Genomic DNA, 60,948 nt, shown 5'->3' on the forward strand with positions numbered 1-60,948 from the left:
TAATATCTTCGTCGTCCGTAAGGTTTTCAACGGTCTACTTTAAATCGAAGCTTAAAAGTATTGCTTATTACTCTTTTATTTCTTCGTAAGTCTATTAATATTACTGCTCGTCGTTTAAGAGCTTAACTATCTTATTAGCGTAGCCTTTTTGCTTTAAGAGGTATTATACGCTTTTAAATAGCAAGTGTTCTTTAAGGCTAATAAAAGTAGCAAACTTAAGGTTTCGTTTTATATTGTTTTTCGTTATCGTAAAGCTCGTTTAATCTTAGCGTAAGAAAGCGTGCCGAAACAAGCTTTATAAATCGTAATCCTTTAACCTTTTATACTTCGCATTTAAAAAGTCTTTTACTATTGCTCGAGCCGTAATTTCATTGTTTAGCCTTGCGTATAGTAATTCGTTTAAGTTAAATAAGATGCTCGACATTTCGTCGTTTAGTCTTTTCGAAAAGCTTAAGAGTCTTAAGTATAATAGTCCTTTTAACTAAATAGCTAAAAGTTCCGTAAGTAGTAAAAAGATTCGAAAGGTATAATACTTTATTGCTCTTTGTCGGTTAGACTCTTTACTTAAAAGTTTAATTGCTCGATCGGCTATAATTATTATCTATATATATGTAAATCGATTTAAATTTAGTTAAAGTGCTATATATAGCAAGTGCGTCTCTTATAGCGTTAAAGTTGTTGTTTTAAAAGTGACTTAGTTCGGAATCACTCTTCCGTAAAGATAAAGAAAATCGATAGTATAAAAAGCGACTTAATACGGAATCGCTTTTCCGTTATAAAAAAAAGAAAGTATCGTAATGAAAAGTATCTTCGCTATAAAGTATTCTTAACTTCTTTATAATTGATCACTTAATAATAAATCAACTACTGATTAGTGTTAGATTGCTTTTAAGCGATTAAAAATATATTCGTAACTTCGTAAGGTCGTTAAAGTACTTGCAATTGTAAAACACTCGGTTAATAAAGTATTTGAATTCTATCTGCTCCTTAAGGCTTAGAAGAGCTGATTCTTTTTATATAATTAGAAGGAATCACGTGTACTAGCTAGCTAATAGTTTTACTAGTTAAGTTAAGGGTCCTTTGACTGCTAACATGCTAAGCGAAGCATGCCAAGTGGCCCGTGAACTATGGTTCACGGGTGAGTTCTCCAACTATTATTACTATTATTACTACTAGCTAAGGTCGATATAGAAATACCGACAAAACTATTTATTATAACGGATCGAGCTTTAGTTTATATTATCGTATTTAAAGATCTTTACAACTTCGATAAATAAATAAACGACGTCGAAGTTACTATTAACGAAATCATTAATTACGCCGATTTCTTTATTATTAACAATAGCAATCACGAAGTTATTTTAAGCATGCTTTTCTTTTTAAAATCTTAACTTTCTTTTTCTTACTTTAATAATAATACGATAAAAGCTTTTTTTTAAAATTACGATCGATCTACTTAAAGACAGATTACTATTACAAAAGATAAGTCGGATTTAATCGAAAACTTAAAAAACTAATAGCTAGCATGCAAGCTAAGATGGATGCTAAGTTAAAAAGAAGCTTAAAAAGAAATTCCGCTTATAAATTATAATTCACGAATAAATCGGCATAAAAATAATAAAATTATAAAAAAACAATTCAACTTAATATTAAGCAAAGCTTATTAAAATCAAAAACATTAAAAATATTTATAATCAAACTCGATAAATCGAAAAATTTTATATTTATTATCGATAACGATAAAGACTTTTTAAAAAGGAATATAATAAAGGTTAATACGATATATAAAAAGAAAGCGAAGAAGGTTAAACCGGTAGATTTAAGAGTGTCGAATAGAAAGATACTTAAAAGGATCGACGATTAGTTTAAGTAAGATAAAAAAGCGAGACTTTTTAAGCTTAAAAGACTTTTTTCGAAATACTTTATTAATAAGTTTTTAAACTTAAAAGTTAAATTAAGATTAACGAAAGAACGATTCGAAGCACTTACGATTAGCTTTTAAATCACTTCGAAAAAGAAAGAGCTGCTTTACTAATGCTTTTTAAATCGAAAAGAAGCGATAGCTTAAGATTTTATTTATCTTAACTAAGTTTAAAAAGAAGTTATGCTACTTTAAAAAATTAAAACGATGCTTTACGAAACTTAATAAAAGAAAACGTTTATCGTATTGAAAGCTTTGCAAGAAATAGTTATCTTTATATTAAAAGAACGATTAAAGCAAAAGGTCTTCGAATTATACTAAAGCTTTTATCGAAATAAATAGTTTATTATAATAAAAAAAGAGAAAAGAAAATACAAGCTGATTATTATTATAATTAAAATGAACTGTGTTACGATTAAAAACGCTAATATTACTTCGAACGTAAATTAATTTTCGAACGAATTTGCTAGTTTTACGATAATTATACTTTTAGATTTTTTTTTTAAATACGACTAATTCTTTTTCGACGTTGAGTTTAAAAATATAATAGCTATTCAAACGCTTATCGAACTACTTCGAATGACTCGGATACTTATAAGTGCTATTAATTCGATCGCTTAATTCGTTGAAGTCATTTATAAGATCTTTATAAATTGCATTCTTAACGTTTGCTTGCTTTATATAAATAACGTAAAAGTTAAAAGATCGCGATCTTTTTATAATTACAAAGAAGTTTTGCTCGGAATACGACGATTCGTTTTAAAATACATTTAAAACATCGATAAAATGCTCGTAAAGTTTAAAAGAGTTAAAACGACCGTCGGAATTAAGTCTTAATATTGCATGCTCGGCTTTAACATCGTTAGATTCGTTACGAATAACGAAAGACGTTATTTTTAAACCGTTAAAATTAAAAAGATACTAAAATAAATTAAATGCGAAGATGTATCGGAAGCTCGAGCTTTTATTAAGATCGTAATTTATTATAAAATCTAGATTAAAAACTTTTTTATAATTGCTGCTTTAATCTACGCGACGATAAGAAAAGAAGTCGAATTCGAATAGTTAAAGCTTTAATAAAAAGTAATAAAACTGCTTAAAAAAGCTTTGCTCTTTGCTTTCGCTTTTATTAAGATCGATTATAGCAAAGAAAAAAAGAAAATCTACTTAACGGTAAACGTTAATCTTAAAAGATAAAAAGCAGTATTATAATAAAAAGACTTCGATAAGAAGCGATATCTTATTAAGTTCGAAAGTAATCTTTAGAACTTTACGGAAAGCAAGTACGACGCGATTAAGCGAAAATGCCGTAATGCTTTAAAAGCTATAAAAAAGATGAAGAACGAATTATACAAAGTTCACTTTATCTTAAAAACCGACGCTAAAATACTAATTAATCAACTCAACGGATTAAAGAGCGATTTGCTTAAAGCTTTCGTTACGAATTAAATTGCGTAAATGAGATTAATAGACTTTAAAGTCAAGCATATCTTTAAGATTAAAAACATAACGGCGGACAGTCTTTTTAAAAAAAGAAAAGAGCATCTTTTAAATATTAAAGAAAAAGAAGAAAAAAATATTAACGATTAAGTTATTAACGAACTAAGCATTGTTTTAATATTTTCGGTTAAACGATTCGTAAATTATAATTCACGAGTTAAAAAAAGAGTTTTAAAATACGATTACTCGCTTAAGTTTAAGCTTATTGCTTAATTCTTTATTACTTTTAAACGCTTTCTTTCGATCAAGACTTACGACTTTTAAAAGTTTAAGAATAAAGCACTCAACTACTTGGTCAAAGATAATTACTTTTATAAGCGAGCAGACAATTCTTATTCGATTAAGCTAATTGTCGACGGAACTTAAAAACGTTATATTATTATTTCCGACGCTTATCGAGAATTAAGATATAAAAAAGCTAAATCAACTTATTACCGCACGTTAAAACTCTTTTTCTAGAATAGATGCTACGAAAACTATAAAGCTTTCGTTCAAAGCTATAAGCTTTATTAAAAACGCAAAGCTAAACGAATAAAAAACCTTTTATACTCGACTTAGCTTATTTAAATATAGTTAAAAGTCAGCTTAAACGTGTTACGAGTACTTATTATTAATAAAAAGATAACTTGCTTCGTATTAATTAAAGAAGATCTATTTAAATAATTAAAAAAGCGACTACTTCGATTAGTTAACGCCGAATTTATTATTAAGTTTTTTTAAAAAGATATCGTTTATCGTTACGAATTATTCGAAAGACTGATTATCGATAAAGGATTCGAAAACAAAGCAGTTATTAAAGCTTTCGCTATTAAATACGAGATTAAAAAGGTTTAAATCTTAAGCTACAATTTAAAAGCTAATAAAATGATTAAGAAAGAATATAAAGACATCTTAAATAGCTTATTAAAAGTTACAAATAAAAGATTTAAAGATTAAGTTCGCAAATTTAATAAGATGCTCTTTACGGTCCGGACATCGATACACGCACTTATTAAAGTTACTTTTTTCTTTTTAAACTACGAACGAAAAGCTAAGCTACTTTTAAAATTACGATAACTAGTTTAAAAATTATTACTTTAACAAAAGGTTCGATTTTGCGTTGACTTGCTTGCTATAAAGTTTAAACAATTAAAACTTTAAGACGAAGATATCGACGAGATCATTTTAAAAAAGAAACGCTATCGACTTGCTGTTAAAGCTACTTAAGAACGAGTTAAGGTCTTGAAATCGAAACCTATTAAAAAGAAAGATTTAGTACTGCTTTACGACGTTAAACGTAGCATCGATATATCCGCGGATATTAAGCTAAACTATAAGTAGCTAAGACTTTATATTATCTTTAAAGCTTACGATAAAAGATACTACAAGCTTTAAGAAACCGATAAGACTAAGTTTAAAGACACTTTTGTAGCTAATCGTTTTAAACGATTCTATCGCTACGATTAAACTTTTTTTCTTTTTAATAAAGACGACGAAGAAAAAGAAAAAAAAGATTCGAATTTTTCGGATAACTTAGACTTTAACGAATACGAGCTTTTTAACGACGGCAAAAGTAAATTACTTAACTTAAAAGTGATTTTTAAACTTAAGTCTATTAACTTTTAAATCATTCTTTTAATACTTTCGAAAGAATAAAAACTAGCTTATAAAACTGTTTTTTAATTTGTTTTTTATTTTGTTTTCTTACTTTCTTATCTTTTCTTTGTTTTATACTTATTTTATAAAAAGACGTGCTTTTAATAATCACTTTTTTTGTTTTGGAAAAAAAAGGTATTTCTTACGTTTATTCTTTTACTTTTAGACTTGCTTTTTATTATATTTTTTATTCTTTCTTTATTCTTTTCACTTTATTAGCTATTTACTTGTCTTATACAGATTGTTTTTATTATTTAATTGTTTTTTATTTGTTTTAAGCTTATACGGCTATTTTTTATTTCTTATTTAAGACTATTCTTTTGTTTTAAGCGTGCTTAACTACGTGTATTCGAAAGTGAATTGCTGTTAGAAAGAGTAGGTCCTTTTTACAAATGTACTTATATAAGAAAGCTCTTTTTTTTTTTTTCTTAACATTTTCTTTTTTTATATAATAATAATTATAATAATACTATTACTATCTTTTCTTTATAACTATATAATATTATATTAATATTAACGACTTTTAATTATCACTTAATCAATCACTATTACTATTAGCTTTATTCCGCTATCTTATGTTTAGCTCGTAAACTATAGTTCACGAGTTAAATATGCTTTTTAAATCAATCGCCGCTAAAAGAAAAGCTTTTGTCTAAGATGCATTTTTTAGCTTATTAATAAGCGAAAAGCAAGCTGCTTTAGCTCGATAATCGAGTTTCGAACTAAAGTTCGAAAGACGAATTATTAAAACCTTCGATAAGTTCTTTTAGATTTATCGTTAAATAAGCAACTTTAATTAATTAGCTATGCTTAAAGTAGCAATCTCCGACTTTGATAATAAATTAAGTAAAAAAGACGACTTGATCTTGCAATACGACTAGTTCTTGCGAGCCGAATACGCAAAAAAGAATATAAACGCCGAAGATCTTTTTTCGGCTTACGACTAGTTTATTATTAAAGTTACCGTTATCTATTCTTTACGCAATAAGAACGCTGAAAGACACAAACGAATCAAGAAAGCTTTCGACAGCGCTCGAAGCTAATTGCTATATAACGACCACTTTAAAGCTATATGCACTTTAGTCCGTAACGCTCGCTAACTAAGCGTTATTCTAAAGAATTGCACTTTTAACGCTTACGCTATTTAAGTTATTAATTATCATATTATTGTTTACGTCGCTTTTTAAAAAACTATAACTAATATAACTCGAAGACGTAAGTTTATTAAGTTTAATGCTACGATAGTCAACTTCACTTGCTAGACCGTAGAAAATAAAAACAATATTAAGTAGAAAGATAAGATCGCTATTCTTAACGAAAGACTTTTAAAGAAGCTAAGACTAAAGGTCTTATTATATAGCTTATTAATTTTAGCTTTCGATAATATTAAAAGCGAATACGACGAGCTTAAAGAACGTATAAAGTTTGCCGACGAGAATTAGACTTAGAATTTCGTTTTATAAAAAGAGCTTGAATCCGAAACTTTATTCGTAAACTATAGTTTACGAGTAGTAAATAACTTAGCAACCGAAGCGAGATTAAGTTAACTTTTTACTTTTAAGACCTTTTTGCTTAAATTACTTATTACGCGCTTTTCGTTATCATTAGCTTTGTCTTAAAAATCGACGTCATCTTTTGCTAATAAGCTTTCGAACGCTAAACTAGTTGCTTCGATTATGTCTACTTTACGCAAGTCTATCGACGCGAGTTCTTTTTTAACTTTTGCATTTAAAATGCAACGCGACCTTTCCGAAAACCAGCTGCTATTAGTACTACTCGTTAAAAAAAAAGACAGCTTCGAGTACGAATTAATTAAAGCCGTATTAAACCGCTGCTTCGGACTTATCGAGATTAAAGACTTTATAAATATAAACGTAGCTTTTATCAACTTTTGCTAAGACTTTTATTAATTAGCTCTCGACCGCTTAAACCTAGACGAGAATATCGATAATATCTTTTAAGTTGCCGCAGAATCAATTAAAAAGGCTATTAATTAAATTCGTAAGCTTTTAAAAAACGAATTTTTTAATAACGCGATCTTACGACTCTTCGACCGTCGTAATTAAGTGAAAGTAAGTGAAAAAAGAAGTAAAGTAATAAATTACTTTTTGCTATCCGAGATCTTTAATTTAAGCTTTAACGACGACGATTACGATTATATAAGAATCTTTTAAAAAGTAAAAAACGTATTAGAATTTAAAGATAAGTTTAAAAAACTCTTTGATTTAAACGTTTAAACGAAGCTTTGCTTTAGCCGTAAAGTCTTATCGTTTGCTATTAAATTATTAAATAAAGTCTTTTACGAAGTCTATACTTTCGAATACGCTAAATACTTTAAGCTAGCTACGAAAGGCTTTATAATAGTAATAATCCGTTCCAACTTATATCGATTCATCGAAGCTTATTAAACTAACGCTTTTAACAACTTTATGCTTTATTCGAGCAACTAATCGATGTTCGCTATTAAAATTAAAAGCAGTATTTTAACTAAAAGAATATTTAGCTTAAGCTCTTTTAAGTTTAAAGTTAAGCTGATATCTTTTAACAAGCTAAACTAAAGCATTAGCTTGATGGGTACCGCTTAAAAGAACAACCTTTTCAATATTATAAATGCGAATAGCTATACGAAAGTTTAGCTTATATTAAAAGCTTTTTTCTTAAACGATAAGCACGGCAACTAAACCTTTTTTATTATTATAAACAAAAAGATTTAGATATATTTGCACTACTTTCGGACTAGTGACTTAAAAAGAGCTTCGATTAATGTACTTTTTAATATAATGCATTCTTTGATTTAGCAAATCTTTCGAAGCTATTATAAGCTATACTTTGCCGCTTTGCTTAATCGCCGAAACGAAAATTATAAGCTTATCGCTTACCCGGAACTTTCTTAGCTTTTTAAATGCAATAATAGTGCTCGAGTAATTGCGACCAAGCACGACGCTAATATTAAACGACTCGTGAACCGTAGTTTACGAATAAAAGATAGAGTTTTAAATTACTATTTAATGCTTTACAGCGTAAAAAGCTAAATCGAAAGCTTAATTATTTAACTTAAGAGCTACACTTACGATACGACTTTTAAAAAGACTATTAAATAAAAAGCTTTTAGACTTAAGTCGAAGACTTTAAATGCTTTTAAAAACATTGCGTTACGCTAACCTTTCGCTATAATTAGTAATTTCGCTACTTTTATATTCGTTTTTACGAAACAAAGTGTTTTCTTAAATATAAACGCTTTTTAAAATTCTTTTTGCAAATAAGCAATCTTCTTTAACAATTATACCGCTTTATTAAACGATAGTACTTTAGAAAATAAAATCAGCTTTATAAAGCACGCTTATACGATCGTTTTAAAACGCATGCCGTTAATTCTTCGATAAAGAGTTATTAATAAATCAAGTTAACTTTTCGCTATTATAATTCAGCTAGATTACGTTAGCTTCGTATTAAAAGCTTTAATCGAAAGAATAAATTAAAACGAACCTCGAGTAGTAAAAGAATTGACCGTTATTTTTATTATGTTTCGAACTTAGTTTTAAAAACACTTTATTAAGCATAAGAAAAAGTTGTTCTCGGTATTTAAAAAAGGATTTGCTATTATCTTAAATGCTAAAGCTAAAACTTACGGAGCTAAGTCTTTTTTTAAAAGCAAGAGCCGCCGAGCTAACGACTTTATAAACGCCGATAAGTTAAAAGATTTTAAAAAAAGCTTGCGACCGATTAAGTTGTCTTTTAACGATTTTGATTTAAGTATAAAGATCATTTTAAAAAGTGCGAAATCTATCCGTGAATCACGGTTTACGAGTTAAATCGATAATCTTAAAGCATTATCTTCTTAGCCGGAATCTTTAAACCGCGCATTCGATAAAGCTATAAAAGCCTTAAATGACTTGCTCGAAAACGAAAACGATTTAATTAATAGCTTTAGACTTTATTCTAGCTTCGCTAACTCTTCGTCGGTTAAGTTTATATTTATTAACGATGCTATTAATAAGCGCAAGAACGATACGCGCTCTTTTACTTTTAAAGATGCTGCTGCTAGTACGTTATCATCTAATGCGAGCTTAGCTAAAAGAAGAAGACTTTTTTAGCTTAAGAAAAACGAAAGAGTTAAAGACGTAAGCACGGAAAGAGATTATAAAGAAGCTGTTAAAGCGTAGTTTAGATGTTTAAAGTTTAAAGACAAGATACCTTTCTTTTTTTTATACACTAGATTTTTCTTTCTTTTACACCTTTTTTTTCTTCTTGCTTAATAGTAAGCGAAAGCGCTTATTTATTTTATAAAAGGACGGATGTAAACACCTTGCTTAATAGAGTACCTGCTATAGCTATTAAGGCCACATTAGACGGACCTATCTTTTATAAAAGGGCACACATCTTTTAGCTAGAATAATTAACGAGCTTTCCACTTATCTTTTTTGGCACTTCCTTTGTAAGACTATGAAGTCTAGCCTTAAAGCCAGGCTTTTATACAGCACATCTTTTTAGGTGCTTCTACAATATCTAATTCGAAGGATGCGTATGCTCGATATCGGTAGTCTCTTCGAAAGTGTATTGCGTTTAAGAAAAGCTTACGTAAGAAACGTGGACTTGGACCCTTTTCTTTCGCTCGAAACCTTTCTTTCCTTTCCCTTCTCTCTCTTTTAAGTGCACCTTTTACAACTGGGTTAAAGATTCGGGTTTAGACCTTCTTTAATGCATATTCTTAAACTTGATAACTCTTATAACTTTTATAACTTGTATGATCTTATAGCCTTTATAACTTTTGTAACTTTTATAGCTTTTATAACTTTTATAACTTTTATAACTTTTATAACTTCTGTAACCTTTGTAACTTTTGTAACTTTTATAACCTTTGTAACTTTTGTAACTTTTGTAACTTCTATAACTTTTATAACTTCTGTAACTTCTATAACTTCTGTAACTTTTGTAACTTTCGTAATATAAGTAAATATATAATTATAAGTAATAAAAAGGGTCCGGGGTCTCCCCGGTATAAAAATGAAAAGATGAGTAATAAAGGGGGGTTTAAGGGGGTCTCCCTCTTATAATAAAATATAAACTCGATTATAACTTTTGTAATTTTTGTAACTTCTGTAACTTCTGTAACTTCTGTAACTTCTGTAACTTCTGTAACTTTTGTAACTTTTGTAACCTCTAATATTTTCGTAATATAAGTAAATATATAATTATGAGTAATAAAGGGGGTCCGGGGTCTCCTCGGTATAAAAATGAAAAGATGAGTAATAAAGGGGGGTTTAAGAGGGTCTCCTCCTTATAATAAATTATAAACTCGATAGTTTTTAATATAATAATACTTTTATATATATTTACTTTTATTTTACGATCTATTTAATAAGTTTGATATTTAGCAAAAGATAAAGTCCGATATAATATTATCAACGGGCTAATTATTAATTTTATAAAAATCTAATTTAATAATATACTAATAAGTAATTAGCCCGTTGGTGACACTACAGACTCCAGAGAACTTGGTCCTCTGCCCTGGTACAAGTTGAAATAATTGAAATAGGACACTTGCTTGACCTGGGACACTTGCTTGTCCTAACTGTGACCGAGAGCCCGCAGGTCACAAGTCAGTGCATTAACTATTAGCTCTCAGTACTCTCATACTGAATCTACTACACTCTCTGAACTCCTGATTCTATCAATTATACCGACTTTCAAATCACAGCGACTTTAAAACTGACTTGCAAATCAGTACTACAAATCTATTACTTTTTAAATTACTAGTACTTCGATGCAATTTTTTCCGGATATTAATAATGATTTTATAGAAATAGAAAAGATTCCAAGTTTGTCATTAGAAAGAGTGTTAGTATTGTCGATTTCGAATATTGTAAAAATCGTGTTGCAAATCTCGGGTTGTGTGATCGGAACTCGGAAATTTCAAATTTTTTTAATAAACAATAGAATTGTTTTTATAAACAATCAATCAGTGTGAAGACTAATGTGTATTGAAAGTCGATATAGCTCACGTGATTAAACGAGTAACTAAGACCAGCAGCTTGCCTTGTTAGCGCATATTATTTATGAATTTATTTCCGTGTTAATTACCTTAAAAGGGAATGCAAAAGCATTTAGACGGTCAGCTGATCGTCCGATAACCATCTCTTTTAAAGACGATTTTAATAAGTTAGCATGGCTAGTAGATCACCTTAAGCCTATAGTATACTTAAGATTGAATAGAATTTGAAAACAACCGATTTAAATTATTTAAATCATTTAAATTATTTAAATCGTAGCTAAAATAAAACTATTTTATTCGATTAAATCTTTTTTTTTAAATACTCGTCTTTTCGTATAAAAACCGTCTTAAGACCGTCTTCAAGCAATTTAAGACAGTCCTATAGCCGTCCTATGGCCGTCCTTGAGTTTGAAACCGTCCTTGAAAACGTGAATTAGTAAGCAAATACTCTTTTAATTGCTTGCTAATCTACCCTTTACTACCTTATCCACTTACTACACCCTCCCTTATACCGCTACCCCCTCCTTGCGAAGGCCCCTCCTTGTGAAGACTCCAAAAGCGGTCTTTACACGCGGGTAAACTTTTGCTAAATCGATCGATTTCGATTATAAAAAAATTAAAGCGTTGATATACAAGCCGTAGTTGTGACGACACGCCAGGTCTCCTGGACCTACCTTATATGCGCCAAGCTACTTCCTTCCTTTTTTCTTTCGTATTCTTCGTATTTTCTTATTCTCCGCTTTTTGACTTATGAATTATGGTTCACGAGTCCTTGGCGCTTTTACTTTCGTGTATATAAACCTCAGCTACTTTCGACTTTTACACTCGGTAATTATTGATTTTAAGTTATTACTTTAAGATTCTCTTGAGCTTTTATATAAATCCTTGCGCTTTCGTAAATTCTTTTAAGTAATCGCTTAAGGTCGTTATATTATTAATAACTACTTTATTCCGCCGAGAACGGCTTTAATAATATTTTTCTTTTTTAGAATTCTTTAGTAGTTAAACGTTAAAAAACATTTAAACGATACTAACGGTCACGAGAAAGCTTATTTTAAGTATAACTTGAAAGATAGCACTTATATAATACAACAACTTTCGCCCCGCGAGCAAAATCCTTCGCATACTTCTTAAAGCTGCTCTAGCAGCTCTTTCTTCTTTTTTTACGGCTTAATCAGTAGTTCCTTTTATTTAAAAAGAAGCTACTAGTAAGCAAGACGATGAAGATGATCTTTCGGCTTTTATTAACTTCGAAGAAGCTTTAGCTTAATACTAAGCTTTTTTCTAGTCTTAACGAAAGGCTATTAAGCTTAAAAAGCTTTTCGCAAATATGAAAACCCGCAACGAAAAGCTCGATAAGAACGCTAGCGAGTAAAAAACTTTCGTTAAAAAAGCTGAAAAAAAGGCCCGTCGAGCTCGAAAGGAATTAGACTAGCTTTAAGCGATCTTGCTAACTACGGAACGCCCGTCAAAGCCTCTTTAAGTCTCTTTCGAAGATAATTTTAAAAGCAAAGAGCTATACAAGCTCTTAGTCTTTTAGACCACTCTTTTTACTTATAGAACCGCTAACCTTCGCCGCTTTTTCGCCGACGACGATAAACCACTTTCTTTTTATAAACTAATCAACCTTCGCACTTTAGTTAAGTTTAATACTTTTAAAGCTTCTTCTTTAGCTTTTTAAAATCGCGCTCGTATCGAGCGGATCTTTAACTTTAAATAAAAGCTTTTAAACGGTGTAAGTTATCGAGCACGCTACTAATAAGCCCGCGTCTTCGACAACTTAGAAGCTTTCGAAGAATACTTTTTTATAAAACGCTAACGTAAGAACTACGTCTTTAATTAAACCGAAAGAATAGCTTACTTGTTCTTAGCCTTTTTAGTTATAGATCGTAGCAACTTCGTAACCGCTTCGGAACTCGTTTAGATCGCTTTCGAGTTCTTGAACGACTCCGCTAAAAAAGCTAAAGCGTTAATTGAGTTCGAAAAACTTTATATAAGGCTTAACTAGTAATTTTAAGACTTTTACTTTGTTTTCTCGGAGCTTATTGCTACCGCCGAAATCAAGGACGAAGACCGATTACGTAAGGCTTTGCGTTTCAAGATTATTAAAACGTTGCGCGACTAGCTTTATTTAGAATTTGCTAAGACTATAACTTTTAAAGACTTTTAAACTGCCGTTTAATAATTAGCTGTTAGCTAATACGCGTTTGCAAAGCTTTACGACGCTTTACAAGCTAAGTATAATATTTAATTCGCGAAAAGCTTTTATAATAGAGCTCGTACCGAATCCCGCTCGGCTTAAAAAGCAGCGATCAAGTAAATCACTTATTACGAGAACCGCTAAAGTAGCTTAATTCTCGTCTCTTTTTTTACTTTTTAACGTTAAACCTTTAACAGCTTTAGCGCTAGTGCAGATCGATCTAATCGATTTAATAAATTCTTTTCTTTCGAAAACGCTTTTAAGTTAACGATCAAGACTTTTAGATCGTCTTGCAAAGACTCGAATACGCCGAAGCTCTTCCGCTACTATTTAATTAACGAAATAGAATACGGCGCTAGACTTAAATACGGCTTTTATTCGGATAATTCAGACGATAAGCTTTATTCCGATGCTCTTAAAGATTATTAAGAGCTCTTTCTTATTGACTCCGACGCTTTTAATAAAGGAAACGTCGAAGCTTAAGCAAAGCCTCTTTTTTAAGCTAGCTTCGAAACATGCGATACTTCGACCTTACGAAGCTTCTTGATAGTAAAGCTATGATTATACCCGTTATTCTTATTAAGAATAGCCTTTCGTATAAAGTATTTGCTTTGCTCGACTTAAGAGCTAATAAGTACGCGCTGATTGACTTAGCGCTATTCAAATCACTTTCTTTCTTTTTTAAACTTTTAATTCAACTTTTCTTAGCTTTATTCTTTATTAAATTATATAATAGAGCTCGTAAAGCTATTATCTTATATTTTATACTTCTTAACCTTACGGTCGATAAGCGCGTTTAATCTTTTACTCTTTTTCTTATCACTAACTTTAGAAATTATAACGTAATCTTCGGACGAATATAGTTAGCTAAGCATCAGATTCTCTTTAATTGCGCTCGTTGCAAGCTTTATTAGCTTCGCTTTAACCTTCCGACCGCTATTTACGCTAAACTTATTAAGATTATATACTTTAATTAGCGTAAAGTAAACGCTCGTCATTAGCACGACGCTAACAAACGTGATCGAGCTTTAGACCGCTTTTAAAAAGCTTACAACGCTAATTTATTCGTAAATTATAGTTCACGAGCGGATCAAGCAGCAATAATAATCGCTGAATCACTTCTTTCTTTTTAAAATCGTTTTTCTTCTTTTCGGAATCGTTTTCTTTCCGCTTTTTTTTTTAAGATTGTTAAACCTTTTTCTTTTATTTACCTTTTCGTAAAGCCGTCACTTTTTCGTTTTACGAAAACTACTTTTTCTAAAGACTACGCTAAATCAATGTTTTAAATGAACCGTAAGCTTATGTTAACCGATATCGCTTTCGTAGAACTTTTTTTATTCGTTAAACGCTTTCGTTAAACATTTAAGCATAAAATCAATAGAAACTTTAAAATCAACGGCGTCTTTAAATACGCTTTTTATATAATTGCTCGATAAAAAGACGTAGAACTGTTTTTTACGTTTTTTTACGAGCTCGATTGCTTAATTTTCAAGCGTTAAACGATTACTTTTATTTAAGTTGACTATTAAGCAGCGCTAACACGCTTTATTAACGGCTTTATTTTTGCTATCGACTTCGTAATAGAATTGTCAAAGCTTATTAACGACCCTTTTATCTTTCTTAAATACTCCGATTATACATACGTATTTTTTAAAGCCGCTAGCAACGTGTTAGCATTATATAAGCCTTACGACTATAAAATCGAGCTTCTCGAAAGGAAGGAAAAAGCGCTTCGATATTTACTATTATACAAGATGTCGATTTTTAAGCTAGAGCTTACTAAAGCTTACTTTATCGACAATTTTAATAAAGGTTTTATCGAACTTTTAATAGCGCTATTTGCAGCTTTAGTCTTGTTTGTTAAGAAGCAAAACGGTTCCTTTCGCTTTTATATTGACTTCCGCGCGCTGAATAACTTTACTCGTAAAGATCGATACCTTTTCTTTTTGATCGATAAGACCTTCGTACGTCTTTTAAAAGTTAAAATCTTTATGAAACTCGATATTCGGCAAGCCTTTTATAGAATACGAATAGACCTAGCTTTAAAAAAGCTTATAACATTCAGAATACGCTACGGTGCTTATAAGTACAAGGTTCTTTTATTCGGATTAACTAATAAACTCGCTACTTACTAACGCTATATAAATGACCTCTTTTTCGACTTTTTAAATATCTTTTACACGGCATATTTAAACGACATCTTGATCTATTCTTTCGACCTTTTAAAGCACGTTTATTACGTCCGTTAAGTTCTTTAACGATTCGACGACGCTAGCTTTTAAGTTGATATTAAAAAATGCGAATTTAATACTATTAAAGTAAAATACTTAAGCTTTATCATTTCTATCGAAAGCTTAAAAGTAGATCCGGATAAGACGTCGATAGTAAAGCATTAAGCGCTTTTTATAACCGTTAAAAGCGTTTAAAGCTTCTTTAGATTTTATAATTTCTATTGCCGTTTCATTCGAGACTACGGCGTGATCGCGAAGCTTTTAATGCACTTAATTAAAGCTAACGTTCCTTTTTTATTTAATTCTTAGTGTTAAAGAAGCTTCGACTTCTTAAAGTTCGCTTTAACTACTTCGTTAATTTTATAACATTACAACTAAGACCTCTTTTGTATGCTAAAGACTAACGCTTTAAACGGCGTAATCGCTTTAGTCTTTTCTTAAAAGCATAGTTCCGATTAGCTATTAGTCGCTTATTATTTTAAAACTATAGCTTTCGCTAAGCTTAATTACGTCGTTTACAACAAAAAGATGCTAGCTATTATACGCTCTTTTAATAACTTCCGCGCCGAACTCGCCGGCTCTTTTTATTAAGTTTAAGTAATTATCGACTATAAGGCTTTAAAGTACTTCATGATTTTTAAGACTTTTAACGCTCGTTAAGCACGTTAAGCAAAGCTTTTTTCCGACTACAACTTTATCATTACGTATAGATTAAATAAAGACAACCCGCTAGCTAACGCGCTGATACGTCGCATCGAAGAGCTCTTTTTTTAGAATAGCTTTAAGCGCACTTAACGCTTGCAAACGCTGCTTTGCGCCGACAACGTTGACTTACGACTCTTAACCGAAGAGCTATGCTAACTTACGCTTTCGGAGACCGCCGTCATTATCGAAGAGATCGCGAAGCTTTTACCGATATTCCGAGTTATTAATTAAGTCTTAAAAGCTAATCGGACCGCTTTTAGCTTTATAGCACTTCGAGTTTAAGCTTTTAGAGCTGAGTCTTTACTCGTAAACTACGGTTCACGAGCTAAACTCATTATAAAAAGCGATCTGCTGCTTTATGACGGCCGCTTATTAATTCTCGACGTTTAAAACTTGCGTTCGTTACTCGTTTAAAAAGTCTACGACCAAGTATTTACGACATATTTTAGCTCTCGCAAAACTTATAAGCTCTTTGCAATATAATATTATTAGCACGGTATAGCTAGATTCGTCAACTAGTATTGCTGTAACTGTTACGCTTACAAACGAGCTTTAATGCTTCGCGATAAAAAACTTAGTTTGTTTTAACTTCTTTCGATCTTTTCGCGCTTTTAAGAGCACGTTATTATAGATTTTTATAGCTTTAATAAAGACAAGCACGGCTACGATAACGTCTTTGTAATAATCGACCGCTTTTTTAAGCAAGCAATCTCGATCTTTTATTATAAGTCTATCGACGCTAAAGGCTTCGCTAAGCTTTATATCTATTATATCTATAAGTATTTTAAAGCTCTTTTGACATTGACTTTTAATAAAGGACCTTAATACTAGTCCGAATTCTAGAAAGAATTTAATAAGATCTTCGGCATTAAACTGACCTTTAACACCGCCGTATACTTCGAAACTGACGGTTAAATCGAAATTTATAATTAGTACTTGCAAAAGCGCTTTCGTCTTTTCGTAAGCTACTATTAAGACGATTAAAGTAAGTTCCTTTTTATAATAGACTTCGCTTAATTAACGCTCTTTCACGACTCTTTCGGCGGTCTTTCTTTTTTTAAAGTAATCTACGGCTACGCTTTTCGAACTACTTAGAATTAGAGCTTAAAACGACTTAACGACTAAACCCTTTCTCGCAAGCTTAATTAAGACGAAGCTCGCGCTTACGCTAACCGCTACTTCGGAGCTTAAAACTTCGTTAAAGAGCACTTTTAGCGCGCTTAAGACCGCATAGCTAAACAAGCTAATAAATCAAAGCGCTCGATTGACTTCGACGTTAATGATAAAGTTTAGTTAGATATGCGCCCGTTCTTTACTTCTCGACCGTTAAAGAAGCTCGATAACCCGACGAACGGACCGTTCGAAGTTACCGATAACGTTTATAGCAGCTTTAAACTCAAGCTCTTCGAGTTAATAAAAGTTCACTTAGTCTTTTACTTCGGACGATTACGAAAAGCTTTTAATAATTTTACTTTCGGGCAAATCATTCTTGAACTTGACCCGATTAATATTATTAGCGAACTTGAGTACAAAGTAGAAAACATCTTAGCGGTACGCTAAACTAAGAAGCACTTTGAATACCGCGCTTCTTAGCTCGGCCGCGACATTGACTTTACTTAATACTTCGCTTTCGACTTTATATACGCTCTTTTTAAAGTACGTAACTTTCATTTAGAACATAAAGAGCTCTTCGGCCTTTTCGCGAAGCTCTTCGAGTAGATCAAGGCTTATTCGAACGGTATTAATGACTACGATCACTTGAGTAATAATAAAGCAATAGATAGACGCTCGAGGACGAGCTTTTTTCGGACGGGGAAGTAGTATAACGATACGCTAAATCTCTTGGACCTACTTTATATGCGTTAAGCTACTTCTTTCTTTTTTTCTTTCGTATTCTTCGTATTCTTTTATTCCTCGCTTTTTGACTTATGAACTATGGTTCACGAGTCCTTAGCGCTTTTACTTTCGTATATATAGACTTCAGCTACTTTCGACCTTTACATTCGGTAGTTGTTGATTTTAAGTCATTACTTTGAGATTCTCTTGAGCTCTTATGTGAACCTTCGCGCTCCCGTGAGTTCCTTCAGGTAATCGCTTAAGGTCGTCACAGTAGTAGCGATACCGAGAAATATCTTAGCGTCGAACTTCTTGAATTATTATTAAAACAATTTTATTTAAAAGATGGTTTTTATTTATAATTATATTTTCTTTAAAATGGTCATCGAACTATTTTAATTTTTTAAAACGAGCTTATTAACAAGCTTGTTTTAGAATTATAAACGGAGACGGGTAATAAGACGGCTACAAAACGGTCTCTTTCAATGGGACGGTCTTTTCGATAAACTATTCTTGAAAAGAGCTTAGTACTGAATTTAAGCGGTCTAATGGCCGTGTTTTATAAGAGAGGATCAGAAGACCATTTAAATGACCCCTTACTACCCTTTAAGGTACGATATCGTGCAAAATATTGAATGACATCATAGGCCTCATATTCCAATCCAGTCTCAATACCGTATCTCAATCTCAACCCCGACCTCTACATCCGAGCTCATCCTTCAGACCATACCATACCACCCACTTCATCTTTCCAATGCCTCAAGAAACGCCACCAATGTCTCAAGCGACCAGAGATATCTTGCTCAAAGTTGGGAAGATGGTCCCGCCATTGCTGGAGAAATTCCATAAAGGTAAAAAGACCCAGTACCATACTCTATACCACCCGCCACCACTATCCAACAAAATGATGCTAACAACACCAAGGTCAAATGGGCAGGATTGCAGTCGTTGGAGGCAGCGAGGACTACACCGGCGCACCTTATTTTTCCGCCATGGCCAGCGCGCGGCTCGGCGCCGACATGGTATGCATGGCCTCTCCTCCCAAACACCGTTGCCCTCCATTTCCATCCCACTTCATAACACAACATTTCAATCCTTCAACTAATGATTGCCTTCTTTTCTCCCCTCCAGAGCCATGTCATATGCGAACCTCAGGCCGGCCAAGTTATCAAAACTTACTCTCCGAACCTGATGGTACATCCATTGATGCGCCAGTCCACGCATGCCAGCAGCTCTGACTCTGCGACTTCCATTGCGAAGAGCGTCATCGATATGCTACCGCGCCTCCACGTGTTGGTGATTGGTCCTGGACTCGGTAGAGATCAACTGATGCTGGATACGTGCGCGAAGATTCTGGAGGCTGCGAGGGAGCAGAATATGCCGTTTGTGCTGGACGCGGACGGGTTGAGTCTGGCGCAGACCAGACCGGAGTTGGTGCAAGGGTACCGGGAGTGCATACTGACGCCGAACGTGGTGGAGTTTGGGAGGCTATGTCAGAGTAAGGGAATCGATACGGCGGGCCTTGATGCGGGACAGGGAGCGGAGAAGCTGTCGAAGGCGTTCGGTGGCGTCACGATTGTTCAGAAGGGTGCGAAGGACTACATTTCGAATGGGGAACAGACCCTCGTCAGTGATCTCGAGGGAGGATTGAAACGGAGCGGCGGCCAAGGAGATACTTTGACAGGTAGCCTGGCCACGTTTCTAGGATGGAGAAAGGCTTATTTGGACAAGCTGTGGGACCACGAGGAGGATCTGGATGCCGTTGAGTTGCTGGCTCTGGCGGCGTTCGGTGGAAGCTCTGTAACGAGGGTATGTCTGGTTTCTCTGGCTATCTACCACGCTGACACACAATAGGAATGCTCGAGATTGGCATTTGCAAACAAAGGACGAAGCTTGCAGGCAAGTGATTTGACGGATGAAGTCCACCATGCCTTTACGAATCTGTTCGAAGGCTCCGGACCAAAGTTGTAATTTATGAAGCAGAAAAGTCTGCGAATAATGTATAATCACGGCGTATTTCCCCGGCGATGCTCTCGGGAGCCCTCCTGCTTCTGAGCAGTGACCACTCGAGCGACCAGGCGTCCAGATATTGGTGATCGGTATAATTCGCGACCGAAGACGATTTGATACCCGAACAGGGCTTGGCTTATGGTCGGGATCAGACTTCTATAAAGTCATGGTTTTGTCCACGTTCACGAGCATCAAGTAATCCATCCCCCTGAGTACCTCTTCCGAGGTCTCCCTTAACCAGCGGCAAATTAAGGGCATTAAGGATCAATCGCAAGTCGTCCTTATTTGAATCAGCGAACCATATGGAATAGAATGCACATAGGATGTTGTCATCCACCAATTAATTATCAACAGACGCGGGGTATAGATAGACGATCGATCGGCACTTGATGTATCGGAACAGAGACCGCTCTCCGGTATGGCCATGGCAGGTAGAGTTTCGGACTTGCGTTTCCCTGAATTCCCCGTACCCCTCGTTTTCATTGAACTGTGGTGCATAAATAGGGATATGTCCTCCTCTTTCATCGGACTGAACTACCTCTAACTCAACCTTCTATCCGACAATTCTATAAATCAACACAAGTCACCTCAAAATATAAGCAAGCAAGCAATGGCAAGCAGTGGTAAAAGTACCGCAGTGACCAAAGACTATGGCAAGAGGACTGTTATTGTCACGGGCTCTGCACAAGGAATGTAAGACTTGCAGCTCTCAGTTGGCCTGAAATCGAGCTAATCAAAATAACAGAGGCAGAGCCCTAGCAATCAGACTTGCAGAAGACGGTTTCGACGTTTGCATAAACGACCTCCCGGCCAATCAAGCCAGGATTGATGAGGTATACTGGCTTGGGCAGAGGTCTCCTAATTGAAGAGCCGAAACCGATCTAATCTACGTCCAGACTGTCAAAGAGATCCAGGCGTTGGGGAGATCCTCATACGGATACGCAGCAGATGTCTCAAAGCTCGCTGAGGTAGAACGACTCATCGATAACTCCGTAGCCACCCTCGGTCCTCTCAATGTCATGATTGCCAATGCAGGTATTGCACAAGTCAAAGCTTTGCTTGATCTGTCAGAAGAGGAGGTCAGGCGGATGTTTGAGATTAACGTGTTCGGGGTCTTCAATTGCTACAGCGCGGCTGCGAAACAGATGATCAAGCAGGGAGGCGGGGGCAAAATCATCGGTGCAGCGAGGTCTGTATTCCCTCATACGAGAATTTCCCAGGGGGTATCTGACACAGTGGTACAGTATCGCCGCCTTCAAACCATTTCCCATGGTCTCCCACTACTCAGCTTCGAAGTTCGCTATACGGGGCTTTACGCAGGCTTTCGCGATGGAGTTGGCAGAGCACAAGATCACTGTCAATGGCTACGCTCCTGGCATTGTCGGCACTGCTATGTGGGACGTGATCGACGAGGAGCTGGGCAAGAAGACAGGTGCGAAGAAGGGCGACACCATCAAGAAGTTTTCGGACGGTATGATTGCGTTGGGAAGGACAAGCGTTCCTGAGGACGTGGCAAAGACCGTTAGTTTTCTTGCAAGTCCAGACAGTGACTACATGACCGGTCAGACACTGGTCATTGATGGAGGCATTGTGTTCAATTGAAGAAGCTGATATGACTGGGGTAATGTGCTGAAGGCACCTACGAAGATTATTTCAACAACCCTGTGAACGAGGTCATCATCGAATCATTGTTCTATGCTGTGGTAGAACTATAGATAGAACTGTCACTTTGCATCTTTTCTGTGCATGTCGGGGCGCGTAACTTATTTGAGGATGCCTGACTCTGCCGCTCTAGCGATTCAAGAGGCATGTATTCCGCTTAAGGCCGCCTGAGGCTTGCTACTAATACTCTCAAGAAATTTGATTTCCAGAAGATTCTTACGGATAAGTAGTATATGCAGAATATACTCATCGGGACCCGGGAACATGTTCTTGCTGCGCGTGTATCCCCTCTATCGGGGTCCAGATCAAAGGCTGGCGGGCGCGTCCAATAAGTGACCCCGTCCAATTCGAGTTTGCTGAGGCATAACAAAGACAGACTCAAGAATTATAACAATGCAAGGATTTTCATTCTTATAAGATGCATTGACAGACAGATTTTCAAGTGTCTGTCCAAAATCCTGATGGCGACGCCAGGGTCGAGGTCTGTTGCTATTCTCTAAAATTCAAACCATCTCTTGTTTTACAATGAAATGTATTTACTTTTTGAGGAAGGCGATTGGTTCTGGTGCGCTGAAGCGAGCTGTGTCTGCCATGTACAATTCGTCAGGGCGTAAACGTGCCTGCTTGTGAACGATGTCAAGAGGCTTGGATGTTTTTGCTACGGTATGGTACTTCTCTATAATCGTATCGAAGTACCATTTGTTATTACATCTGGCTCCAAACATCTACGGTGCTAAGCGTATCTTTATCTACTTCCACCTTCCGCTATGCTTGCTCCGTACTTTCCCTAAGATGCGAGACAAGCTGAAGATGCCATCACCGCTGCCAATACAAGGCCGGAGCAGCGGCATCTTCTGGGTACTGTCCGATCCGGGGAACGCACATTTGAGCGACAAGGGCGGAGGATGGCGGCATATCTGAGAAGTGCCCGGCGGATCAGAGCCACCGCTTGGTATCAAACAGACCCGAACGCAAGCCGGGAAGACCTTTCAGACATCCGTGGCAGAGTACAAGACAGCCTTAGACACATTTTATCTACAGAATGTATCTTTAGCGATGCCCCGGGCCAAAGGTCGCTTTTATTATAGGAGTCGCTGCCTCTGAACCCCCAGATAGAAGTTTCTCTGTCGTGGGTTTATAGAGTGAGTCTACTTTTCGTAGCACTCATCCAGTCATCATATTTTTGCTGGACCTGCAAATTCCTAACTAACCCGGGGAGTCTCCATAGCGTGGGCGTAAAAACCGGCGAACTTGATCAATCTGAACGAGCGGGAAGACAACCTCCCAGCCCAACAAACCAAAAATTTCAGGCATCTTCACCAATAGTTCTCCCGTGGTAAATGTCGCTAGCTTCCTCAAGAGACATAACAGTCTATGATGACGATCTGAATGGGACGGGAGCGGGGATAAGGTTCCTAGAATATCTGGAGGGCTGTGCGTGTATCAAGCTCATGCCTTTCATATAAATGAGCCTTTCTCTAGATAAGATAATTTGGTTTCACAGTCAAGTACAATCCTCAACTCGAAGCTCATTCGAAAATCAGCAGTTGTGTGCTCTCCTGGAGCTTGACTCCCTGACATATTACCACGTACCACTCCAGCTTATGGATTTTAGATCATAGAGGGTCACCATGTTCTACGTGTCCTAAAATTGATGAAAATGCCCGTTTTTATTTAACTAAACCACCGGGGATACCTTGACATAGATTGGCTCCTTTTCGTGACCTTGTCCTGTTTCTCGGCTAATTTCTAGCTAGCACTTTGTCGTAGAACTTCTCACCTTTGCAATTGAGGCATCTATAAATTAGCACCGTAACGTATCCCTTCCATGCTACTCTCGATATACCAAGCTCCATGCGACCGATCTTTGATAAAACATTGCACTTCGAGGAGAGCGCAAATTCACGTACCTCCCTCCTCTCTTTTGACATTCGGAATTCTCCTCGTGCAAACTTCGATCTTCGGGGCAGATCACGAACGACTTTTTTCCAAGATTTTAAAGAGAATGTTTTTCGGTCTGTACCTCTAGCGCTCTCGATTTAACGCGTCAATCAGAGATACATTTCGTTTCTCTTTCCCAGCTTCGAGCGGCTTACAAGCTTTCAGAATTCTTTGAGCGACCATCACAAGAGAATCCAAGTCAAGGACTCGATGACCTACGTCAAACGCTTCAACCGTCTCCCAGCCGCCGCAATGCCATCCGAATCAACAGTCGTATTTGGCCTACGGATCCATGAGCTACGAAGTGGAAATTGGAAGTCAATGCCGGTGAGTTCGGGTATCAGGCATGACATAGATATAGATTTGACACCTGTGCAGCTTACTTCCTCGAGGATCGAGCCCTCTAACCATGTTTTCGATAACTCTTCGTCAACCGATACCGCCGATATTCCAATAGCATGCACAGGGATCAGTTTGAACAGTGGGGAGTCTGGTGGAAAGGAAAAGATGGAAGGGAGGATGGAAGCTAATGATAGCATCGACGACGAAAATCTCGTGGCTGGACAGACGGGATCGGAGGCGCTCGGTACTTCCAGCACTGGGGCTCTCGTCCGGGCATCTCCATCTCCATCTCCATCTTCATCTCTTTCTCATTCTCTTCCTCTTTCTGCATCTACCGAACCACGTCGAGTATCTCACGTGTGGCGCATCGCAGGACAGAGGTGGTTTGCAGCAAGGATAATTGCTCCAAGGACAGCGACCGTAGGTAATCGACGGACAGTGGTGAGGAGAGAGCCTTGGCTCTGGGAGATCAAGGACTCGACTTCGAGTGGAGATGATTGGGGTGGAGCCGTCGATGAGCTGGCGAGATTTCGAGAATTAGGGATTGAGCACAACCATGTAGGTTCGTCGTGGGAAGAAGTCCTACGCATCGAGTCAACCAATGATAAGCTGAAGCACAGATGCTACCAACAAAGCGGCTTGCGGTATTCCTTGTCTTTTGTCAGCGAGGATCAGGTGTTGGGCTAGAGGAAGAAAGTGTTTTCACCTGATAGCTGTTGTATATATGTACCAGATTATATCCTATGCAAGAACCTGATCGCGACGAAGCAGACGCGTCCCAGTAACGCAGCTTATAGCGACGAAAGAAGCTTCCAAAGGAGGTATCCGACTGCCTCTCCACACTCGAAGAACTGGGGTTTCTCCGCGTGCATGTTTCGGTAGCCAAGCCCAACATATCTATTGTATGCCTCGCCCATGTGTGATTCTCGATGTAGCTCATCGGGTACGATCTTACTTCGAAAGAAAATATCAAGACCTGCGTCTTGTCATGGGAAAATCTGAGGGTATAAAGGACGGGACTACAGAGGAGCCGAGAGTAGAATGTGCGGCAGTGAGCTAGGAAAGCATTTGTTTACATCGCCGGCCCTACGCGGCCAATTCCCCTCACGCGCTGGAAGCGACTAGAAAGTCGCAGCTTCGAATTGAGCATTCAGAAAATTCCACATAAAGCTGTAGCAAAATAGTAATGGTCGTGATCAGAGTCCCAGAGCATAGTTCGAGAGGTGTCGCGCTCAGGTAGGAGTCAGACATAGAAAACCCCTCTGCAGGATGCTGCCCTTTGCTGCTTGTGCAAACATGCAATCTACATAAGAGAGCTAGCCATAGAACTGCAATAATGTTGAGTTTACTTTTTAAACTCAAGCTCTTCGGGTGATGACCATTTGAGAGTAAATCTGCTTTTAAAAGGGACGACCGAATCAAGACTGAGTAGGATAACAGCTGGTTACTCGCGACAGAGGGTGAACTGATGGGTTTTATTTTTCATCTTGGAGCGGCCTCAAATGAGACTCGAATACTTCCCCCAAAAAATTTCGTTTCGCTAGCTTGGTTGTCCAATTCACTTTGTTGTATAAGATGTTCCCTCTCCTCTTCACCTCCACTCTCTTATTAGCAACCCCAAAGTGAAACAAGCAAAAATGTCAACAGATCATAAAAACAAGGAGCGTATCACCATGACCCTTTCAGGTATGTGCAAAGGGGCCACAAAGCAGGAGGAGGCCTATACTGACAACAAAGACGCCGACGGGTTTGTTCGCGTTTCTTTAGGCGCCGCCGCGGAGCAGATCGACCTCGGAGAAGACGAAGATGAAGATATCGCAGGATCGGGAGCTGAGCAGAAGGACGAGATGATGGAGGATAGTTCGTGGCTTGACCTTGAGGAGGAGTTTCCGGAATTGGAAGGAGTAGAAGCACCGGACGACGACGGCATGACTGCCTTGCTGAACTCGACCAGCGACCTCGGGGACGTTGAGCTCGACGATCTCATGGAGATCGAGAGGGAATTTCCTGAAGAGGGCGCGGCCACGAGACCATGTGTCAATGGCGATAACGCGCACTCCGTGTACCGTAGCGACGACGACGTGTCAAGATCGCCACCAGGTACGCTTCCACCTTTCTCTGGGCGTCACGAGACTGTCAGCCCAGCCCACGGAAGTGTTCGAGGTCCGAGAATTGCTACAGAATACCTACTGATTTGGTTTTTTTTTTACCCCCGCAGATCGTCCTGCGACCCCTACCTTTCCTCCCGGCCTCTTCTTCAGCGACGACGAGCAAGCACCGGCTCCAGTAGTCTCTCATCGCCCTTCGCACCCCGACTTTGAAGGTGCGGGCCGCTACCTCATTGATGACCTCAACGACGAGCCTTACATTGTGGAGGGTGGAAATCATGAAGAAGGGGTTGTCGAAGATGACCGAGTCGCCGATGGCAGCGTTAGGTTTTCCGAGGCAGTCCAGACGAGAGCAGAGTGGGAGCTTAGCTGCGGTATGTACAGTACAGACCTGGATCCCGTCTCGTACTCTCTCGAGACTTATCCCGGAGGTGATATCTGGCATTCCTTTTGCCAATGGGCCTGTGCTGACATTTCTCTTCAGATCCAATCCTAGGGAAGTATCGTGCCAAAAGCGGCTCGAACCTTCGCTTCTGTTGGACAACTCGCTACTCTTTGTGATGGTGGGGGTACGTGGGGGTTTGTATATCCTCGGATGGGTAAAAGAGAGAGCGGGAGCGGAGGTCTCTCTTAAGGTGCCAGGCAGAATCTGGATGACTGAGGTATTCCTCAATTGAGGGCATCAGCAAACCAAAATGCACTACTGAGATTCCACGTCTCTTTCTCCAATACGCTGCTATAGTCGTGACACATTCCATGTACGCATCACCGTGCAAGAAAACACCCTTCATATTCTCCTCGGCAAAACGAACCCAACTTGACTTAGGTTCCATAGAGTGTTGCAGAGCTCTTTCCCTAAGCCTCCTTACAGGCTTGAAACTCCTGTAGATGCACTACTACTAGTTTATGTCGAAATATCCTAGCATTACACTAGATTCTAGCGTCTTGAGGATAGTTAGTCTCTAGCGCCTGATACAGAGTATAGAGAGGAGGGAGATATGGTCTGGAGCAGTAGGCTGGTTGCCTCGTCAGCACTATTCCAGATTCCATTAAGATGCTACGTCAAAAAAAAAAACATTGAAGTCGTCCAAGCTAGCTTTGCACTCAGCAACGCTTAAGACGCTACTTCAATAGCCGTTGAACTAGGCCCACAACGCCCGAAAATCACTAGATTTGCTCCACAGCGCTTGGAGAATCACCAATCACCATACTGAGCCCACTTTGAAGCCTTTCCTGCAATAGAAAGATACTATGCGGCACTTGAAGTGGAATTTACGTAGTAAGAGAATCTACCGTTTAGCGGCGGGGAGGGCTCATCATCACGTGGCGCTTCTTCCGCCCTCTGCTTCAACTCCCCTTTTTTTTTTTTTTTTTTTTTTTTTTTTTTTTTTCCCCTCACATCGACGTATTGAGCCCAATCTCTTGATTTGGTCTCTATTCTCTCTATAGAACATAATTGTATTCCTATACACTATACCATGAATGAGGGTTCGAATATCAATGGTGAGATGGAGGAGGAGGATATGGAGCAGTCCGAAGCAGGAAGCGGTGATTCCCCATATCAAGCGCATGGGAGCCACGCAGATGGTATAAATCCGCCCCAAGAAGCCGCTCTCGACACAGTACCTGATACGAGCGACGAGACGAACGAACGAGGTAAGTAAACAAATGCCACCACAGCACACCTCGCCCCCGTTCTTACCACTCACTCGCTGCACAGAAGAAAGCCTCCCAGAGAACGCGGCAGCAAACCACTCGCCTCCCAAAAGCCCGAGATCCTTCACCTTCAAAGTCGGCACGAAGAGACCACTCGACGAGACATCTCCAACTGCAACCGAGTACAGTTCGCCATACCGCAGGAGATTGCCGAGCAAGCGAGACTACAGTTCGGACGATTCTGATACCGAGGCCAGCAAGCTCCTTCTTCGGGACCTACTTCCTCACGAGATCAAGTTGGCGCACATTCTGTACCGTCGATACGTCGTCTCGAGGTTTCTGCCGGCTGCTGTGGCTCTCAAATACTGGATTCACCAATGGAAAGAGGCCCATCAGGAAAGGGAAGCAGAATGGCAAGAGCTTCTGGAGTTGCACGAGACTCCGCGTCAGAGAAGGGAGAGGCTTCGGGTGACGGCATTCCACGAATCGGCCCCCAGTAAGCTTGACACTCCCGCAGAACTTGACTTCTCTGTGACCATGCACCGGCCGCTCCCGCTCGCTGTCTCCTCCCAGCTCACCTGCGAGATCCCTTGTTACAGGAAAAGAGCTGACATTCTCCTTTCTTGGCAGCGCGAAAGGCAGCGGCCGAATATCTGAAGAAAGCTCGAGAAGACCTCAGAATAAGGACAGAAGTCGAGAAGAGTATCAGAAGCAGTATAGAATCCGAGGAGAGTGTTCAGGACCTGACAGAAGGCACAAATGGATGGGTAGCAATCAGTCTCCGTCCCCGGGGTCTATAGGGCAAGTACGACGCTGCAAATACAATGCTTGAGTGACTACCGGACACAAAGCCACATGGAGGGCGCGCGGTCTTGGAATGTTCATAGAGCATAAGTGTAGGAGTATAGTAATAGGAATCAACTTTGTACTTTTGTTAATTATTCTTTGTGAGAAGACTGCTACACTTTCAAAGGTTTGAGCTCGGACATCGAAGCGAAGTATCTCGAAGGCTTGAATTCCCACCGTAGGTGGTGAAAAGCTTGAACACAACCGCAACCTAGACGCCGCAGAACATAGCAAGAGAATCCTGATGCTTGAATTGGCGATCTAAATCGAGACAAAAAGACCGCACATTTATCTAGCTGGCTTTGCTGGCCCGGGCCGCCCGGAAATGCCTCGCCACGAGGTACATTAAATCGCGTCGCTCTGGACGAATTGCCTCAAGTGAAGATCTTTGGTTTGGAATGTAATACATTGGCAGGAGTACGAGGTCTGAGGTCGATTCCATCCGCGACAACGACTTGGGGTCAAGGTCGACAGCATGGCGTTTCAACATAGCTGCTATACCACGTAGAACCTCACGCAAAGGCGGAATGGCAAAGTATCTGTCCATCTCCGCAGCGCAGACGCGCTTCTTCGGAGCTTAAGCCGGAAACATCCGCACTACATCCTGACAGTGACAATAGCGGCGGAACAAACGGCAATGAGGCAAGCGAAAGTAACATGAGCTAGAGCTTCCGCAGGTATTCTGATCGATTGTGTAGGTCAAAGCGTGAATGGCTCTCTCGAGCGTCGACATGGCACCGCCTCGTCCTCTCGGATCTCGACCTGCACAAATCGTACTTCCTCGGAACCTCATGCCATCATTCAATCCTCAAGAAAGCCTCTGGCCCTTTGCGACGGCACCCGTAGTGTATCCTCCTCTGCCGGCCCAAGCGAAGTGTTCTCCAAAGCCCAAGAAGTACCAGTCTGCGTTTGCGAATCGGCCGTCACCCAAGACTCAAAGTCTTACAGAGTCCCCGAAAAGAAAACGGCAGGTTGTGCAGTTCAGTGGCCCGCGGAGGGTAGGTAAACTTATGCCACGAACTGAAACTGCCAGAACAGTTCTTTGCAAATCTGCACCCGAAACGCCGGGTACCTGCGGAAGGCGAACTTGAAATATGGCTTGCTGGACAGACCAAGAAAATGTTAGCACGCTGGTATCAGATGCTTGGAGCTCACGAGAATATCTTCTAGAAGGCGGCTGAACTCAGATCGATTGAAGATCATGAAGTCATGAGCCAAGCAACTTCTCCGGCAGAAACACTAGAGAATGCGCACAAGTCGCTGAAGGCTGTAAAGAGGATTCGCTATCGGGTCAAGAAGCAGGAGGTTGGGTCGAAGGGCGGCTTTGAGAGTGTTATAAAGAGTGAGGACATGTTGTCGCAGCGTAGGGAGGAGGAGGACGATGGCTCGGAGGAGTTGATTGCCAGTCTCCTCACCGAAACATGCTCCAGCGGCGAAGGGTATGCTATCGTCGGCGAGGCTTTGGCGGAGGGGTATGTAGTAGACTACACCAGTCCAGGTCTAAGGGAAGGTAATCATGAATATCTATCCGCAGCTCAAAAACCTTCCGCGATATCGGGTTGGGGTCGAGTGTCGCGTGAGGATTCGGATCTCTGCCAAGAGGAATTAAGCTGCGTGTCTAGGTAGGTGATCTGTTAGTGTTGATAGAGCAGAATAAGAACAGTCACTCAGTCATCCGGTACCGTATTCATGAGAGAGTTGAGCTTAATCGCCTGTTGTTGGGTATTGTGCGTGGTGAGCTGGGGCCGCTGTATTTATTGTTTTGTTGGCGGTAGCTCAAGCTACCTACTATAGCTCGCGTACCGGCAACGTTGGCAACGTTGTGCCTTCCGTCCTCTATCCTCCATCTCCATCTCCACCACCACCATCCACCGGCCTCTCGTTTCCGCCGTCGGTCCGCTGCCTCTCTCTTCCTTGCGGATTTTAATCTCTCATCTCACCGTCTCGCTATAACATCTCCATCGGTGGAGCACACCACATGTAGTGCACTGCACTGGACTGCACTTCATCTTCAAAGAAAAAACACGAACAGAGACAAGGGGAACACGCCCTGAAAAACCCCCGATATGGCTGAGAACACCACCACCTGTCTGACGCCCGGCATGCAGAATCATCCTAACCACCCTGCCTTCGAAGTTCCAGTGGAAGTGTTAGCAGCAAGATATGCCAACCGGGAGAACGATATACGTGAGATCGATCATTCGACCCGGGAAGGCCAACAGAGATGGGAGTTTTTGACGGCAGCATTCTGTCGCACACACCATGGAACATGCCCCTTGGACGACCAGCGGATGCTGATGCTCTTCCAAACCGAACAAATGGTGCTTGCCATCAACGATAAGGTTGGGGTCATGCCGAACTTCTCGAGTCTGGTGATGGAGGCTGTTGAAGATATGTTTCTACGCCATCAGACGTCAGTCAAGCCCCTTATATTGTTTGGACAATCTAACTCCTAGGGCATGCGTACAGTGGTGAGGACGGGCGCCTGGACCTCACTCGTTGCTTTTCATCTTTGGTCCGGTATCAACTCCGAAAAATTGGTTCAGAGAGAAGCAGACCCGAGAATGCGCTCCCTACCCCCCCCGTCGAACCCACTGCTGTCAAGGTGTACTCTCGGGGTAGCTCGGAAATAAGAATATCGCCAGAGACTCCGCGGACTTTCATCGAACATTCCATCTCCGCACCTGATCAGATGATGTCCACACAGCCCTTCCCCATGGCCATTCTAGAGAGAAGACTGTCTCCTCTTGTTTCCTATTACTCACCACCAGAATCAAACAATTCAGCCTCGTCATACGGTCCTATGCCAAACGCCGAGCGCCAGATGATATAAGGCAATGAGGGCTGGTTGGTTGCACCAGGTACTCATGATCCTGGCTCTCGAGTTCCAGAAGAAGTGCTGACATATATTCAAGTCTCTATCTTAGCTGACAGCGAAGGAATTGGTATAACAGGAGGCCAGGCCGCAGGAAATGTCATGAGGCTATATGGTTACGCAGAAAGCTGCCTCAATAATGGAAATCTCTTCGCATTCCCAGAAATCCCGAAAATAGAGAAAGTGAAATCTGCAGTCTCCCTATGGTCATCTAGCTACTTTACTAGAGCCCGGAATCCAGCGCCTGCAGACTCTAACAGCCCCTATGCCTATATCTGAGAATCTATAACGGTCTTCGATTGCCCATATTCCTACGAGAAAACTGCTATCTCAAACCAATTTTATCCAACTGCGAATAAGCTGACCTCAATTATCGACACGACGAGAACTCCAATGATGATTTCGATAATATTTGTCACCAACGGTGACCCAAGATAAATTCCAGTACCGGTAGTTATGGTGGTGGTTAGTCATCCAATCACGTGAGACTAATCTATACCGGTCTGGCAGGATTTCTGAGCGTGCAAAGACTTTTATTCCATGTCAATCTAAATCTGATAGAATCAGGAGTTCAGAAGGTGTAGTAGATTACCTAGGTAGGTATGAGAGCACTGAGAGCTACCTAAGTACAGGTGTTCCCAAGGGAACAGCCAAGGGCCAAGAGGCTAGTCCATACAAGGGAATATAGGCGGCAGTCCAATATTCTAACAAAATCAATCAATAACTACGCGTCCACCGACTATACCGACCACTTGCTCAACGATCTACTCTTTACGATATAGAAACTTAGGTTTGTTATTATTAAACTCTTATAACTTTTGTAACCTTTGTAACTTCTGTAACTTCTATAATTTCTGTAACCTCTGTAACCTTTGTAACCTTTGTGACCTCTGTAACCTCTGTAACCTCTGTAACCTCTATAACCTCTATAACCTCTGTAACCTTTATAACTTCTGATATTTTCGTAATATAATTAAGTATATAATTATGAGTAGTAAAAGGGGTCCGGGGTCTCCTCGGTGTAAAATTAAAAATATGAGTAATAAAGGGGGGTTAAGAGGGTCTCCCCCTCATAATAAGTTATAAATTCCATGATTTTTAATATAATAATACTTTTATATATACATTTGGTTTTATATTACGATTTATTAAAATAAGTTTAATACACAAATTAGTAATTAGCCCGTTGGTGACACTACAGAGAACTTGGTCCTCTGCCTGGTAATCCAAAGCAAAACCTACGTATCAGACATGAAATATCTCACAGGATTCGGTCACCAGGGTAGCGAATATAGACAAATATCCTTTCTTCTTTTCTATGCTCGCACACATTAATATATATATATATAAGTATTTCGCTGATAGTTTGTCCCTTAAGCAGGTAACTCTACGAGCGGTCCGATCAACAGCTTCGACGAAGTATCCGGATAACTCCCATGATGTCGGTTTCAGCAACAGCAGCCGAGGCTATTCAGCTTGCGGATCAACCCACTGTGGAGAACAGGCATAACATCATAGCAAACAGCACACGGTGGGTTAGCAATCATGCGGCAGACAATTACCATACAGAACAAAGGACGAGAAAAAAATAGCTATTGGTTTGCAGATGTCTTGTAGCCAGCTGATGCTTTTCGCAATTATGTTTTGTCTTACCTAGTACCCCGCTAATGGAGTAATTTTGAAGAAAACGTATATTCGTGAAAGAGCAAGCTCTACCGTCTGAGAAAAAGAAAAAGGCCAGAGCTTGAGAGAGTGAGAGCTTAGGAGGGTGAGAAATCGTGAGAAGATTGACAAAAGATACAAATGAGAGAAGTGTTGCAAATGGGTGGGCGAGAGCAGAGGAAGCACCGATTACATAATATCGAGGGGGTGAGATATCGCATGCGAACAATTCCTGAGCTGCAACTTGTTATAACCCAACTCATATTGAACATCCTGGTTCAGTTCCTGTTCAGCATTGCCCACCATTGCTCCAGTAAGAACAGAGCTGAAGGATTAAGTACGAGCCGAAGCAGAAGCTGGTAGGAGTACACAGACGTGCAAGAGCCCAAGCTGTTATTTCTCTTCCAGGCACTAGCACAAAGGACTTGAAAACGGGAAAAAAAAAAGGTCATGGTATAGATGTCGAGCGCGTCAGAAGGGTTTGAAGGTGCTATGCGTAATGTTTGCTTGTTGGTTTGCAGAGTACGCAGCCGGAATTATGAGAGACGCTATATCGAATCATATAAGCGGTATAGATTCGGTGCATTCAGTTGAGAAACTTATGAGATTTGTTAAGATTTTAGATTTTAGCTATATAGATGCGAGGGTTGGCGTTAGTAAATCTAAGCTGGATAGCCCTTGATAGCTTAATTTAGTATACTACTCGTGCTTAGATCTTGGATATATATTAAAATACTTTCGATGACCGTATATGCCTTTTTTTTTTTTTTTTTTTTTTTTTTTTTTTTTCTTAGCGCCGTGATGAAAATCGCCGTTACCCATGACCCGTTGAGGGTTACAGTGACGTACGGGCCGAAGGTCACGTGTGTTTACTCTCGAAGCGAGTATTCACCTCAAAGCAACCCTCTTTGGAGGTATTGTGGTTAGCCTTTCCCGCTAGTGCCGAAAAATCAGTATAGCCTCGCCCGGAGACTTTCTTTTCACGCGATCTCAGAACGAAACAGCAACTTCGACGCAGAGCAAAATCAGCAGCTACTCAAGACCACATCACCACCGACGACTCTAGTCAGTATGTTCTTTCCACGCATCACCAGGCCTCTCGGCCAGCTTTTCACTGGTACTCTGGTATCCATGATGGTAAGTCCTCGCTATTGCTTCAGCTCCGTACCTCCAACGGAGTTCGGCGTGTGCTTAACTTGAAGGCGCCTACTAAAACGACGCAGGTCCGAGATACTACTCCAACTCCGGCAGGTTTCAACAACCTCCCAGCTCCTGCCAGTACCAATGCGGTAGTTCGGGGGAAGAAGAGGTCCATTGAGACATGCCACGAGGAAGCACCACCGAAGAAGAGAGTGTGTGGCGAATTCAGGAACGGGGAGTGCTCGCCCAGCACCTTCACTTGGCCGATGCGGCCATTTGTTTCGGTCGCTGTGGGTTCGAAAAAGAAAAGACGCATGGACACGGAGCACGACGACGAGCCAGCCAACAAGAAGAGGTTGTGCAGAGGAGGATGGACTGTCTGCGTTGTCCCTGTTGCTCTCGGTCCTAGTGGCCGTACACCTCCACCATCTGCCGAAAATCCTACCACCAGCGCTGGTTCTCCAGCCTCTACCATACCCGATCTAATCTTAGATACGTCGGCCATCGAGAAGCAGGTGTCAGACATCTCAGGTGAGCATCTGACAACTACATTGCCCGAATCATTATCTAAATCCAGCGAAGGTCCCATTGCAGACACTCCTGACACCAAGGAGGGACCGGAAGCCCACACTGCTGGGCAAGATGGACATGAGAACCCGGAGTGTATTGGGGCGGAGGTCAACTTAGACCCCTCTGCGTGTTTTCTAGCCGATCTAGCAGGCTTTATGTATCCTCCCCCTCCTCCTCTTCCTCCTCCTCTTCCTCCTCCTCTTCCTCCTCCTCTTCCTCCTCCTCTTCCTCCTCCTCTTCCTCCTCCTCCTCCTCCTCCTCCTCTTCCACCTCCCCCTCCTCCTCCTCCCCCTCCTCCTCCTCCCCCTCCTCCTCCTCCCCCTCCTCCCCCTCCTCCCCCTCCTCATTCTGCGGGCTTCGGTGGCCTCGATCTCTCCGTTGTAGCTGCCATTCAGAACTCGATGTTGCCTAATAATGGCCAAGATCAATTCACTCACGCTCACTATGGGTACCCGCAATACCAAGTCCCTGGCTTTGGTATGCTGGACCCTACCACTATCCGACCAGACTACCCATCCAGTCAGACAGGACTATCAGGGTACACAGCCAGTCAGACTACGAATTTTTATCACCACAACACCCCAACCTCGAGAGGCGATGTTGCAGCAGGTCCGGCAGAAAATGCATACGACCCGAAAATTGACCCCTCCTTCCAGAACGGTTTCTCCTCCTATGGGTACTCACCCCGTAGCGACCAGGCCAATGCGCCATCCGACCCAGGGAACGATGAAGACGATGGAGAAGAATACGACCCGTCCCAGTGGAGCCCCGGCCCTGATGTTCCAATGGCCAACACAGGAGTCACGGCTGAACCTGCGGATCCAAATGCCGACCCAGCGTTATCCAACTCCTCGCTCTCTAGCCCAGCACAAAACCTTCCATACGATAATACTGCCGTATCTGGAAGTGGCTCTCCCTCTGTGATCCCCTCTCTCGCTCCTCAAGCTGGGCATGCCACTCTTCTCCAAGCTACATCGTCATCACCCCTTTTCCAAGCACAAACAATTCGACCACAGTTACCTTCGCCCAATCAAACCCCACAGGGATTTGCACCGGAAGTCGCTAATCGAACTCCCGACTCTTGCCCTATGGACAATTCTGTCACTCAGCAGATCGATGCTGATCCTTGCGGCTTGGGCCTGAGCAGCCCTGCCGTTCTGCAAGAGCCAGCCGTGAAGAAAGCCCTCAAGAGCTGCTTTCGGGACCGATCGAGGACCTCCGAAAAGACCACCAAGTTTGCTTGCATCGTCTACGACAATGAATGGGAGCACTCGACGGAGGAGGCAAAGAAGGTCAGAAGAGTGGCGAGGGAGAAGAAAGAGAAGGAGAGAAAGCTTGCAGGCTGGAAAGCCGGCGGCAAACGGCTTGCTGCGAGAGAGAAAGCGTGGGCCAAGAACAACAACATGTCGTTCGGCGACTTGACCATCGAAGGAGCCAGCATGGAGAACTGGCAATCTCGTGAAGGGCCTCCAATTGAGGTAATCCTTGCCTCGCAATCGTTATTTCATTTACATACAGGCGCTAACAGAATCCCCCCAGATCGATCACGACGGTGTAGCGAAGCACTGGTGGCTCTACGCATTCGAGCTACACCGTACGCACAGATCCGAGGTATTCGCTATGAACAACAGCTACCGACATACCAAATTCCAGCCGGGCGAGAAGAAAGCCGAAGACGAGCTCCTCCACGGTGTCGACGCAGTCGCGAGAGCCCTTGCCTTCAAAACGGAGTTGAACACTAAGGCTAACGAGGTCGTCAACCTGGCCACCTTTTCATCATCCTCTTTGGGCGGTAGATCGGACTTCTGGGCTCTCCTGGATCTCACCACTCCCAAGCCCCCCGCGAAGACCTCGTACGCAGACCCACAACCCACCTTTCGCTCGCGATCTTGATCCCTCCCGTCTCTAAGTCTATCCCCAAGGAGTATCCGGCCTGCAAAAAAGTCGAAGTCGCCCTCCCATTAGAGCCCAAGGCCCAAATCTCTCTGGAGATGCTGACCCTGACCCTGGCTCTGGCCCTGGCCAAAAGTCCACGACGCTTCCATCGACGGGGTCCCATCTCGCGACGAAGACGTCTCCCGTGGATACGCATCAAAGTCCCAGAGCCAGCACGACTAAATACATACGACGAGGTAACTCGCACCCTCTCGAACCCGCGCCGGACGAAAGGGAGAGTTTTCGAGCCTGAGGCTCCGAGAAGCCTTCGCTGCTACGGAAATCCCATGCCCGATTTGGTGACGTGCCCGGTATCTCGGTGGAAGGAAGCTGGAAGCGCCGATTGTGACCCCTCGGTATGACCCGTCTCCCGACGATGGTAAAAATCTAGAAGATGAGGTGTTACGCGCTGAGCGAGAGGAGGAGGAGGAGGAGGAGGAGGAGAGATGTCTGCGGAAAGAGTGCCGCGAGACGTCGGCGAGTTATTAGGGGTTGAGCTGCTTGTATGCCCTGCTGCTCGTACTTTCTCGGGGCGTACGAAATCTCGGTTCTGGTGGCTAATTCTCTTCTTGCTTATGATATCTTGTGTGTACGGTTCGGAGAGTGTTACTTGGAAAGCTACTGGCTAATGCCAAAGGGTTTTGACAAGGGTGATCGGAATGATCAGGAGGAAGCGGCGGGATGGTCAGCGAGTGGAGGGAGAAATTGAGAGTCTACTTGAGGGTAATCAGGGTTGGAACCATGAGAAAGTGCAGGATCTCACAGCTGATCAATACAGGCTTGATGGGTACTAAAAGGAAGACTTGTATGATTAAAGGAGATCATGAAACACATCGCGAATGATGGGCTCGCTTTAATAAGGTTTGATTGACAAAAACTACAACGGACGCTTGCAAACACAAAATCATAGATAAAAATAATTCACCAAACGAGATCAAAACTTGCAGGAAATACAGCGGAGTTTCTAGAATTTAGCCATTTCTTCCTTGGCTTTTGAATCGGACTTCAAAATCTGAATTTGCATGACAAAACTTCTCCTTCTTCTCACAGCGTTACACCCAATCGTACCATGAGATAACGAAGCTATAGCCGAGTAAACGACGACAACCGATTGGCGATTCATGGTCATTTACAATCACCTCGAAGCCCTTCTCTTTCCTCCTTTACGGTGTTATAATAATTTCGTCTTTCCCCCATCCCGAAGACCCCCCCCCCCCCCCCCCCCCCCCCCCAACCCCCTGCCCATCCCCTCTGAGTTGTCTACATCATCTACCTATCCAATTATCCTATCGCAAGAAAAAAAAAAGAAAAAAAAAACGGAAACTAATAAGCAGCTCACTCACCCACCCCTGCCTGTCTCACCATCTATACCCCACGCGCCAAACCCTCATTCGTACACGATATCTACTAACATATAAACCTGCTCTCAACATTCTCAAATCCACAAGTAACTTAAAACATAAAGATCTCCCAAGCATCAAGTCAAAGATTTACTAAAATATCGCGCTCCCTTCAAGCTGGCAGTCTCGCACTAATGACCCCCATATAAATATACCGTAGATAGATAATTGTTGTAAACACACGATTAAGCGAGCCCCTGAGATTACCCCCCCATCTTGTTTCCCCGCTAAGATACCTAGGTGGTACTAGGTACCTCCGAACCTCAACCTCAATATAAACCTTTCGAGGATGGACGAAGAAGAAAAACAGAATGCGTTTGAGATTCTTTTCTTTGATCATTCTTCTTTAAAAAGCTGCACTTGTCTCCTGAGGAAAAAAGTAGGGAAAGGTTTTCGAGCCGGAGGAGGCAGCGATCGATCGGCCCCGCTTTTGATACTTTGTTTATATGCAACAGTACGTAAAGGGGCGTGAGGAACAAGAAAACCTCATCGAGATAAAATATCGATCGGAGGATTTGCCTCGCGGTCTGGGAAGAGGCTTGATTTGTTGACTACTGTAGAAGGGTTGGAAAGGGTATTGTATTAAATGATTAAGATGCGTAAGACATCGGAATTTGCCTGCTAAGATGAAAGCTAAATATTTGGGAAAATTCGTGAGGGAGACTCATTATGTCCCAGAAACTGAAGTGTTACCCTGGCATTTAGTTCTACGATCCATAAGCAGCACCACCGTGCTGAAAGCGTATCAAGCACGGTGCAGCGGAAAGGAAATAAACTAGCTCGAGAACGGGTATCGAATATTATGCAATGAAAGGCTGTCGGACCGCTTGAAGCATTGACGCCCGAGATGTACTTACCCTTCCTCGCACACTCCACGCCCAAAAGTCCCTCACCATGCTAAGTGACAAATCCAAGTTGAAGACGGAATTCCAAAGAAGTTCCCTATCCTATGATACTGCGGTGTGCAAAAGGCCCATCCTTAGGATATTTCAATCACGTCCGGGGCAACCTTTCGCAGCATGAACACCGGCCTCTCGCCATCCTCACATAGCTGCCTGAACAAGATCAACGGCTTCTCGTCCATACCTAAACATCGCTCCTTGTTACCATGCGTGATGAATAGCGAGTACTGTTCCAAAGGTGCGTTGATGTCATACATTCTCAACGCAGCAGGGAGAACTTTCCGTGTGGAATCGTCCTTGCTGACACGGAAAGGCTTGAATATACTGATGCTGGCATGGCTGCCGGGACCTGATGCATCTGTCGAAGAGCTGGACTCCTTTTTAGATATACTTCGAGCTGGCCCTCCTACTTGTTCCAGGGTCGTGGAACTTGGGCTGAAGCGCGAAGGCAGGGATGGTCTCAATTCAGAAAGTGGAGATATATGAACATGGCTCAATGCTGTCCCATTTTGAGCAGCCTGGTACCGGAGAAGGGGCGGTGGCACGTTTGGCGGCAGAACACAGCCGTATCTGCGAGTTACTGCAGTTCTTGGTATTGAGAATGGGTCTGGCAAGTGCACAACTGGTTCTGATTCGACGGTTTGTGACCACAGAGAGGGGAACCTCCGTTCCAATTCGAACACCAAGTCCTCGGCGAGATCTCGAAAGCGATGAGGGGGTAATGTAGATATCCTTTTTCGGGCGTAGTTCCGCTTTGGGTGGTATGATACGTTCTCTGGAAGAAAAGCAGGAGCTATTTCTTGCTCTCGACGGCACATTTCGTCATGCACGTCGATCCGGAGTTCGTACAGATGTGTGTCTGTAAGTTTGAGTAGCCTCTGTTGTGTCCTGGCTCTCCTAGCTTCCTCGTGATTCGAATTTGGTTTCACATGCCGGTTCAGGTTCTCGCAATGCCTCGGGAGTTCTCTTTGGTTTGTTGCGATGAACGCTCGTCGAGGCGTGGTGGTGTTTGGAGTTATCCTGTTTCCTGCTCGTGTAGGTGGAGGATTGATAGAGTAAGGGGGAGGATTCTCGACGAAACGCACCGTGGGAGACCGAGTATGTGCTGCTATCTGTCGAGTGACACCAGCAGTTCTCGATACACCTTCCAAACCGTCAATCAATCCTTTCAGCTTCTTTACTTTCTCATCAAACCTCTTTGCATCTAAGTACATCCATTTGGTGATAGCAATGAGCGATTTCTGCTTTTGATTTTCCTTCATGCGCTGGTACAAGGTGGTGATCTGCGAGGTAGTGGATCGCCTCTCGAGGAGCTTCAAGGGATTGATCGAATTCTCAGTGCTCTGGCAGCTCTCCGGTATAATAAGCTCAAGGGGTGGCTTGAGTTCATAGCCCCGCCGAATGATTTCAATTTCGTTCAACAAAAACGCAATGGTATTCAGACATCTCGTCACTATTGGGTCTATATCAGACCTAGTGACCAGTGATTCCTTGAGGTGGCCTTCGTCATCAAAGTGAAGTCCCATCTAGGAGATCTGTCAGCCGTACCCGAGTGACTGATATACTGAGGCAAACAAACAGATTCACCCCACAGACGCAATCGGAGCCATTGGATGGACAATTCAGTGCACAAAAGTTCATATTTCTCTCCAAAATCCCGAGAAGTTGAGGTAGACTTGAAGCTCTCAATGCAGGACCGCATCAACGCCACCAGCGCGGCCATACTGATAGCGACAGACAGAAGATCGAGGGCGTGAGATTGATCGGGAAGTAGATGGGTGTGATCCATGCTTCTTAAAAGCAAGTTAGTATGGCCGTGGGCACAACTCACTGGATGATCGCGCGCGGAAAACGTGGCGGGGACATGCAGGTGTGGCATGTCAGAGGAAAACAGTGCAACGCGAGAAGCTGCTGCATATATACGATGATCAGTGGCACCAATGAGCACGAAAACAGGCTCGCCTCGAGGCTCAAGATATTAGCCGCTGGTGTTTTGACTGGACACCGAGATGGTGCCTCGCCCGTGGATGGCCAGCGCTGCAGCGGGCTGGCTGCAGGAACAGCTGAGACGAGGGAAGAGAAACATGGCGAACCAAATATCTCTCTCTACTTAGAGCGTAAGTATATATGTATGTATATATCACCAACCTGAGACGCAAGCAGCACACCCTTCGTCGGGTCACTGCGCCATTTCTGGTCAGACATTTGCCCACCGAGGCATGATCTGTCACCAGACCCAGGCTGGGAATCCAATGGAGGTGAGGTCGGGGATATAATATATATATATCTGATAAATATGTCGAGTGTTTGCTGTGGGTCAGGGTATCTGGAAGAACCACGATGGAGAGGTTGACGAATAGACTGGGTGGTTTGATTAGAAGCTAGAAGTTAGAAGTATGATCGTACAGATGCCCTAGAAATGTCACATGACCACGTACTGTGTTACATAGATCACATGACCGTGTGCTGCATCGCTCTGTCACATGACCATGTGTCAGGATGCTTCACAGTCAGATTCTCTGAAACGCGGAGGATAAAGTACGCTAGTCCCGATACGGCATAGCCAAGCTTACAAGACACGAAATAAACAATCAACAGTCGTTGCATGTTGGGTTCATCCCAAATTCCCATTCCAACTCAACCACCACTATCACCTCCACCACCTCCACCACCACCACCACCACCACAACATCGCATCCCGACGACCACTCGAGACCCCGACGGGCGAAAGTTGAGACTCTGCGACTTTGGTAGCAATCCAATCCAATCCAATCCGATTCAATCCAATTCAATTCCGTTCCGTTCGACCCAACTTGTCACCCGCACGCATCGCGAGAAGGCGCGAAACAACAAACACTGTCGTCGACCTGACCCGACCGACTCTCGCTTTGCTTGCTCTCCCCCGACCAGCTTCGATCACCCTTGATCTCTCCTTGATCTCCCTCCTCCACAGTGCAATTCTTCTGTCTCTTTTGGCCGGCCCGCCCTCCGCCTCCACCTCCACCTCCACATCTTCGACTCCTGCATCTGCGAGACCCTGGACATCCAAAATACTCCAAAAAGACGTGGAGCAACAACAAAAGGAAAAGAGAGCATAGAATACCCCCACACCATCGAAGAAGATGGCGCTCCAGGCCGCATACCAGCAGTTCCTCGCCGCGCCGAACCAATCAGCCCTCGCCAGCAACGCCTCGGTCCATTACATCACTACCTTGGTCACCCTGAACGGCCCGGCCGCCATCATCAAGCACCTCGCTGTCCAGAAGGATGATCTCAAGAAGAAGGAAGAGAAGTTTCTGCACGTCGTCGAGTCTACCGAAGCTCTGGCCGCTGAGGTCTCCACCACAATTGAGTTCGTCGCCGGCGGTGGATCATATCTGCCCGGCCTGGATGACAACTTCCTCGCGGACCGCGTTGTGACTCTGCCCATTGTATGCACCACCATTCCGCATGGAAGGTTCGCGCTGACAGCTGTAGCTCCACATAGTCTCCTTCACCCCTGATGGCAAGATCCAGCAGATTCGACAAAGCTGGGACCAGGGCGCTCTCCTCAAGTTGATCGATGTGATCGGCAGGACGGGGCGCAATTGGCCTATTCGCGATGGGTTAGACCAGATAAAGCTGATCACATCAAGCGTCAGTGCTACTGGAAAGGCTGGCTCGCCAAACGGACAGGAGTCCCGATCAAGAGGCAACTCGAACAATGTTACTGGCGACCCACACGCATCCCTTTCTCTCTTCCAGCCTCGTGAAAAGAACCACCAGGAACCTCTACCCCCAGTCATCGCACCTCGCTCTTCGGCCAAGCCGGCACCTCGCAACTACCATGACTTGTTCGTAGGACCAGATTCCGAGGACTCGTCGGCAGGCCAATCATCGCGCCCAGAACTCTACCATGAATCTTCCAACAAGGCGACCATTGCACCCAAAGGTGGCGCTGGAAAGAATTACCAACCATCTCGTCTCTTTGATCTCCCGGATGAAGAGGGTCCTTCACCCAATAAGAGCGCCAACCCTTCCAAATACAAACACTTCGAGTTCGCCGATGGTGGGGATGAACAGGTCGAGAAGAGAGCTCCTCTCAAGGAGGTCCAGAGCAGCAAGCACTCTAGCCAATGGAATTTCGACGACTTCATCACCCCTCAAAAAATCGTCCCATCCAAAGTCCTCCGTACCAACGACGTCCGTCACTGGGGTAACAGCGACGATGAAGTTGTCGATAGTCCTATCAAGATCAAGAAGGTTGACAAGCCACGAAAAGACGCCGAGACACACTTTGAATTCCAGGATGATGGAACCCCAGATGCACCTCGTTTGATCGGCCGGCCACGTGGACCTGGTGGTGCGAATCCAGCCATGGGCATCTACAACAATAACTTGTTCGAGGAGGATGACGAGAATACTACTGGCGTGCCAGTGATGCCAAGCCTTGCAAATGTCAAGGAGCGAAGCAAAGACTTCAACCCTCAATTTACCATGACCGATGACTCTCCAGTTGCAAAGTCCGCACCTCACAGAATCCCAGAGGATAGAGCCAAGGTACTGAAGAACATGGATGCTAACTGGGCCGCCTATGACCAATCTCCAAACCAAAAAGAGAACAGCGCGATGTCCCCCACTGGTTTCCGACCAAACATGAGCAAAGGCCCTCTGTCCGAAACTACCAATTCGACCAACAGATTCGACCAACCCAAGGGCATTACCATCGCCGGTGACGGCATGGGCGGGCGAAAGACGACATTTGCAGCCGACGAGGCGTCCAAGGGTATCACTATTGCCGGCGACGGCATGGGTGGTCGCAAGGGCGCCGGCAGCATCCCTCAACGCTCCAAAGGCATCACCATCGGCGGTGACGGCATGGGAGGCAAGAAGGGAGCTGGTCGCCAATGGGGCTTCGGCGACGAGAGCGATGGCGAAGAGGCGGGTGGCGTCAACGTACCTACCAAATACCGAACCGGAAAGACTCAAGGGAAGGCGCAGGATACCGGTGGTGACTTCTGGGACTTTTAAATCAAACGGGCCCCGAAACGTATCTCTACGTGTTTGGTCAAGGGGTGGCCACGGCTGCATGAGGCTTAATGCGGAATGAGTGAATGATGGGTTACGATCAGCATACAGCTTGCATTCTTTTCACATGGTTAGAGTGTTGGCGGCCGACGCAATTCCTCGTTGCTAGTCCCAATTGTCATTTTTCATCGCTTGCTATTCTGTATGTTTGAGTACGATATCCTGGGTGTGGTATGGGTGTGGTAAAGTTGTGGTACAGTTGGATGGATCACTATGGATACGCAGATCGTGCAGAGCGTTGGATGATCGTGGGCTATGGGGAGACGTTCCAAGGGGGAGAAGTCTTGGGGTGGTAGACATGGAGTGGGAGACCTTGGAGTGAGTCAGGGATGAATTGACGCATGTCTGTATTTTAAAGCTTCTGTGATATCAGTAAAGCGGGCAACAATCAATTGGACGTTTATATATGATATACTCCCCTCCCTGCCTTGGTCAGGGAGGATTGATGCCTTGATGTTTCCTCTCTTCTGACTGGGCAGCACCAAGAAGGAGCGTGCTCGCCTCGGCTCGGCCCGGTACCGACTTACTTCCTTTCCCGTTCGTTCCGTCCCGTTCGTTCCGTCCCGTTCGTTCCGTCTCGGTATATGGACATGATATCGCAAATCATGCACTCTCTCCCTCTCCTTTATCCTCTGGGATCTATCTGCTCCTCTCTCTCTCTATCTCTCTCTGCCTCTCTCTGCCTCTCTGCCTCTCTGCCCCAGTTTCCAACACTCGTCATCACACATCGGAAACATTTCCGGAATGATCGTGACAGAGAGAGAGGGGCAGAGGGGAGGGGAGGAGCGTGGGGTCTACAACCTGTTCAACTGCGATGATGGGTTCTGACTGGCTGGCCACTTTTGATTTCTGTGTATGGGTCGTCTGTGTATGGTGCGGTTTTGATGCAAGATGGAAAGAAGAAGAAGAAATTAGAAGATGTATATTTATAGATATATATATGTATATATATATATAAGTAAAAGACAATAGAAAGATGGATATCAAAGCTGGCACGGAACGAACGTAGCAGCGCGCGACTTCCTTCCTCTGATCACGTAAGCACGGAGATCTCCCTGTTAGCTTGACAGACAGTGTGGAAGTTTTCATACCGTATCGAGACGGTCGGTTGTAAGTAAGTAAAGCAAAATCAAAGCGAAAGTAAAGCAAAGCAAAGCGTCTTTATTCAGCGGCGGATTCCGCGCAGATTTCCTCTTTTCTTTTTTTCTTTCTTTCTTTCTTTCTTTTCTCTTTTGGCAATTGTATAAATAAGAAGTATTAGCCGCTCTAGTTAATATATAATGCAGGAGATCTTCTTGGGTCTATCCTGCTCGTCAGATTAAGCCCCCCCCTTGGAGAGAGAGACAGATTCGATATATCCGCACTAGATAAAACGAAGCCTTCTTCGCTCGATTTCGATGACGAGGTTTATTACGTGATAAGTCTTGGCAAGGAACTTCAAGGGGAATCAGTTCTTGCTCTCCCCTTCTTTGTCTATTCGCGTCTGTTTGTTTCGATGACAGAAACAGCTTGTCGTCCTGTCCGTCGATTGTTCTTGATGTCGTGGTACAATGGCATTGTGTTCGTGTTTGCTCTCCCGGTCCTAATTAGGTCTAGCGTCGGACGGTGATCCCAACCGATGGTTGCGCAGCCTCGCTTATTCTCGCGTAGAGGTAAACAGTGAAAGAAAGTGTTGTTGTTGTTATTGTTGTTGTTGTTGTTGTTATCCAGCTTTTGTGTCTGTCCCGCAATGAAAATTGTTTAGCTTCTGTCCCAAGAAACAACCATACTCTCTTATTCATGAGACTTGCATAGTGCGATTAGAAGCGCGGAACAGGATTGTCGGCTCCTGCTACATAAGTGGGCGATGGAGCGGTTTGGTTTGGGCGTTTTCTCTTCTTCTGCATCACATACACCACTACTACCACCGCATCATATCCTCTGAGGCTGATTTTCAAAGACTTCAAGTCTTGAATTCATTCGCACTTGGAGAGGATTTTGAGGTCATTCAGCATACGACGATACTAAGAACACAACAACAGACTTCACCAGCCAACAGACAAACCCACACCACCGCTACCATCACCACCAGATCGGACACTCAGAACGACAATGTCGAATCTCGACACAACAGTTTCCTTTAGGTGTCTCCGCTGCGGCGACGGGTACCACGGACAGAAGAAACCCGGGCTATACGGGTACTACGAGAACACCTCACATGGGCTGTGCCTGACGTGCAGAGAGTTCAAAGCTGGAGAAGAGGCGGCCAAGAACGAGGAACGACTTGCGGCAGACCAAGCTCGCGTCGCTGTGGCGAGCAGAGAGATGGGTGCCGCTGACCTTGGGCTGAGAGCTTCAGGCATGACCCCCGAGTCCTCGGGGATTTCAGAGAAGGGACCGGCTAGAGCCTTGATCAGCGAGGCCTCGAAGAATACAGGTAAGAAGCCGCTCACCAACTTCTTGATTCCCAAATTCGACTTTGAGGAAGAAGAAGATGGCGAGGAGGAGCCCCTGGCTCGTGGCTTCGGCTCGAGCTCGAGCTCGGGCTCGGGCTCGGGCTCGGGCTTCGTCTCGAGATTGAGACGTAGCAATACCTCTCACATTGACTTCACGACTCACTTCAAGTGTCTCGACTGCGGCGAGGCCTATCACAACGAGAAGCCTTCGGAGAACTACGGCGACCTTGGGCCCTCCATCAGGAGGAAGTGGAGAGGAAGCGAGACGAAGAAGAACGTCGACACAACAACCCCTCAAGGCCTTGGTACGTGCGAGCGATGCAGAGCCCTCCACGCCAATCCATCACGACGACCACCACCACTAGCAGACACGACGGCCCCCTCGACTTCCAGCCAAGGAGGAGAGCGGCTCATCGCCTCGCAGGCACAAGCACAGGTCTTCCGGGATGCCAGAAACACGAACTCGTCAAGACCCATGGAGATTGAAATTCTGGCGGGGAGATCAGTGACGAGGAAGCCCCTCGCGAGAAGCGCCTCCGAGGCCCTCCCAACGAACCGACACTGGAGTCCCGAGCCGGCCCTCAGATTGGCGGCCAATGACACCGAGCTTCGGCACCCGGCGCCAACAGTCCTCTTGCTGCCGAAGTTCATGAAGGAGGATGACGAGGACGAGGATGACTGCGAGGCTCGAGGCTTCGGCCCGGACGACGACGACTCGGACGACGATGCTGACATCGTGGCCGCCATGACCGCAGCCGAGATCCGCGAGATCGAAGAAGAGTTCCCGATTGACGACGAGGAGGACGCTGGACTCGCAGAGATTGACCATCTCGACGCTGAACTCGCAGAGATCGACCATCTCGAGGCCGAGATTGCCCGTCTCGAGAGCGAGGTTCCGATCACCGAGGACGAGGCCCAGGCCCAGGCGGGGATCCACCCGGCAGAGAACGACGACGGAGAGGAGGATGTCTGCGCTGACGACGTCTGGCCGTTCCTGTGGGCGCGGCTCGACCGCCAACACCTCCTCCCGGCGCGGCCCACCCACCCTAGTCCGGAGTGGGTCGCTGCCAACGCCGCGAGTGTGAGACAGGTGCGCCGCTTCTACGCGATCCCGGACTCGGTCCCGACGGCGCAGATCCCCAGCTTCTTCCGCAACCACCCGGAGTTGGTGGCGAGCGTACAGTCGGAGGCCTTCAAGCTCAAGGACGGCGGAATCATTGCCCGGACTGCGACCAAGAAGATGCGGCAGGCCGTCGACGCCATGTGTCGACTCATTGTCTGGGCGGAGGAGCCAGCAGCAGCCGCTGCCACCGAAAAGGACGAAGACGATGAGGATTGGTCAAGCGACAGCTCTTTCCAGGAGCTGGATTCCAACATGGCACCTGGTGGTCAGCATGAGCATGAGGAGGAGGAGGATGAGGATGCTGCTGATGATGGCTTCGTCCATCTGAGCGCAGCAGCTGGTCACACCGTGCTCGTCACGGAGACTCAGCAGCCGCGTCTGCGGGAAGAGGCTGGCGGACGACACGAGGTCAGGATCCCGAGTCCGTTGAGGAGAGAGACCTTCGCTTTCGATAGGGACGGACGCAGCGCTGTGTAGATTTCTGCTTAGGATCTCGAGAGTCGAGTGAGCGAGTGGGTGAATGGGTGAGTGGGTGAGTGGGTGAGTGGATGAGTGGATGAGTGAGTGAGCACGGCGGGAGGTGAGTGCATGCATTCCATTCCTTTCCTTCTTGTCACGGGCTGCTTTCCTTTCCTTTCCTTTCCTTTCCTTCCTTTCCTTTGGCTTGTATCGATCGTATCAGTTGGAGTTGCGCGACTGATTTGCTAAGATGGATCAGATAGGTATGTAACAATAGAACCCCTCCCCCCCAAATTTGGACTGATGCTATGGATGCTACTTTCTAGCTTTGAAGTGAGCGCGTGACTTGACCGGTTCTTTTAATGGTTATAGATATCTCGAATCCACTTTCACTAGAGTGCGAGAATAAGGAACATAACCATTATGCTTTGCTTTAAACCCTTCTTTTACAATATACATATGATCGTCCTTTAATAATGTGATATCCTCGCCGCGATGGCATCTTTTTGGAGTTTGCAGCACCGCCCTTTCCCCTTCCCGCCCCCGCCACCCCGTCCTCTAAAAAAGCATAAGAAGAAAATAATAATAAAAAATAGAAAAAAATAGCAAAACTCAACTGGAAGCCCATAATGACCGGTGTCATTTGGGGTTCCAGTTTACAAACCTAACTGAATAGGTTTTTCGGGGAACTCAACTGAAAGCCCTAGGTGCCCTCTCGGCCCACTTCGGGGTTTCAGTTTACAACCTAACTGAATAGGTTTTCGTACCTGCTCCTCTCCACTTGCGTAGATATAACAGGCATATGATGTGACCAATCAGCTAGTGCCAAGATGGTGCTCACAATTCGTCAAGCGTGAGCTTGAACCATTGAGCCATTATGTCCATTTCGCCGATTGATATCCACACAAAGGGAAGCCGCTTATATAAAGTAGGTAAATTATTTTCCGGCCGGTAAGCGAGAAGCCCCCTCTGCTCACGTGGTAGGCCGTCATCCCCCCTTTTACTTCTTCTCAGTCTCAGCTAAGCTCAAGTATCAATGACTGTCCTTCAATACCTATTCCACAATCCATAAATCAGACGCACTTCTATCCTTCCTGAGCCGGAGCCAGAGCCGTCTGCAGAGCAAGGACTGGCCCTTCCTGCAAGGTGACATCGCAAGCATACAACGCCGTAGGCGCCCCCGTTCTCGTAGGCAAGATCGCCTGGCCCACTGAACTCGAAGCTCGCAGCCACGTTATTGAGTCCGAACCTGGCGTGGACCTACTCTGTATCCAACAATCTTGTGCCAGTTTGCAAGTGGCTGACAAGAATATCCATGCGTCTGTCGGTCAGTAACTGGCTAACGCATCGACGATTTTTATGACAAATGCTTCACTCCTGCAAAAATCCCATCGAAACGGGCAAATGTACATATGTATATAGGAGGAGCTTTAGAACAAGGTTTTTTTTTGTTTTTTTTTTTGTTTTCGTTTCCTCGTTTTAATCTCTCCCATTGAACTCTTGCATTGAGCCAAGCATTCAAACACCTGCTCTATCTAGACTTCAAAAGTTTCCTGCATATATGTAATACTCTGTGAGAGCTCTATTTCTTATGCAGAAGTGATGAGCATTTCACTCCCGCTCTTCTCGAACCATTGGCTATTCTAGTTCTTTAAGTTACACCTTGGTGTACGTGTATTTTACCTTCCAATTCATCGGTGGCGTATAGGCCGTCACAAGCCACTCTCCATTTTCAAGGACTCACCATCCAACCATGTAAAATTTTCTATTCTTACCGAGAGGTATGAAGCCAATCATTGATAACAGCTGTCGCGAGCCTCTCGGCAGTTTTGCGTCTTACGTGACACCAAGTCTGGGAACGTCCCGAAATCCTTCGGGGAGTTTATTTTTATAATCTGGGGATCGTAGATTTGTTTACCCCGCACCCAGAAATAGAAGCGGGACTCTGCAGATATATTTTTATATATGTATGCAGATGTAGCAAGAAGGATGACCAAGTACAGACGTCGCACCAACGCAGAAAGAGTGAGATGGGCGTTCTCAGCGCGAGCTGGTGCACACTGATCATCCTGCGGCGTCGTCAAGCTCGATGCTGGCTGGTAATTTGTATGCTGTGCCAGCCATGTAACGCAGAATACAATGCTTCAAGCGGGGTATGTGTTCTATGTTATATGCCGTATTGCAAAGATTGTAAGTGCAAAAGGTCGAAGGCAAGTTGGGCCATGGAGCCGGGGCTGGCGCGACTGCATCTCAACCTCCATCAGTCCATCTCTTTACAAGATTCAGGAACTACTCCTTCTCGAAACAACACATTGAGATAGTTTGCTACTGCTAGTTCCCCTTCTGTCATTCCACACATGTAGCGCACAAGAATTCTTGGCGTATTTTAGATCGAGAGATCATCGTTATGTTGAGCAGATATGCAATGTATCGGACCTCAAGTCGTCTCAAAATAGGGAATCGTCGACCTGCTTGTACCCGCTTGCACCCGATTGCTTGCTCGTCTCTAAGTCTCTGAGCCTCTGAGGATCCCTTGCATTCATCTTTCCGCGAAGGATTCAGCAAGTAAGTATCCATCATCGTAGCACAAGGCTGTAACTCCTTAGCATGGTATGATCGATGTACCGTCTTTCTGAGCATTTTCCACCTATGGCTATGGAATGAGGTAACCCTTCAACCTCACTCCGTCGATCTATTCAATCTGTCAACTTAGTTGAGATGTTTCACCAGGATTTTGATAATTCTAAATAGGTATCAACCCAAGAGACTCATCCGGCTCGCCAGGTACATATTTCGCACCTAAACAACCTACCTACATTGCACCAAGCACAAAAAATGATGCATAAGAAGAGAGAGACCCACGAGACTTTTCGACCTTCTCCTTCTTCAATCAGTCCTCCCAAGATCCAAAATCCTTTCAAGCTCCATCTTCACAGAACCACCTCTCACTCACCAAGACCAAGACCAAGCAAGCCCACGCCATGAAGCTCCTCGCCCTCACCACCCTCATCCCTCTCACCCTCTCCCTAACTCTCCCAACCGACACGGCGGCGAATCATCCCGCCACCGCTCTCCTCCGCGCGCGCCAGCAGACCGGCTTCCAGCTACACCAGTGCGCGATCGTCGGCACCGGAAACGCCTACTGCCGGACCTGCGCCAGCACCAGCTGCCCATCCGTCAAGACGCTCATCCACGGGCGGAAGTACGGGTTCGACTGCGTCTGCCGATCGGGCCAGTGCGTTGATGGCTTCTGGTAAGCAAGCGCTGAGCCGCAGCATACAGGATTCCCTCCCACCCTCGGCGGGACGGTTTCACTTTCAGCAGGCGGGTCTAGACTTATTAACCTTCTCCTCTCTGCTCTAGTGGATGGGACTACTACGTCGATGGAGACTGCTGGGTCTGGGCTTTACGGTAAGGGTTATTCATTGCCTTCGGTGTTTCCCCTCCCCCCCTCTGTTTTTTTTTTAGGGACAAAGAAGGAATGGCTGATTTCATTCATAGCACCGATAACAACTGCCCAACAAAAGGAGCTAGTGAGTAAACACAAACACAAACACAAATGAAAAACTTGTTCGCCAAGTCAGGAATGATTGCTAACAAAATATGTCTGTCCCTAGATGGATTGACGGAATGTGCTTACTGTAGCCGATGAAGGTGAATCGAGCGAGGCCTCTGCTCTCACTCTGGAAGCGATCACTTGAGGCGTAGGATATCGCGTCTAAGAGAAACCAGTAAAAAAAAAAAAAAAAAAAAAAAGGGGGGGGGGGGGGGGGGGGGGGGGAGAAAGAGATACCAAACACACGTAGTATTTACCATGCCATACCTCCAATTCATATATCTATCTATATAACGACAGCCAATCTCCCATCTCCACATCTATTTCGCAGACGCTATTCGCAGACGCTACATTGATATAGACAAAAACCCTCTCTATCGAATCTCAATCCAAACCTCCCCCCTCCACTTCCCCTCCGCCTTAAAACGTCCACCCCTAGAAATCCTAAAGAGCCGCAAAAGAATGCCAAAAGCACAACATAACATAGGTATCCGCAGAGGCAATCAATCACCCCCCCCCCCCCCCCCCCCCCCCCCCCCCCAAAAATCCTAGCACATAAAACATTAAAACAATGATACTTCTCTTCATACTTACCAAATATATATATATATATATATATTATTCAAAAAAGCCGCATATCTTTCACCCTCTCTCCTATCCGTAGGTCCAGTCAGTAGATCGCCAAGACCGTAAACCAACCAACTAACCATCAAAATTAATATCGATAGCAATATCAATATCAATATCGACATGAATATCAACATCAATAAAGCGATTCAGGCACTCTTAACCTAAGTACGTGCTTATGTGCTTACTTACTTAAGCGAGATTCCGATGCGACCTCACCTCACCTCATCTCACCTCACCTCAACCAACCATCCAACTCCGCCCAATTCCGCCCAACTCAGCCCAGCCCAGCCCAGCCCATAAAACCAAACCAAGCGCAATCCACCGCCGTCGAATTACATCTGCGCGTGAAAGATGAGAGGGAAACAGTACAGTACCAAATATCTTTTAAAAAAAAAGATAAGTAGATTGATTATTTTTATCTGTGGGTTATGTATGTATTTATCACTCAGCTTGGTTTATTGATGACTACCTCCTCCCTCCCCTTCCCTCCCCTCCTCTCTCACGACCTTTCCTCTCTCACGACCTTTCCTCTCTCACGGCTCTTCATCTCTCACGCCCCCCCCCCCTCCTTCTTTCCATAAGCCATGCGAAATTTGCAGCTGATTGATAGTCTGTATCAGAAAAGTATGCCGGATAGAATGGAAGCTTGTATCGCCGGGCCGGCCGAAAGCTGGCATACTACCGTACAGTAAGTAGCAAAGTCGGTGCGCATTCGAATAACTAGCTTGAAAACGGAGAAGAGTAAAGGGAGTCCCAAAAAAATAAGATAGGATATTTTTTTTATTTATCTATTTTTTTAACTTAGATTTGTAATTATTGCGTGATTGAGAAGCGATAGCTGGATGTCTAATGTTTGATTTTGATGTTCTCGCTCAAGTGGCCAACAGCAGTTGCCTAGTAAGTACTGTACTGTAGCTCGACTGCAGCAAGATGGAGGCGCTTGTGGTTTTCGATTGCCTGGACCAGCACCGAGCGCTCAGGTCCGGGTACTGCAGTCTGCGGGCGGGAGGGTTTCTTCCAAGCCCAGATCAGCGTAGACACGCTTGAGGTCACCCGGCGGTCAAGTGTCCGACTCTGCCGACGCGGGGTGTCTCAAAGACGAATTTCCAGATCACCCTCCGGAGCTCCGACGGGAGGCGCAAGAGTCTCGAATTCTGTGTGATTGCCTGAACCGGTATCGCCGAGCCTGGGTCCGAAGAGGACGTGTCACCAGCAAAGATTTGGGTTGGAGTGCTAGAAGGCGTGGCATTCTCTGGGATGGCTGTCGATTCTGCCTCGTCCGGGGGAGCAGTGCTGTCCTTGCGAGGCCAATGGATATCCGACGACGATATCGCACCCTCAAGGCTGTCATCGCTGAGCGGTGTTGTCTGTTCGTCCATGCCGGCGGGAGTTGTGCTGTTGTTATGGCCGCGTGCCAATATCCTGATGGACAGAATTGGGAAAGCACTTCGGTATATATGGATATAGATCCACCACCTCCAGGGATTGACAACAAAGTCGTAACACATCGTTTCATATACGAGTAAAAGAATCGCACGGTAGCTAGTCAAAGAGTACAGGGAACATACAACCCCCATCGATTCCACCACGGAAAAGGCTAGAAGGTCAATCCCCTTTGCTCAAATTTCGATGATCTCTAGACCGGAATTCTTTTTCAGCCGGTATCAGAAACCGCGAAGTCGAGATTGCTTTATTGATATGCTGTTGGATAAATAAATAAAGGTGGAAGAGGTGTTGTATTCAGAAGAGGGGAGCGAAGCTGAGCTAGATACACTTGCGCTAGTCTGAATCGCGTCTTCCAACACTCCTCTTCCTCAATCAACACCTCTTTATCCCATACTCACTCATCTGATATATCCTGAGCTACTCAAAGAATGAACTAATTGCACGCATTTTTTCATATTTATAGTATATACAATATACACAAAAGCCAGCCAGCGAGCCAGCCATAAGCCGTCAAATCCCTAAGATGAAAGCGACAGTTGAGGGCCGGCCGCGCATGTCCGTCCCAGCTTAGATATTACTGCGCTTCTTGATACCAACCATGCACTCCACCGGCTTCCGCAAGAACCCCTCTTTCGTCTCCAGCGTATCCTGGTACAGTTCAAAATCATATCGTCTAAATGTCGTTGCTACGATCAACGCGAGCTCCATCTCGGCCACGTTCCTGCCGACACACGATCGCGGTCCGTAGCTGAACGGAATGAAGCCGGCCTTTTGCCTGTCGGTGAGCTTGTTCCAGCGGTCAGGCACGAACTCGTCGGCGTCGGGGCCCCAGATCTCCTTGGAGTGGTGGATGGTATAGGCAGGGACGGAGAGGACCGTATGAGCGGGGAAATGGTGTCCTACGATCGTGACTCCCGGCCCCGGAGGCACCACACGGGGAAGACCGAGCGAGGAGGTGGAGTGGATGCGCAGAGTCTCCTGGATGCAGTTATGCATGTACGGGAGGTCCTTGACCAACTCGAAAGTCGGAACATCCATGGATTCAGGAATCGCCTCATCAAGCTCCGTGCGTAGCTTCTCAAGCACGCCAGGAGTCTTGCAAACCCAGTACAGGATGGCGCAGGAAGTGTTGGAGGTCGTATCCGAGCCGGCGATGAGTTGGGTCAGGGCTTCGGCTGTGAGTTCTGAGCGACCGAGCTTGTTGCCGTTCTCGTCCTTGCCCTCCATCAATCTGGCGAGGAGGTCCACACGATCAACGTCATGCTTGCCGTCCAGACGCTGGGAAACTCGAGCGACGGCGATACCCGCCAGGTTTTCCACAGCAGCGAGACCCTGAGTAAAGAATGGGTCTGGGAAGTATTTTGCATACGGCTTCAATTGGGGGAAGCATCCAAGTGTTCCCGAGACTTCACCACGTCGATTCAGAACTTCGACAGCAGGGGCGTAGGAGACGGGCGCACCGGGCGTCTTCTGGATCTCTGTGATGTCCTTTCCTTTCTCCAGCATACCGAATGGCTGTCCGAACGCCAGATCTCCAATCATGTCGAATGCAAGGTAGTTGTACCAATGCAGACAGTCGATCGTGGCGAAGCCGCCATGGGCGTTAGTTGATAGCGTGTCCCATTGCTTCACGAAGAGCTCGAGATTATGGTGCATGTACTTTTCAAACTGGCCGATGCTCTTGGTCGAGAAAGTGTGCGAGACAGTCTTGCGCTTTCGGGTGTGCTCAGCTCTGTCTCTGGTGTTGAAGAGCCCGCGTTGGATAGAAACGAAAGCATCGTAGAATTCCCTGTTGACCGTCAGATCCGCAGTTCAGAAGCAACAACATCCTCGAGCTCCTTACGACTTCAGGAAGCCATTGCCGTGACCGTAAATCTCTGAGATGGCCGACTCATCTGCCACACTGACATGGTTGGGCTGGATCCTGACCAGCTTTCCCCATTTCTGGTGGGCCTCATTGACGCTCAAATACCGGTGTCCCAGCCGAGCTTGCAACAGCAACCACAGATTCGAGAATTTGGCCGCGGTTGGACCTGGGATATCTCTCAGTTCCGTATTCGAGGTGAGGTATGGGACGAGCCAGAAGAGCACGAGGGCGACCGGGATGGCGTAGGGGGTGAGGACGAGTTCGGCGATGGACATATCTCCGTCGATACTGACTGTATGGGGTAGGTTTTTCTGCAGGAATGGGGGATCTCGGGAGTCAGCTCTTTGAGGGGTTGAGGGTAACGTTGTAAGTTAGATGCCGATGTATGAATGGATAGATTGCATAGATCAAGAACGCGCAAACACTTGGAGATGGAGCGGTGGGAGCGGTAGAAGAGGTTGGAGAGGTTGAAGAGGTTGGAGAAGTGGGCGAGGTGGGCGAGGGGGCATGGAGAGACTATGCGATTCGAGTCGCGGGACTCTCGAATATAAGGAGACCAGCACGAGCAGAAGAGCCGCAAGCTGGAGATGCCGATGGCGGGGGCCGGTGCCATTCTTTCGGGTTAGATCTGCCCCGGAACTTCACCCCGCATTGTGGCGCACAGCCGAGAGGATGGCCAAGAGGTGCCGAGCCAATGAAAAGGCAGACATTACCGGAGATGCGTCGGGGTTGGATGTGGGCCTGAGGAACATGGCAGAAAGGGTGTGTAGGTGTGAGAGGTGGATGGAGAGAAGAAGAAGAGAGAGAGAGCATAGACAGTCCGGTACTTGATTTCGGGAAGAAGAGACACCGCACTGCCACTGGGAATAGGGGGAATAGGACTGTCCAATGCCCGCTGAACGCCTCGTGAAACAATCACCGTCTGGAGCGAGCGGCAGCAATATCAAAAGAGGTTCCCAGTCCTACCCTTCCCTCACTACGACGCATTGCCTCTTCGCCGCTCGACAGCCTCCCGTAACTTCGCAATAACATCCGCTGGATCCTTCGCACCAAACACCGCACTCCCAGCAACGATGACATTCGCACCCGCGTCAGCAGCCTGGTCAATCGTGCCCGGGCCTAGCCCACCGTCCACCTCGATATTCAGATCCGGGTATCGTTTCCGCAGCTCAGTCACCTTGGGTAACTCCGAAGCCATAAACTTCTGCCCACCGAATCCAGGCTGGACCGTCATGACCAGGACCATCTGCACAGAGCATCAGTAGGAAGAGATGGCCCAGGGGTCAGTAGGGCAATCTCACATCCGGGACCTCCTGAGCATCCTTCGACTCCAAAATGTCCCACAGCACATCCACAGGCGTATCCGGCTTGATCGCAATACCCGCCAACATGCCCAGGTCGTGAATATATCTAATCAGCTCTTTCGGACTTGTCTTGGCATCGCTCGTCGTCTCGGGGCTCTCGGCTGCGGTACTGTTGACAGCGGCTTCATAGTGGAAGCAGTAGAGATCACAGCCCGCGTTTTGGAACTCCTTGACCCATTTCTTTGGCTATGCACAGCTACATCAGCTCCCGATGCCTTGACCACACGTAAGAGGGGGGCTACCTCTGCAATCATCATGTGGCAATCGAATGTTCCTTTCCCATGCTTCGCGGTTGGTTTGTCCACATGGCTTCGGATCTTCGTTACGACTGGTGCGCCGAATGTGATATTGGGCACAAAGTGGCCGTCCATTATGTCTGCATTCCCATGAGCACCTGTCTCTCTCGCAGAGTGTTGGCAGATGATATATACCAATGTGAAGCCAATCCGCCCCTCTTGCAATCGTACTCGAGCATTCCTTTCCCAGGTCCGCGAAATCCGCAGACAAGATGGAGGGCGCGATGATAGCTGCTGGAGACATTTTGGAAGCCTCTTGGATTTCCTCTCGTTTTTAAGTATCGTCTGAATGATGTGCGCCGGCTTTTGGCCGTGTCTAGACGTTCAAACGTGCTTGGTCGTTCCAAGGGAGATTTCTTGGTGGGGGTTTGGCGGGGTTAAGTTGGGCCGACTCTATGACTGGAGTGGGGCAATGTTGACGCTGTTACTTATGGCCCCTGAGAGAGCGCGGGTGTCTCTCTGCCCGTGAAAATATTACGAACCCTTATCCTCAATATCCTGCCATATTGATCTTTTGTTGACAACCACAAGCGAGGTAAAGTTCAAACCGTGAGCTATAAACTCAGCGCTTTCCCGGCGCTTTCTGGAGAAAGCAGCTGCCGCGCCTCTGCTATGAATGAGCGCATTCGAAGCTGGCATTCACGCCGTATATGCAATTCTAGATCGCATGCACTTAGAAACGATACCTTAAACGCCGCAAGATCTCATAATTTGTCATTCAAGCTTACTTTCGTACTCCAAGACCTATGTTCGGAATTATCTACGTTCTTCGTTTACACTTTTGCGCTCTTTCAAAGTCACGTTTTATCGCGTACTAGCGCGAAAGCACCACGTCTGCATTAAAGTCTCACACACCACCTAGGAACACCAATACATCTTCCGCAATCAGCCAAACCAAACATCCTTCGAGCGATAATCTGTCCACGATCAAACATGAACGCCTCATGCGAAGACGCCGACTGGATCTCCTCCTCCTCTGACTCCTCCCCTGAAGCCGAAACCTTCCCAGCCGCGTGCGCAACCTGCCACAAAACCCAGTCCGAGCTCCCCGCTCCCCTCAAGCACTGCGCCAAGTGCAAGAAGACGCAGTACTGCTCGGTCGATTGCCAGAAGGCAGACTGGAAGACGGCGCACAAGAAGGTCTGCGGCAAGCAGCCCAAGCCCAAGCCCGCCGCCGATCAGCACAACCCGGGTTTCCACGCCATGAACGGCCTGCTGGGCCTCTCGGGCAACGACCACCTGCACCTGCTTCCTGAAAAAGAGGCCTTCGATCAGTTGATCGACTGCTACCGCCTGCGGGTCGAGGACGAGTACAAGTACGCCGGGGAGGCGCGGGGCCTGTACGGCGGAGAGGATCCTCTCGCGGACTTTAGAGAGTTCCTGGACATGGCCGAGAAGCGAAAGGGGATCCTGCCCGGGTGGTGGAGCAAGGAGAAGAGGGCGCTGTGTGAGCGTGCGGCGACGGACGGGGACTCGTGGGCGGATATCAGCTGTGCGGTGGAGAAGTCGGATATCACTGAGCATTACAAGGATCCCATGATGCCGATGACGTTGCGGATCCTCGGCGAGAAGATCTACGGGAAAGGGTTCATGTAGATCTTCTCCGGTAGTACAGTAGAGGAGCGCGAAGATTACATGAGAATGTGAGACCGGACTTCGATGGCCAAGCTATTTCTTAGTTTCGACGGTGTTCTTGGAGTCTCGTCACTGAAGAGTTTGTTTGATCCATTCCCAGCCTCCAGCTGGCACCTGCAACTTCTATCAGACCCAGCTCTATCCAGATCCTATTCATCTATGGCTTGATACTATGCATAATATCTACTACGTAAAAGCATCGATCCAGCAACAACCACAACAACTCAGCTATATCCAATCGAATCGAGAAACCGCCTTGTCCTGAAAGCCAGTAAGGTCAGGTCAGTCAGTATCCAAGCCACCAAACAAAAAGTAGCTCTACACCCCATGGCGCACCTACCCTTTTCATCCTCCTACCTTGTGTACCCATCCACAGAATCCATACGGAGCACGGATCTTTTGACTTTCTCACTCCTCCATAGTCTTTTATGGTCCTTTATAGCCTGCTCCTTTCTATCTATCTATCTATCAATCAATCTATCTATCTATCTATCTATCTATCTTCACGCTCTACGTCCGCCTTACTCAAGCCAAGCCACGCCAGACGAAGCTAATAAGCGAACACACTAATACCTATACTCCATTCCACTGCACTCCAGACCACACGATACGATACCAGACCAGACCAGACCGCACACCACCCACCCTCCCCCTCTTCATCTATCTATCACCTTCACAACCCTTCTACATCACATCACCCCAGATCACATCACATCACATCTCATCACATCACATCGTAATACCTCAGCGTACCTATCCCCATCTCCCGAACCGAATTGACTAAATCGTCCCTCCAGCAAGGTTTTCCATCCAGCGACTTTCCGAGAGGGGAAGATGGGGTAGATGGTATTAGCATTGCATTGCCAGCGAGGGAAAGAGGGGGAAAGAGAGGAGAAGAGAAGAGGTCTTCAGAAGGGTGTGGTTGTCCCACTTTGGCTCACTCTGGCTAGGCATAGCTAAGCATAGCTAAGCATAGCTAAGGTAAGCATAGTATAAGTAGCATGAGTATACCCACCTACCTACCTAACTACGTAGTAGTTACAAGCAGCCCCCCGGCCAAGCCAAGCCCAGCCCCCTTTCAAGCACACCCTCTCGTTCTCATGCAGTGAGACCGTCAATGGTGCAGTATATATACCATCGATAAGCTTCCTTCTAGCCTCCGCCACGGCGCGGTAATGGAAATAAAAAGGGGTGGATGAGGGCGAAGGAATTCCCCATTCCAGTTTCCCGTTCGTGACTCGCTTCGCCCATTATCGGCTGTTGGTGGTTGGTGGTTGTTGTTGTTGCTATTATTATTATTGTTATTATCTTGTAAGCGAGCGACAACCCCCCCCCCCCCCCCCCCCACCCCCACAAAAAAAAAAAGGATATCATAAATAAATTATTGATTGACTCATTCAAACCATGCGAGCAATGATACAATCAGCCCGCGTATCCCGACCGACCTCTCTCGTCTTTGCACGAGCCATCCCGATAGCGATACACACGCATGCTCCCTCTCATTCCAGACGGGAAGCATCGCTCGCAGCGGTGCGTCGTGAGCGAGCCCTCCCCTCCCCATCCCATCCCCATTCTCCCCCCCATCCCCATCCCCATCCCCCCCCCCCCAACCCCCCAAAAAACTCAAAAACTCAAAAAAAAAAAGAACAAATGCCAAGCAACAACCAGACCCGTGACCCACCTCAGAAAAACATGAAACGTGGCCGTGAATGAAATGAGCACCACGAGGCAACCCTGCATACCTTAGACAGACGACAGGTATGGAAAAAACGCCACACGCACATACACACACGCGCACAGAGAGCGAAGGAGAGACAGCGGGTTCAAGCATATGCCAAATAGATACGACGTGCAACAAAAAAACTATAAATAAATAAAAAAAAGACTAAAAGACTAAAAAGACTAAAAACATCAAGAACGATCAACCTGTACCGAGTAGCTAATAATACTTATCATTTATCAAGACTGGAGTCAGTAAATATTTGATACCGCACATTACAT

General features: G+C 44.5%; 15 protein-coding genes across 15 annotated transcripts; 11 read left to right on the forward strand and 4 right to left on the reverse strand.

The window, feature by feature from the left end:
- Window positions 1–18,795: 18,795 nt before the first annotated feature.
- On the forward strand, window positions 18,796–19,991 carry L3040_006476 (uncharacterized protein; the record flags this gene model as incomplete). Its single annotated transcript, XM_066154132.1, has 4 exons — window positions 18,796–18,871; window positions 18,945–19,042; window positions 19,176–19,829; window positions 19,875–19,991. 4 exons carry the CDS (start codon window positions 18,796–18,798, stop codon window positions 19,989–19,991), a joined length of 945 nt encoding a protein of 314 aa, XP_066011116.1.
- A 649-nt stretch (window positions 19,992–20,640) lies between these two features.
- L3040_006477 (uncharacterized protein) lies at window positions 20,641–21,632 on the forward strand (the record flags this gene model as incomplete). Its single annotated transcript, XM_007290047.2, has 4 exons — window positions 20,641–20,723; window positions 20,776–20,863; window positions 20,927–21,219; window positions 21,275–21,632. The coding sequence occupies 4 exons, from the start codon at window positions 20,641–20,643 to the stop codon at window positions 21,630–21,632; spliced, it is 822 nt and encodes a 273-aa protein (XP_007290109.1).
- Window positions 21,633–25,612: 3,980 nt separating this feature from the next.
- L3040_006478 (uncharacterized protein) lies at window positions 25,613–26,579 on the forward strand (the record flags this gene model as incomplete). Its single annotated transcript, XM_066154133.1, has 2 exons — window positions 25,613–26,075; window positions 26,194–26,579. The coding sequence occupies 2 exons, from the start codon at window positions 25,613–25,615 to the stop codon at window positions 26,577–26,579; spliced, it is 849 nt and encodes a 282-aa protein (XP_066011117.1).
- Window positions 26,580–27,561: 982 nt separating this feature from the next.
- On the forward strand, window positions 27,562–28,539 carry L3040_006479 (uncharacterized protein; the record flags this gene model as incomplete). The annotated part of the gene is made up of 3 exons (XM_007290050.1): window positions 27,562–27,739; window positions 27,804–28,235; window positions 28,370–28,539. 3 exons carry the CDS (start codon window positions 27,562–27,564, stop codon window positions 28,537–28,539), a joined length of 780 nt encoding a protein of 259 aa, XP_007290112.1.
- Window positions 28,540–29,316: 777 nt separating this feature from the next.
- On the forward strand, window positions 29,317–30,165 carry L3040_006480 (uncharacterized protein; the record flags this gene model as incomplete). The annotated part of the gene is made up of 3 exons (XM_066154134.1): window positions 29,317–29,583; window positions 29,756–30,057; window positions 30,120–30,165. 3 exons carry the CDS (start codon window positions 29,317–29,319, stop codon window positions 30,163–30,165), a joined length of 615 nt encoding a protein of 204 aa, XP_066011118.1.
- A 486-nt stretch (window positions 30,166–30,651) lies between these two features.
- Window positions 30,652–31,739, forward strand: L3040_006481 (uncharacterized protein; the record flags this gene model as incomplete). The annotated part of the gene is made up of 4 exons (XM_066154135.1): window positions 30,652–30,998; window positions 31,055–31,203; window positions 31,420–31,446; window positions 31,501–31,739. 4 exons carry the CDS (start codon window positions 30,652–30,654, stop codon window positions 31,737–31,739), a joined length of 762 nt encoding a protein of 253 aa, XP_066011119.1.
- Window positions 31,740–34,193: 2,454 nt separating this feature from the next.
- On the forward strand, window positions 34,194–36,725 carry L3040_006482 (uncharacterized protein; the record flags this gene model as incomplete). Its single annotated transcript, XM_066154136.1, has 4 exons — window positions 34,194–34,259; window positions 34,346–34,961; window positions 35,217–36,310; window positions 36,372–36,725. 4 exons carry the CDS (start codon window positions 34,194–34,196, stop codon window positions 36,723–36,725), a joined length of 2,130 nt encoding a protein of 709 aa, XP_066011120.1.
- Window positions 36,726–39,146: 2,421 nt separating this feature from the next.
- Window positions 39,147–40,792, reverse strand: L3040_006483 (uncharacterized protein; the record flags this gene model as incomplete). Its single annotated transcript, XM_007290053.2, has 2 exons — window positions 39,147–40,595; window positions 40,649–40,792. The coding sequence occupies 2 exons, from the start codon at window positions 40,790–40,792 to the stop codon at window positions 39,147–39,149; spliced, it is 1,593 nt and encodes a 530-aa protein (XP_007290115.2).
- Window positions 40,793–42,191: 1,399 nt separating this feature from the next.
- On the forward strand, window positions 42,192–44,079 carry L3040_006484 (uncharacterized protein; the record flags this gene model as incomplete). The annotated part of the gene is made up of 2 exons (XM_007290054.1): window positions 42,192–42,500; window positions 42,547–44,079. 2 exons carry the CDS (start codon window positions 42,192–42,194, stop codon window positions 44,077–44,079), a joined length of 1,842 nt encoding a protein of 613 aa, XP_007290116.1.
- A 2,148-nt stretch (window positions 44,080–46,227) lies between these two features.
- On the forward strand, window positions 46,228–48,171 carry L3040_006485 (uncharacterized protein; the record flags this gene model as incomplete). The annotated part of the gene is made up of 1 exon (XM_007290055.1): window positions 46,228–48,171. The coding sequence occupies one exon, from the start codon at window positions 46,228–46,230 to the stop codon at window positions 48,169–48,171; it is 1,944 nt and encodes a 647-aa protein (XP_007290117.1).
- A 2,963-nt stretch (window positions 48,172–51,134) lies between these two features.
- On the forward strand, window positions 51,135–51,805 carry L3040_006486 (uncharacterized protein; the record flags this gene model as incomplete). The annotated part of the gene is made up of 4 exons (XM_007290056.2): window positions 51,135–51,406; window positions 51,517–51,564; window positions 51,655–51,686; window positions 51,771–51,805. The coding sequence occupies 4 exons, from the start codon at window positions 51,135–51,137 to the stop codon at window positions 51,803–51,805; spliced, it is 387 nt and encodes a 128-aa protein (XP_007290118.2).
- A 1,583-nt stretch (window positions 51,806–53,388) lies between these two features.
- On the reverse strand, window positions 53,389–53,718 carry L3040_006487 (uncharacterized protein; the record flags this gene model as incomplete). The annotated part of the gene is made up of 1 exon (XM_007290057.1): window positions 53,389–53,718. The coding sequence occupies one exon, from the start codon at window positions 53,716–53,718 to the stop codon at window positions 53,389–53,391; it is 330 nt and encodes a 109-aa protein (XP_007290119.1).
- A 634-nt stretch (window positions 53,719–54,352) lies between these two features.
- L3040_006488 (uncharacterized protein) lies at window positions 54,353–55,927 on the reverse strand (the record flags this gene model as incomplete). Its single annotated transcript, XM_007290058.2, has 2 exons — window positions 54,353–55,574; window positions 55,629–55,927. 2 exons carry the CDS (start codon window positions 55,925–55,927, stop codon window positions 54,353–54,355), a joined length of 1,521 nt encoding a protein of 506 aa, XP_007290120.2.
- A 701-nt stretch (window positions 55,928–56,628) lies between these two features.
- L3040_006489 (uncharacterized protein) lies at window positions 56,629–57,556 on the reverse strand (the record flags this gene model as incomplete). The annotated part of the gene is made up of 4 exons (XM_007290059.1): window positions 56,629–56,898; window positions 56,954–57,202; window positions 57,259–57,392; window positions 57,448–57,556. 4 exons carry the CDS (start codon window positions 57,554–57,556, stop codon window positions 56,629–56,631), a joined length of 762 nt encoding a protein of 253 aa, XP_007290121.1.
- Window positions 57,557–58,245: 689 nt separating this feature from the next.
- Window positions 58,246–58,908, forward strand: L3040_006490 (uncharacterized protein; the record flags this gene model as incomplete). Its single annotated transcript, XM_007290060.2, has 1 exon — window positions 58,246–58,908. One exon carries the CDS (start codon window positions 58,246–58,248, stop codon window positions 58,906–58,908), a length of 663 nt encoding a protein of 220 aa, XP_007290122.2.
- Between the last annotated feature and the right edge of the window lie 2,040 nt (window positions 58,909–60,948).

The sequence above is a fragment of the Drepanopeziza brunnea genome, assembly GCF_022702325.1.
Source record: "Drepanopeziza brunnea f. sp. 'multigermtubi' strain 214-2 chromosome Unknown ctg11, whole genome shotgun sequence".
Classification (NCBI taxonomy): Eukaryota; Fungi; Ascomycota; class Leotiomycetes; order Helotiales; family Drepanopezizaceae; genus Drepanopeziza; species Drepanopeziza brunnea.